This window comes from Sinohyriopsis cumingii, unplaced genomic scaffold, assembly GCF_028554795.1.
Source record: "Sinohyriopsis cumingii isolate HCF-2022 unplaced genomic scaffold, ASM2855479v2 utg000940l, whole genome shotgun sequence".
Classification (NCBI taxonomy): domain Eukaryota; kingdom Metazoa; phylum Mollusca; class Bivalvia; order Unionida; family Unionidae; genus Sinohyriopsis; species Sinohyriopsis cumingii.
Genome location: NW_028315945.1, coordinates 18841 through 90929, shown reverse-complemented (window position 1 = coordinate 90929; position 72089 = coordinate 18841). Strand labels below are relative to the sequence as shown.

General features: G+C 37.5%; 2 protein-coding genes and 1 long non-coding RNA gene across 4 annotated transcripts; all 3 read right to left on the bottom strand.

The window, feature by feature from the left end:
• Positions 1 to 23695: 23695 nt before the first annotated feature.
• LOC149772972 (uncharacterized) lies at positions 23696 to 27695 on the bottom strand. The gene is made up of 3 exons (XM_089946990.1): positions 27558 to 27695; positions 24337 to 24466; positions 23696 to 24039 (listed from the first exon to the last, which is right to left on the bottom strand). The coding sequence occupies exons 1-3, from the start codon at positions 27618 to 27620 to the stop codon at positions 23846 to 23848; spliced, it is 387 nt and encodes a 128-aa protein (XP_089803116.1). The 5' UTR covers positions 27621 to 27695; the 3' UTR covers positions 23696 to 23845.
• Positions 27696 to 30200: 2505 nt separating this feature from the next.
• On the bottom strand, positions 30201 to 59193 carry LOC149772971 (uncharacterized). Of its 2 annotated transcripts, none has more exons than XM_089946988.1 (3): positions 59036 to 59193; positions 56658 to 56799; positions 30201 to 30521 (listed from the first exon to the last, which is right to left on the bottom strand). In XM_089946988.1, exons 1-3 carry the CDS (start codon positions 59084 to 59086, stop codon positions 30328 to 30330), a joined length of 387 nt encoding a protein of 128 aa, XP_089803114.1. In that variant the 5' UTR covers positions 59087 to 59193; the 3' UTR covers positions 30201 to 30327. The 2 variants fall into 2 exon arrangements, with proteins under 2 accessions (XP_089803114.1, XP_089803113.1); XM_089946987.1 differs by lacking the exon at positions 30201 to 30521 and adding an exon at positions 41425 to 41685.
• Positions 59194 to 59411: 218 nt separating this feature from the next.
• LOC149772970 (uncharacterized) lies at positions 59412 to 71026 on the bottom strand. Its single transcript, XR_016417514.1, has 3 exons — positions 69934 to 71026; positions 69503 to 69658; positions 59412 to 60021 (listed from the first exon to the last, which is right to left on the bottom strand). It is a non-coding gene; the product is annotated as an uncharacterized LOC149772970 (long non-coding RNA).
• Between the last annotated feature and the right edge of the window lie 1063 nt (positions 71027 to 72089).

Genomic DNA, 72089 nt, shown 5'->3' with positions numbered 1-72089 from the left:
AGAGGAAAGCCCTCCTGGCATACAAGGCTGCACCTAGCCCCAGAACACTACAAGCCCTCAGGATTGCAAGGAACAACGCCCAGAAGACAGCCCGCCGCTGTGCCAACACCTACTGGCTGAACCTTTGCAGCAGTATACAGACAGCTGCCGACACCGGGGATACAAGAGGAATGTATGAGGGTATCAAAAAGGCGACAGGCCCACCCACCCCCTAGCTACAAGACCGCCCCCCTCAAGTCCAAGACGGGCGAAGTCATCACAGACCAGGAGAAACAAGTGCAGCGATGGGTTGAGGACTATCTCGAGCTATATGCAACCCAAAACAATGTCACTGAAACTGCCATGGACGCCATTCCAGACCTGCCTGTCATGGAGGAGCTATACACACAGCCCACCCTGGAAGAGCTCGGAAAAGCCATAGATTGCCTTGCCTGTGGGAAGGCTCCTGGAAGCGACGGCATTCCGCCTGAAGTCCTCAAGAGCGGAAAACCAGCACTGCTTCAGCCCCTACACACACTCCTTTGCCTTTGCTGGGAACAGGGATACATCCCACAGGACATGCGTGACGCCAACATCGTCACTTTGTACAAAAATAAAGGAGACCGTAGCGACTGCAACAACTATCGGGGCATATCTCTCCTCAGCATCATCGGAAAGGCTTTCGCCCGTGTTGCCTTGGCGCGCTTACAGATCCTAGCCTCCCGCGTCTACCCAGAGTCCGAGTGTGGATTTCGAGCCAGCAGGTCAACTGTAGACATGATCTTCTCACTACGTCAGCTGCAGGAGAAGTGTCGCGAGCAGCAGATGCCCTTCTACATTGCCTTCATAGACCTGACGAAGGCGTTTGACATGGTTAGTCGGAGTGGACTCTTCAGACTCCTGCAGAAGATCGGCTGTCCCCCACGTCTGCTTGCTGTCATCATGTCGTTCCACGAGAACATGCACAGCACACTGTACTTCAATGGCGCAGCATCTGAAGCATTCCCAGTCATCAGCGGAGTCAAACAAGGCTGTGTTCTTGCGCCGACGCTCTTTGACATTTTCTTCTCCATGCTTCTCCAGTACGCATTCAAGGACTGCAGCGAGGGAGTGTACATCCATGCCAGGGCTGACGGCAAGCTGTTCAACATTGCCCGTCTCCGTGCTAAGACTAAAGTCACAGAGGTACTCATCCGTGAATTGCTCTTTGCCGACGATGCAGCCTTGACATCACACACGGAAGATGGACTTCAGCAGCTCGTATGGGAGACATGCTTGTAAGGAATTTGGACTGACCATCAGTTTGAAGAAAACGAACGTCATGGTGCAGGACGCAGACTCCCCTCCCTCTGTCACCATCGATTGGTACAACTTGGAAGTTGTCGAGAACTTCACATACCTCGGGTCTAACATCTCCAGCTCACTCTGCATTGATTCTGAGGTGAACGGCAGGATTGCCAAGGCAGCAGCAGTGATGGCCAGACTTAACCAGAGGGTCTGGAACAACCCCAACCTCACAGAGAAGACCAGACTGCCTGTCTACCAAGCCTGCGTGCTCAGCTCACTTCTCTACAGCAGCGAAACATGGACCACCTATGCAAGACACGAAAGGAAACTTAATAGCTTCCACCTGAGATGTCTGCGGCGCATTCTGCACATCCAGTGGCAGGACATAGTACCCAACACAGAGGTTCTAGAACGCGCCAACATGAACAGCATGTTCTTCATTGTCAGCGAGAGACGCCTTCGCTGGCTTGGCCATGTCAAGAGAATGGACCCAGGCCGCATTCCCAAGGACCTGTTATATGGGGAGTTAGCAGAAGGTGCACGACCAACTGGACGACCACATCTGCGCTACAAAGATGTCTGCAAGAAGGATATGAAGACGGCAAACATCAATGTCAACGACTGGGAGAGCTGTGCAAACAACCGTTCCAGCTGGCGTCTAGCTGTCAGGCAGGGAGTTCAAAACGCAGAGGAAGAGAGAAAAATAAAACAAGCTGGAAAGAGAGCTAGAAAGAAGGATAAACAAAAGCTTACTTTGGAGCTACGCCATCGTCTCCCGTAGACGGACGAATGCCAAGATTATAGCCGCTCCATTTGACTAAACTCTTTCTACCTTTTGTTTTTAGTACTTTTTATATGACGAAGACGTATTGTGTAGCCTTCTACGGCTCTTGCTTGTAGAAGCTTCCAATAACATCTTCACCTGACAGATCTGTTGGTTTGCATGTTAGTGGTATCGTCGTTAGAACCTTGTCAACTAAAATACTTCTTCTGTCCAATTTGGAGTAAAACCTTTCTCAAATATTTTCTTTACCAATTAGATTCTAACCTTATCATTGATGTTGAATTCACGTCTGTGGTACATGTTCTCGTTTGATAACATCGGATTATCATCAGCTTCTGCAGGACTCATGCCTAAAGTTCTGTGTTTTTTGTTTTTGTATTTCGCGACGATCCGCGGCAGATCATCAATTTATCTGTTAATAGTGGGGGGTAGGGTGGGGTTAGGGGGGTAAAGTGCTTGTAAATTTGTTCCTTAAGCATTTTATTAAAATGTTCGACAATAACATTTTTTCCTATTTTTATGTTATGTACTTTGTGATATTGTTCTAGAAACGTTTCGAATTGTTTTCTAAAAAAACTCTGTTCCATGATCGGTCCCAATATTATTAGGTTTTCGTTCTGTTGTTGATATTATCTGATATAGTGCACTTGTTATTGTAGATTATGTTTAATCTTTGACAGGTACATTAACACGTATTTACTTAAAACATCAATGATGGTTAGCAAATATCATAGTCCTTAGCAACATTTAATATGTCAGCTAATTTCCATCGCCCAAATGTCATCTACAGCATTTGCGAACAACCTTTCTTCTGACAATCTTTGTTTTTAGGTTTGCGAAGTTCCGACGCCAAATGGATGGAAGGTGAATTTACTTGGTTTACTTGAAGACCAATAATTTATGTTTTGCTCCTATAAGCCCATGTACCAGTTTTCGATCAATACGTTTTGATTCCGTGTTGTTGCATTTCAGTAATTTCGTAAAGCATCTATGCGTCGCATCAAACCTCATTGTCCTCGTGATCACGATAACAGATATCGTGTTTCATAAGGTTCTTGTCATGGTAGCGGATTGTCGTTTTTATGGAGCTTCTGATCAAGCAAGTTTCATGGACGGTTGTACTTGTACCCTGGCAATTCCTCACCGCCTTTTGGTTTCGGCAACTTACCAATAAGTTTGTGAATGCCAAGAGCTAATCCGATAATAGTACGACGACCACATTTTCGACAATAAGTTAAAATTTCATTTACCTCACGACAAACATCTGTATCACAACTGCGTCTCAATTCTTCATTTTTGTTTTGTTGGGTGGTATAAAACCATTCGACTATGCGTCAACAAATATTATTATTTCTGGTATCGAACAACTTCCTATTGTTTTTTCGAAATACACTCTATCTTATACCGCAAACCGCACAAATAATTTTAATCAAAACCCTGTTATTTTTTTTTCTTCTTCAACATTCTCGATTATGGTGGAGTATGATACCAGGTTACTGCAATTTTGTTATCATCAAAACGGGATTTTTTGAGGAAACCGAGAAGTAAGCATTAGAAAGGATTATCATCCAAAAGACAAAGTTCTGACAATTTTAACATTTGTCGTATAAACATTATACAATAATATTCGCATGTTGTTGTTCCAACTTGAAGAATTTGATTACAGAAATAATTTATTTTTGTTTTGTTTGCTATATTAAAGAAGAAAGTGTTCGTCAGTGAGATCTGCAATCCGGTACCAGCGTCCTGGTACGTCTGCACCACCTCCGTGTACATCATGAAGGCAAATGTCATGTTTGTGTTGGTTTTGCTCAAATTACGTTTGAGAACTCTGTCAGGGTATTATCCTGAGTTTATTCTGACAAATATTCTTGTAACCAGCCATACTATCGAATATCACATCGTTTTGTGAGTAGCTTTCCGTTCTGTCTCAACGCTGAAATGCCACAAATCGTAACCCTACAAGTGTTCAATAAGGGCAGCTGTTATTCGCCATATGGAATTTGGTATGTTTGCAGTTAGTGCTTGACGGTTGATTATATTCTGTTCCAAGTGTATTTTCCTCGAATACGCTTACAGAGAAGTGTCAAGGACAAGTTGCTTTGTCAGTGAAGATGCGACTCTTGGCATCCACTATGCCAGGCGCGAAATAAACTGTGCACTAACCCTGGCTATGTCTCTCCCTGTAACATAATCTGCGTTTTTTTTTTTTGCTACTCTTTTTAAGATATTCATATGTTTGATGCTTCTAAACACGTTATTAGGATCTCCACAACATCCAAAGATGCTGCTGAGCAGACGTATAATTGATATTTCAAGTGAGTTAATGGTGAAAGCACATAGGATAGTGAAGCCTTCCTTATACGACGTAGCTTTATATAAGCGGGCAATTTCCTCGAATTTCGCCGTAAGCTTCACTGTTGCCTTCGTTGCAAACAGCGATCAGAGAAGTAAGAGTTGTTCCCTCGGCATCATCAGCTGATGGTGTTGTTCCAAGCTGAGCATGAATTGGAGTTAATAACGTGTTCATGGCTGTCAGAGTGGCAGAAACCATCTACAGCAGCGGCCAGGTACGTGGATACATGAGGTATTTCGATGTAAACAGCACCAACAGAACCAATTTCCTTGAACCACATTATGTTTGTTGCACTGCTCCTGGAATAACTGCACCTAAATTATATCGTATTTAGTATCGTACTTGTAACTGGTAGTTGCAGCGATACATCTTCTATGGTCTGATCAGCCAGCCGACATCGAGCACTTTGAGACAAGCTTCAGCCGTTGTTAATAAGTGGAATTTCTGTTACATCTGCAATAACTCCTCCAGTAGCTGTTCTCAAACTTCTAAGAACTTCAAATAACGCTTTATGTGGCTTCAGAAACAGGTCTTTGTCGCATGTGTTAATTGTACGCTGCGATGGTGAATTTTGGATTGTCTGAGGTATTGTCGAAGCACTTGGTGTACTCGAACTCTGTTGTCGAATCATCAATAAAGGTTAGTTCTGTTAGGCCAAGATAATCTTTTGTTGACATGTTTATTGGTTTTGTTTACACAAAATTGTGATAGATTTACCCCTACCTAGAACGGTGGTGTTATGCTGTTTGACTGCATTGCTGATCGGCCTACAATCTTCTCACTTCCTGGAGACAGTCATTTCTTTGTTGTATCTACACTATCGCTCGTGCTGTTTTCAGGAATTCGAATAAAGATGTTAATGACATGTTTAATTTGGGCTGTTTTGGTGGTCCACCTTGTACCTTATTAACGATTTTTTGTCCAACCGCAGTTCCTGCTGCAGATGCAGCACCAGCTGCAAATGCATTTCGAGCATTAATTGCGACAGGTTATAGTTTATGTGCTATGTAAGGTATATTTTCAACGACTTTTCAGAAATTATTGCCAAAGACACCTCCTATTATCTTTCGTCTATCAAGGTTTCGCTGCTTTATGTTTTATCAAAACCGTTACACAAATTGTATTGGGCTGATTAGTTGCATATATTTCAAAACGGTTTAATCAACTGATCACAAATGCAATTAGTCTGTCACTATGTCATTATTAAGATATGTTGTTATCCTAAATGATTTGTACGTGTCATCGTACAAAATGAAATCTATTTTCACCGATCAGCTGATCATAGATGCGTCGCGAGGAGTAACTCACATCACCGATTCATGCCGAACATCTAAATCAAACTGTAGATAGTTGTTCCTCTGCCACCTCGTACTGTATAAGAGACCAGATTAATTGACCAATTTATCAGTATTATATTTAGGTAGGTAATATTAACAGGAGCTTCACCTTCATATGAGATGAACGCAGTAGTAGCTGATCCATACTTATAGGTTACTGCATTTATATGGGAAGAAATGAACGAGTTTTTCGAATGGAAATACTGCACGACCTTGGGAGTGCAGTATATCCATCCGACAAAACGAGTTCATATTTTCCCATACAAATGCAGTAACCATTTTATTATATGCTCATTTTTTTATTCTACCTAATCCTTAATTATATTAACAAAATACACTACAAGAAACAAAGTAACTGAATGTATGCCGTATTCCAAATTAAATACACAAGCGCAGATTCATGATTACACAACAACAACATTACTACTGCGCACATAACTCCGCCCAGATAAATTTGAACTTAGTCGCGCGCTCAACAGAACTTTCGAAAGAAAATGGGGTGTCTAGTTAAAATTTAAATTTGGAGTCATGTTGTTAATGAATACGCATTGCAACAACTTTTCCATTTGATCTGGAATGAATAGATTTTGATATTTGTTTTCGATTCTACGAAATTTTGTGATTATGGACTGGATTTATATGTGACAATTCCACATTAAGTACATCGCATTGAAGAAGCGAGGGAGAAGCGTGTTGACATCTGCAAATGTGTTTCTGTTTCTGTCATTGAATGTTTCAAATCATAATGTCGGTAAAATATGAAGCCTTTCAATTGCAATTATTTAAAAACCGCTATGGAATTTAATGCTTATTTCCTTTTTAGTGCAGTAAGGAGGATGTAATTACACTTATATTCAAAATTACAGTACAATTTTCGAAATGTATAATCAAGATTGAGAACCTATGACATGGCTTATGTAATTCGGATTTGCAGAACTAAGAAAGTACCTTTTGAGGAAATTCAAGATGTAAAACTGTAAGTATATTTTTTTTGCCATTCTTATCACCAGCTAAAGAAGACAGTGTATGTTTTGTCACTTGTACGTTATTTGTAAGGACCATTTCTTGCGTCTGTTGTATAGCTAACCTAAATCCGAAACATTGTATCAATAAGGTTAAAGCGGAATCTGATAAAGCAGCTGGTATGTTGAGTTCACGAAACATCTGCTTTACTTCATTTACAAATCAAAAGCACTGGTGTCTGTGACCATTGTTTATTTACAATAGAAAATGGTTCCTTTATGCACGTGAATGCAATATGTGCATTTGAACGCGAGTTCGGTATCGAGTAATATTGCACGATTCTGACAATGTAAAGTTAACGGAGAAAAAATGAGCATATAATAATGCTGTTTATTAAACCCGCCATGATTATACGATCAACAACATGTTGTTTTTAGGGTCATCTTTGCTTTTATTTCTTGGTAATTTCATATTGTTGATCGGGATTAAGTTGAATTGATGGTGTGCACGTTACCGAAAACTGCCTCTGTTAGCAGAAGTTCCTGAGGATTCGAATAACAGTGTTGCCGATAACATTACATTCCATTGTCCGATAAATACCGTTGGTGTGTCAAATAAAGTCCGACTGTGAAAAATGACGTACTAATGTTTTGTAGGGATCAGTTTGGCTCGGAGATGATTAAAGATCTCAACAATTTCATTCTCGATTTCCAGGCTAACGTTTTCAGTTTCTTTTGATCATATTATCAGCATCAAACAGTCAACAAATTCGGCTTGATTATAAAGATTTTAATGCCACAGCCTGAGTTTTACCTTCGTGATTTTTGATTACATTGCCATAAAGATATCTGTTAAACCAAAACGCCGTTTTTTATGGTGCAACTCTTGTTCTAAATGAATCAGCTGTTTTCGCATAAAGTGAATGTATGTAATTTGGATTTTTTAACGTAGCTATAACGATTTTTCAGTCATATCGCTACAAAGTCTGCAGTGTGGCAGTTTATAGAGACGTCTAGCACTGGAGCATCGTTCCGCAAACATGTAGCATGACGTCCACCCTGTCATATTATCCTGACACCAGGTCGACCAGTCCTAACACTAACCACTTAATGCTGAGCGCCAAACAAGTCAACTGCATGTACCATTTGTATAAGTCTTTATGTCTTGGCCGGGGTTCCAACCCGCGACCTCGCGCATCCGAGGAGGACGCTCGTGTCACTGAGGCCACTGGAGCAGTCTTAGTATAAAGTCCGTTAATGATACTAGTCCTAATTATATCACCATAACCCATAGCCTCTTCATTGGACGTAGGATTTTCGATAGCCTTAAAAGCATTGGAGCTATCTCTGACCAAGTGGTTTAGCTGCTTAATCAATATTTTGTTTACGTCTTTGTCCCATTCTCTAATATAGTTACAATCCTGATCTTTAAAGTAAGTCGACAAATTCACCAACATTGAATTTGGAGTGACCGACAAGCAACCACGATTAGCCGATTATAAATCCGTTTTCTGAAAGATCAGTCTGCTTTGCGAGAGTTGCAATTTCTATAACAGCCTGCTTCTGCCCGCGCTGTTCTGCAACTTGCATCTGGTAGGCTCTTTTAAGTTTCTGTATATCTTGAATCTGCTTCAGCTCTCGCGCAGTTGGATATCCGATCTTTTCTGCAAACACTTCTTGTTCTCGTTCAACAATGGCAGGTAATCTTCGTCGTCTTATTTCAAGTTCTTAGGGTAAGCTCAAAATCAGGTCTCTTATCGAATATAATTTATTGTGTATTTTCTTCAAAACTGCCAGGTAATACTTTATTTGTGGTTTTTTTTTCCTTCTAGGAATAGTTTGGAAACTTCAGGTTGCTTACCGAGTACAACCTCGGTAATAGGCTTAAACGGTTTGGCAGTTGCTTCTAGTTTGCTGCTGACCTTGACGTGCCTCATCAAATGCCCTTTTAAAGTTGGGCTCGCTGTGCTGTAAGTTTTCTTAGTATATGCCTTTGTCACTTGTGAATCGATCGATCAATAAGAAATTGTGTTTGCCATGACCAGTTGATTAATGATAAAGTTCAACAAATTTATCTTTAGATAAGAATCCGCATTGTTCTCGTTCAATGTTCTTAATATCAGTATTATCGAGACCAGAATATAGTGTACAACAACCGAGTTCCGTCCGATGAAATGAGCAATATTGTTAAAACATTTTGCCAGGTATATCACATTACATCCTTTATTTCTGGACAACGAACGGTACAATTTAATCTTGTTTATTTCGCTGCTTTTAAACGGTATGTATACGATGATCTTGTGCTCGCTGGTGTCAAGTTCAGACACCGGAATCACATTGTCTGGTCATTTGATATTAAAGATATCATCTGGAGCATTTAGTTCAGTTTTAAGGTTTCATTGTTCTGACTCAACAGCCCATATTTATCTTGTTGTGGCTTCATCGTGTAGATAAAAACTTTGTCATAGTTTAGATTATTGTCTAGTAGCCGGTTCCTTAACAAATTTGTTTTAACTGATACAGTTCGACCAACGAAAAGGTAATGACAGTTTGGTAGATCGTGATTACGCTGGTATTTAACTTTTTTGTATCAAAGTTAATGACACTTATGCTTATTAACCTAAAACATATACAATTTGGTCAAACACTTTGACATTTAAACTTATATCAGTTATGATCATATTGCGACAAATAAAAAAGATGGGATATCATATCATTCAACGTTTGGAACTTTAATCAGCCCTGCAGACAGCAACGAAACAAACTCTGTTAAGTGATTATGTAAAACTAAATCCGGCGATATAATGATAGGAAAACTGGGCATGACAGGTAGCAGAATACTAAACTTGTTATGGAATCCAGAATCCACGGACACAAGGACTGGTGCACCTGACATGGCCACTAACAAAGTAACGTTATCATCAGTAAACTCTGTAACTTGCCCGATCTCTCTTGGACTTTGATTTTGGGGGTAGCTAATTTGTGAGCAGCTACCACTGCAGCTAAAGAGGTGGAGGATGTCACCACTGTAGGATAAATTCTTGGGGACGCGGGTTTCCATTGTTTTATCAAATGAGGAAGAACGGCTGTAAAAAATCGGGTTTGGCAGGTATCACCAGCAATGGAGAAGTGGAAGAATCTGAGGCTACTGGAGACGCGGTAGCCGTCGCTGTATGTGTTGGTTGCAAATGTAAGGTTCCGTCCTGGCCGAAGTACCTATCTTGCGGGTAAAAGCTGTTTTCTGGAGGTTTCTGTGGGGTTACGTTTCTTTTAAGTTGGTTGTGACCTGGTCTTAACACAGTTGCTCTTTTTCTTCTTCTGTGTCCGTTTCGTTTTTATGGGAGTGGCTTTTTTCTTGGGGAAGACTTTTGGGGGCATTGGGATACCATTTTAAGAGGGAGCGAATGATAACACCTCCTGGAGAACCGCTACCTCCAGGTTTCAAAATGATTTGCTTTTCGGTTTGAGTGTCGATGCGGAGATGTGTCTCTTTTGTCAAGGCTACTTTGTTTCTGTAAAAAACGTGTTTGGTTTGATGTGGAATGTGAATGATGCCTTGCAGTAATTGGCGTACTGTCACCGTAAACCATCGTAAGACTTCTTTGAGACTGGCTTCTAATACACGAGCACGTATTTGTGGAGTTTGTTCGCGACTGATGCCGTACAAGGCACGAATCAATTTCGCGAGAAGATGAGACTGAAGGGTCGTCATGTTGACGCTGAGTGAGACATACCCAAAGTGTCCGATGTTTTTATAGATTGTTTTGTTGTTGTTGTTAAGTAGACGATGGCGACGTGTACACGATAGGCCCTCCGTCTTGGCATCGGTCGTGAAACAGATGGGTAAGAAATCGCAAATAATCAAGAGTGGTAGGTTTTAAATTCACGAATATGCGTGTGGGGTTCGAGTGGCATCGTCGTACGCATGAGTCAACCAAAGGCGTTCCTAACTGTTTGGCTAACACTTGCACATGCGATTTATCTCTTGGGCTTTTAAATAAGACCACGTAATGAGCATTGAGACTGATGGTGCGATGGGCTTTACTATGTTGAAAAAAAGTGATGTAAATGACACTGGCATTACGATAATGCCCTTTGTGCGTAAACCAGTTTAATTTCTTCTTCGTCTTCTCCTAACATGTTGTCGAAGATGACCAGATGGGTTTGACTGGGGTCAGACACGATCCCGTCGTCTTCGCCAGGAATGCTTTCCACATACACGTTGGAAGCAGCTTGACTTTCTTGCAAGAGACTATAGGCTGATTGCCACTCTTTGTTACACAAATCGATGTGCTGAGGTGGACGATCGATCAAATGATGTTTATGTTCGATCAAACGTTTGATATAATTCGGTTTTGCCAGAACCGCTGGGTCCGGCAGTTAACATGTTGAAGGGATGGCGAAGATACAAGTCCTCCCTACTAGCACGATATAAGTGTTCGTCGATGACTTTGAAACTGGAGGAAGAGGTAGCCATAGCAGTGTAGGTGATGTCACTTTTGACACGAAAATTGACAAGACAAAAGTTTGTATACATTTTTCAGGGCACGTTTTTTGCACTCTTTAAGATGAAAGACAAAAATACATAAAAGCTAAATGGTTAAGTACAGCGATAAAATGCACATTAAAACGACCAAAGTGGAATATAAACAAGTCTCTGTACAACATGTGTTTGGTAACAAAAGCATTCTAGGGACAGTGTGTAATCTTCTTAAAGTCTCTACATTGGGTACAGTCACACAGGTGTCCTCCAGGAATGGTCTTTCGGAAATGTCCATTTGAGTCCTATCCTGAAGGGAATAGTTTTCTTCGGTGACTGGTTCTTCTTCTGGCATTGTCGCTAACACAGGTTTAAAGGTTACGATTTTCCCAGGTCGTTTCAATTTAGGATAACATCTCTTGGTCATATATGGCCACTTCTTTGGTCCAAACCTCGAAGCCCCAATGTATTCAGTCACGTACATCTGTCCAGTGAGAGTGTATGTCACAAGCTACACACTCATCGTCGTACACTTCTTCAGTACCTAAAAGTTGACGAATCTTTTTTCCCGTAGAGGTCGAGAAGTATCCAGATGAAAACGCAAGACTTTTAACAGAATCAGTCTCTCGTTGACATTTGAAAGGACAACTTTATGTTTTGTTTTTGTTCGTAAGTATTGTTCGTAAAGAGCCCACAAGGAATCGGCTGGTAAACGAAATCCAAGAAGGAAGTCACTAAGACACGCAATACACGTCGACCCCAATTCCCGGGACAGAGTTCTTGGAATACGTGTTGGTAATGCTCCACAGATTGAATGCTTTCATTGATTTCCTTCCATGGAATCTGTTGTATCACAACTAATAAAGATCGTGGCATGATAGCCCGTTTTTCTACCCCATTTTTTCGGAAGCTATAAGTTTTTGTACTACACAGAGATGATAGTACTCCAGTGGCGTATCTAAATGGTTCAGTCATTGACATGCACATCACACGCCGTTCAGAAGTTTTCTCTTGAACTAGGTTTACGTTATGTTAAAGATTTTGGTGATCTTCCAACTCTTCTGGAAGTATGTCTATCTTATAGTATAAAAAAATCACCAAGGATACAATCCTTCTTGTCTGTGAGTATTTGATAAATGTCTTATCACTGGAACATTTTCATCTGAATCAGTCCTCTTATAGCATTCAGGTACCAGTGGTTTAAACATCGGTGACGTAACGGATGCAATTGTTCTTTGAGTTGAACTTGTATTTTTACCAGCTCTCGGTAAATGCGTTTTCTCAACTCCATAGGCAAGCAACGAATGTTCTCTTGTACAGTATCCATGCATTGTCCTCCAAGAATGACGAATCGCTTGGTCGTGGTTAATAGCCACGTTTATATTTATGACTGAAGTAGTGTCATCCCATACTCAGTCTTTGTTTACTTTGGAAAAGAGCATAATTTAAGAGTGGAGAAATGATTTTGAGATTGCGTTTCACTTGTATTTTGACCAACTCTCGGTAAATGCGTTCTGTTAGTTCCAGAGGTAGATTCTGAATGTCTTCTTCTAAACTAGATATTCACAGCAATGTCTTTCTTTTCATCGAGGTAATAAGTGTACTTTTGCACATAACTGATTGGAATCCAGTAGCGAATCGAAACTTTTTAGTCACTGGTTCACACACTACACATCGTATATAATTTTCCTCTTTAGACAAAATTTGATAGCGCAAAATATTTTGGTAATTCTTTAACATTTCTTCTAGAATTCGTTGTAGTATGGTCACCATGTAAGTAGCAGGATGAGTAGCCACCAAAGTCGTCTGGTCTTTGTCCAGTTCAACAATGTCTGACCATTGGAACACTTTGAAATGAATCAGTCATCTTATATCATTCAGGTACCAGTGCTTCCAGCATAGGTGACGTAACGGATACAATTGTTTCTTGCGTTTCACTTGTATCTTGACCAACTCTCTCACTCTCTCTGTAAATGCGTTTTCTCACCTCCACAGGCAAACCACAAATGTTCTCTTGTAAAGTGTCTATCCAGAGATTACTGAAGTCGTTCAACTAAAGATACGTAATGACAAACCGGAGACCATCTAGCATTTTCCAGGATAGCCGAATAATCTGCCCCCACTAGCGAAGTAACACGCCGCAACTGAAACATCTGATTTTATTCCATTTGTCCAAGTAGATAAATCCGGTTCTGGCTAATTTTTCCTGGGTAGGTTCTCCCAGATATTCAGACCATTTTCCTTGGAACGTTTGGAATCTACTTTCAAAGTTACATTATTCAGGAAAACTCACAGGGATCGAATATTCGTCTTTCACAGTTTCATTTCGATGAGGGTACAGTGAAAGGAGTTTACTTGGGTTGGATGACATCCGTAGGTTGGTAGCTGCATACTATCACGTTGAGGTTGTCATCCACCATGAAAACCAGTAAAGAGTCCACGATGACGAATGGCTTCGCTTTCGCATCCGTTAGGTTTGACACGCACTTTCCATGGTAGGTGTAGCGGTAGTAGTAGTCATAGAAAAGTTCCCATTATGTCCTGCTGAAGTAGTCATAGCAAAGTTCCCATGATGTGGTACTTATTCGCTGAGATCACAGCGTACTGAATCCCTGTAATCGCAAGGCTCATTATCGCACTCGAGTTGTCTCTCGCTTGATACTTGCTGTTTAAAAGAATTGATCTTTCTCGCTTGGTCTTTGTAGTTACAATGAACTATTGATCTTGGATGTTTTCCCTTTTTATGTGCTGACCAATATCGACGTGGCTGAGTGGTCTAAAGCACTATCCGTTACCGATTACTGCCATCTCACCTCTGTCTGTTTGTGTTTGAGTCTAGAATTCGGCCAATGTGGGTATGTGAGAAGGCTTTCCAGTAGCTTCTCGTGGGTCGGTGGTTCTTCCCGGGGTTTTCACGGGTTCTTCCTCCACCATTAATACTGACCGCCATGCATAGCCTATCGTGTGCTGAAAAATGGCATTAAATCCAACAACAACAACAACAAGAACAACATGACGGTACGGTAAAGTGAAATGATTGGGAAGCCGCACTCGCTTATGGTAAACGATTTGATAGACTTTTTCCAAGGTCCGACTGACAATTTGGTGTGTGGGTAAACGTACAATCTTGTGCGGTTCGTAGGTGGTCACTTTAAAATCTTGATCCATTCCAGACTGCAAGGCATATCAAAACCCCAAAGTTCACCACTCTACTGGCGCTATGATTGAGTCAATCCTGTCACCTTACACTCAGCATGCACTTCTTGTTTATCACGGTATTCTTAGCCGCAAGGTTTAGGTCCACCACTAGCAAAACTTAGAATATTGTCGTCGGGGTTCTCGTCCGTCCTGGCTCCTAAAAGGTCCCCTTCAATTTTAGGGTAACAGTTACCCAGTCAATCAATGTAGATGCAACTGTCCGTGTCAAAATACAGTAGGTACACGATCTCCTTACAGTTCTAAACTTTCGTCCAATTTTAAGCGTGCTTGGGCTGTCACGTAAGCCGGAATGATGACATTTCCAAATTCGTCAGCCTCTACAAAGTCCAGTTCTTCTACATAATTGACTAAGAACAAGTCCACATGTTTCATGTATTTAGTTATGTCGTGAATCATCTGGATGTAGCGAGAAGGATCGGATAAATACTTTGTATTGAGTAAACACGGTCGCTGTTCCATTTTACCCCACTAGCAATTCAACATCACTTTGGCAAACGATCGCCTTCCTTTGTTTTTCTCCACGTGGTCTAAAGCGATACATTCCTGCTCCAAGAATCTCTCTTTGAATTAAATTTGGTCTTCGGGAGTGTGGCACAAGGAAGGATAACCGCTGGTTTCTTGTTTCAGTTTCAAAAATGCATCCACGTAGTCTGCGAAAATGCCTTTCTGAGTTTAGTCACACTAGTGGTAATTTTTGTGTCCTGGGAAAGTGGTAAATTTCATACACGTCTAACAGTTGGTATCCTAGGTCCAGAGCTTAAACAATTCCACGCTGACCCATCTTCCTGTCAAAGCGCGTTCTTCCTGGGTGAGTTGACAAGGTCGGTCTTGGTTGCACGTTTTGGCACAAGTACGGCACAAAGGAAACATCAGTTTGCCTTGACAATGGTGAGGTATAACGGGATGGTATAGGTCCGTGGGAGGCAAGGCTTTACATTTAATCAATCCTTCGTATTGTCGAATGTTGTCCAGATCTATGTGTTCCGTTAGCAATTGCAGGTGCCATGCGGACAAGTGACAATATCTGTACACGTAAGGATACAGTGAAAACACGTCCTAGTATTAGATTTCTCCTTCTTTCTCCTCGTCGGCGTGGTACAGCAAACAGGTGGCATTCGTCGGTCATCCATACAAACTATCCCGCGGGTTCGGTGGGCCAACCAACTCGTAACTTTTCACGATACGTTTAAACTCTGTGTCGGTTTTCAAACGGTGATCGTACTCGTGTTTTCACATTTCCACCACTTGGTATCCTTGCTTTTCAAACTTCAAGCACCGCTGAAAAGTGGCCTGGTACAAGTCTTCCATGGTCCTTTGTAAAAACTGACTTGTAGTGCCACGTTAATGGTAACAGATGGGACATCCGTGGAATAAGCATCCGGTAAACTCGTACATGATCTTGGGGTTTTCTAAGTCCCAGCCATCTACCGAATATGGTCCAATGGTCTTTAAGCCTCCTCCGTTGCGAGCGTGCTGGATCCATTTGTCTTGTCGCACAAGTAATGTAACCAAATTATGGCTTTGACCGAGTGTTGACGTTTGACAAAATAGGCCGTTTGAGGGTTTATGACAGTGTTTTCGGGCATGACTCGTTAGCAGTACAATATGGAACACGCTTAGGAAATGGTGCAAGCTTCTTTCAAAGAATCGATTCCTCCGTTCTACATAAACAGTTACCGAAATTTGCCACAGCGCCAAAAATATCCACGTTTGAACGACAATACTTTAGCATTTCTTCCTGAAAGTCGAAAGAATCCAAGGCGTGAATCGGGTACCAAGGTAGAAAGTTTCTCGTTCTTCGGTGCGCATGATGACGGGGTCGTAGTAGTGAGCTTCGGGCAAATGGGGAAGAACGGTGTGTCAATTGGCTTCGGTATTGAAAAGGTGCGAGAGAAAAAAAGCCTTTGGTCATTTCTGTCATTCCATACGTGTTAGTCCTTCGACTCAAATGCATGGCCAAGTAGCTGATCGAATCTTTAAACTGCACTTGTCCCACTCGCATCGAGATGATTTTGGTTCCGTTCAAAGTCACTTTATGACGTTCGGTACTTTGTTCTATGTAGTATATGAGATCCGTAATGTTCGATGTCCTCTTGGCTCCACGTGTCATATCGATGGAGTCTGAGATCCACTGCGAGAAATCGGTCAGTGTAATAGGTCACTGAAATATTTTTGCACGTCCTCAATGAATCTTGCTACAGTGAAGGCAATGACTAAAGATGGGTTCTTCGATGAAAGTATCGCACGCTCGGTGAGCCACGCAGAAAAATGTGAATACCGGTCTCTTGCATGCATTCATAATCTAAAACGATGAAATTGATTTTCTTCTGGTCATCGTCTTCTCTTCATGTTTGGAAAGGTATGTTTGAAAGAAGCATTCGTGGTCCAAGTCCACGATTTGGTGACAAATGTGACATCGTTTCTTTCCTGAACATACGTGAGCCTTTGCATTATATATACGTATCACTTGTCCACAATCAGCAGTTGACAAGCACTTTTCTCCTGTAAGCCTTGCTTGCGTATTGTTGTTGGTAACAGGCAGGGCTGACAAAAGTACCCATACAAGCAGGCCAATGCATTCGTTCTCATTTTCGTCCAGACAGGGTTTAGAGGCCTAAAATCTAAAATTTTGATCCACAATGCTTGTGTTGCTCTCTTGTTATTGCATAGTCAAATTTCTCACAGTAACAGCTATATCCCAGGAATGTTCATCGTGATGATAGACGTGATGGTATTTTCCGTCTTTGCAATTTTTACCTCGAAACGACAGAGGTCCGGGCACTTCTTGCGGATGCACTTTCAAGGTATAGCGTCGAGCGTCTTGGCTCCACGCTACACCTTGAAAGTGCAACCGCATGAATTTTTGCATTTCAGAAATGCCACAGGATATGTCATTGGATAACCCAGTATGATGTTGCTGAAGTTTTGCTTCTCTTCGTGTTTGTCTCGGTCCGATCGTTGAATCGTTTTCCAGGCTCTTTTCCATTCTACCGTTTCGTTCTTGCCAGCATACTTTCGTCCCACCACGATGGCAGGGGCTAAACACATCTTGTCTTGAGGGTTGTTAATTGGACATGGCTCTTTTTGGTGCTGCGAAGATCGTCAAAGCAATAACACCTTTTTGCGTCCTGTCCCTCTGGAATAAGACACAAGGGTCATGAACAGTGTCGCTTTTCCATCGGTGAGGTGAAACTTGACGTTGGATTGTTGCACGTGTTGAATCTTGTAGATGACTTTGGAAGGTGTCAGTTCTGATAGGCTGCTAAACTTAATCCAAATGGGGGACTTTAAATTGTCGTGACGAATGGAAAGTCTCAAGCGATCGTCTTATTTGGCTTCACATTGTCGTTTCAGTGTGGTTAACAGAGAATCCCACACATCGGTGATGAACCTTTATCCGTTCCCCAACGGTACGTCGGACTTAAACTCTTTAAACTTTACCGTGTACATGTAAACCGTAGTCCTAAAGTTTCTAGAGGAGCGCTTTTCCGTCTCTCGAATCTTGTAGTACTTTGCAAGGATTACTGGTGGACTTTGGTTTTGCGTAGACCCTCTGGGTTTCGATTCTGGCTCACTCATGTCATCTTCAAAATCGTTGGCATGAATTGGAATGTGAAGAAATTCAATCAAACAGACAGTGAACAAAGACACAGAATAAGTCTATGAACTTTTTAAAGTGTTGTGTTATGAATTAGATTGTAAAATTTGTACCAGAATATACCAGACAAAACACGTAAGTGTCTGTTGGTTTTGATTTTTTAGAATATGGACCTACACTCACTCACACAGGTTCATCATAGGCAAAAAAAAAGAAGATTTTAAGTTTTAATTGTTTTTGGTAAAATAAATGCTATCTCTCATCAATAGAGGTGAATGGCACTGAAAAGGACCGTTGGGTGGTTGTTTTGTTATATAAAAAATAAACAAACTTAGGAACGGGAAGCGATCAGCTTTAACTGCATTAAGCCTTTGTCACGGCCAAGACCTACTTCTAGACTTGCTCCTGTCGATGATGGTTTGGTAGAATTCACTACGACTGGTATCTCTGGTGTAATAACAGGGATGGGATGTTTGGCTCGGGAAGGTCTTTTTCTTTTGGGTTGTATTAAAGAAGTCTGATACGTTTGTTTAAGACTACTTATCTCTGCCAAAATGTCTAAGAGTACCGTAACTGTTTTACATTGATTTTCCTCCTTCTCTCCTATGCCTTGATTCTTCTCTGCTTCTGCTTCTTCTTCCTGTCGTTTCCTTCTTGTCTCTTCTTCTTGCTGTCGCTGTTGAAGGCGAAAAGCTTGTTAAGCTTTCTTCTGCTGCTGTAAAAATGTCTCCAATTGTTCTTTTTCTGTGTTAAAAATCCACGACGTGTGGTAAAGGAGAATGTGGCGAAGGTGCTGGTACCGGAACAAATTCTTGAGAAGAGAGAAAATTCACTAAATCCCAATTAAAATCGGCCTCTTCTGGGAGTAAGACTGTGTTGACTTTGGTAGCCGCTGCAGTGAGATCGCTTCTTGTCTCCACGGACGGTGCACCCCAGTTCATCGTCTTCTTCGTTTCCGTCATGTTTGAAAACTTCGTCACATTGATTCACTGCGCACTGACGCTAGTGTATCTATACAGGGAATGTGACCTTACAAGCAGCTCTCTTCGGATTGGAAGACAGACTCCGTACTGTGACTGAATTTTGTAACGCGTATTGGGATTGGTGGAAAAACTCAATCGGTTCCGATCCGCTCTTCCACGATAAATAACAGTGGTTCCCTTCATTCCTTCACCTGTTCTCGTCACAATATGTGGACTAACGTTGAAACATCTACCCTCGTATCGTCGATGCTGTTCCGTACGGACTTACCCATGTATGTCAGATCATCACGGACAATCATCCGGATCACTGATACGAGCGTTTGGAAAAGAAGAATTTGTGTGGAGAGACAAGGCTGTCTGAAGAGATCCTCATCTACGGTCCAGAAGTCAGAAGAAATTTGAGGAAGAGAAGATCTATGCGATGCCCTCTTTTTAACGGAATGATGTTAACAAAAACCAAAGGCCCTTTACAGGGCCACTCCACTTTCTCGAAAAGATTTGTTCTCTTGCCTAAAACTCTTGTTAGTCGATTTTATATTTTAGCTTTACCTCAAAAAAATGTATTCTCTTGCCGAAAAAAAAATTTCGTCGATTTTATATTTTATGTGTTATAGATTGATGTTCATCAGTCTATGCATATGTAATGTATATGTCTATGTCTATGTTTCTACTGTATTTGTCCTTACCTATAGTAGCGCATATTCAGGTCAAACCCTTACCGCATTGCTGCCAATGTCTAGTACCGTGACGTCCTCTCGCCTGTTCCATTCCTATTGATCCTATACAACAACTCAACTTTCCCTTGTCGGTATACCGACGAAGTATTCCCCATGTTAAATTCCCATTGTCGCTAAACGTGTCCAGTGTAATCTGAAAAGTTTTGTCGCTAAACGTGCCCATGGGGGGTCTGTACAGTATTTTCCCATCGTCGCTCATGTGTCCCCCTTCACTAATCGCGTTTCGAAACAAAGTAATCCGCTTGTCGATCAGCAGTTTCTACTTACTAAAAAATTTATCATCAAATCCGGCCTCATTTCCGACGTGTTCAGTACGATATGGACGACCTAATATGAGAGTTATTGATACCATACTATCGGATACTGAGCCAATGAAACTTGGAAAGTATAAGAGAGAATAGCATTAAAAAAATATCAGGATGTTCTAGAAAAAGTAGGTTCTAGACAGGCTGGAACCTGACAAATTATACTAACAGATTACTATGTCAAGTGTATAGAATTTATCTAAACTATAATAATAATGAACATTGCAGAAGTAATCAATGAAATATCAAAATTCAAACACTTTATATCAGAAACAGACAAAATAAAAAACTAGAATTAAAGATATCTGAAAAAAATATAAACCACTTGTAATGCTTGATAGAAAAATCTTTGGGACCTTTTCTAAGCTGGACTCGACAGACTTTAGTTGTCACTAATCAGAACTGACGAGATCCAATATTTCAAAATATTTGAACAACTGCAAGAAGTTCTAGGTGAGAGATCCAGTGATTTACGTGACCCAATCTGTAATGATACCGAGAAACTATTTGAACAAATGCAAGAAGCTGTAGATGAGAGATCCAATGATTTACATGACCCAATCTGCAATGATACCGATAAACTATTTGAACAAATGCAAGAAGCTCCAAGTGAGCGATCCAGTGATTTACGTGACCCAATCTGTAATGATACCGAGAAACTATTTTGAACAAAAGCAAGAAGCTGTAGGTGAGAGATCCAATGATTTACATGACCCAATCTGTAATGACACCGAGAAACAATTTTGAACAAATGCAAGAAGCTCCGTGTGAGAGCCAGTGATTTGCGTGACCCAGTCTGTAATGATAACGGGAAACTATCTGAACAAATGCAAGAAGCTCCATGTGAGAGATCCAGTGATTTACATGACCCAATTGGTAATGATGCCAACAAACTATTTGAACAAATGCAAAAAGCTCTAGGTGAGAGATCCGATGATTTACATGACCCAATCTGTAATGATACCGAGACACTATTTGAACAACTGAAAGAAGCTCTAGGTGAGAAATCCAAAAATTTGCATGACCCAGTCTGTAATCACACCTAGCCAAAGTAACCATTGACATGGACTAGACAAGAATTTATTACAATTGTAGTATGGCAACAAACAAGATCAAAATACAAGCAATGCTCACCTCTGATAAACAATCAGTGGCATTGTCAGATTAAATGTGTTCGAGTGTGACGATGAGATATTCTTAACAACTAATGCTGTTTTACTACTTTTCGAGGACGAACTAACAGCTAATCATCCTCTACCGTTATAAAGTTTTCTCATATTAAGATAACAAATCTTATGTAACAGACACCAATAACCTGATTTAATACTGCAGTAGCAGTTAATGGTGGTCAGTTTCTAGAACACACCCTTCTTTTCAAGTGTGAACCCCTGGGACGATTTGACAAACTGACCACGTTTTCGTGTAAATTCCAAAACGTATTTTGTATCATATTTGGTACGATAAGACCAATTAAAAAATGATCATCTTCCAGGGACCCGGGATTCACACTTGAAAAGAGAGGTGTGTCCTAGAAACCCGACTATTAACTGCTAATCATACGCATTGGCTTTTATTCCTATATTCTTTTTATGTGTGGGTTTCGTGAGGTTCCGTTCAAAACAACTAATTGAAAGGTCAATGGCCTTTAAATTAGTTGTTTTTATCTGAGACTCTCGAAAACCCACTACGAAAGGAGTCGTACGATTTCAAAACTAAGGTGGCCCAAATGTTAAAATCAGGAGCCAAGGAAAAACATCAGCGGTCAGACGGCTGCCTCATACTTAGACTTAATGTTGTTTTTTCGTTGTTGTTGTTGCTTTGTTTTTGTTGTTTTCACGCAGTAGTAAAAAAAGGGGTCTCAAAAAAAGTTTTTATAGAAGGTGATTTCCTTGTTTTTTTTTTCGAAAGTGGAAATGGCGGATGATGACAAGTTAGTTTGAAAATTGGTTTGAAATGCTTAACTAGTTAACCGCTTTAAACTGGATAGTGCGATTTTAGCGCTCTCAAGCTTGGACATTATATAACAAGTCAATGGTCTCACTTTTTCTAATATGGCATGCAGGAAAGTTCATGATCTCGCTTTATCTAGCATGGCATCCAGGAAAATCCATGGCTTGTTTTATCCATTATGGCATCCAGGAATGTTCATGGTCTCGCTTTATCTAGTATGGCATCCAGAAACATCCATGTTCTCGCTTTATCTAGTACGGCATCCAAGAAATTTCATGGTCTCGCTTTATCTAGTATGGCATCCAGGAAAATCCATGGTCTCGTTTTATCTGGTAAGGTATCCAGGGAAGTCCATGGTGTCGCTTTATCTAGTATGGCATCCAGGAAAATCCATGGTCTCGTTTTATCTGGTAAGGCATCCAGGGAAGTCCATGGTGTCGCTTTTTCTAGTATGGCATCCAGGAAAATCCATGGTCTCGTTTTGTCTGGTAAGGCATCCAGGGAAGTCCATGGTGTCCCTTTATCTAGTATGGCATCCAGGAAAGTACATGGTCTCACTTTAACTAGTATGGCATCCAGGGAAGTCCATGGTGTCGCTTTATCTAGTATGGCATCCAGGGAAGTCCATGGTGTCGCTTTATCTAGTATGGCATCCAGGGAAGTCCATGGTGTCGCTTTATCTAGTATAGCATCCAGGAAAGTACATGGTCTCACTTTAACTAGTACGGCATCCACAAACATCGATGGTCTCAGTCTATTTAGTATGACATCTATTGAAATCCGTGGTCTCACTTTATTTAGTGTGGCATGTATAGTGTCATTATAACATCCTCTCTTTGTAAACGCTCCTTTACGTCAGTTCAGAAAATCTCTTTACAACGTTGTAGCGTAATACACATACAAACAGATAATCATTTCCTAATCTGATACTAGGTAATTATTAAACACACTTCGCTTCTGCGTCGTACGGAACGACCTCACCAAGGTGTGTTATTTGCATAATGACATTCGACTACTCATGTAGGCTGACAGACTTTATGATAATATGAATAGAGGGTTGCTGTATCCATGTAGTCTTACGCTCGTGTTCAAGAAATGTTTACTCTTTTGTTTAGCATTTTTGCATTCCTACAAGAGTTTGTTAGTGTAAAATATTATACTCCGCGAGAACTCATATATTTACTGTCATTTTTAATTTACTCCGTTCCGTAATAAACAGCATTAATACCATTTTAAATGTATTATGTACCGTTATAAACAGGAGTACATGGATGGCGTAACAAGTGAGCACAAAATCAAATGACTGGAATGAATTAAATAATGCTTTTTATTATTGCTTTTCTTCTGCTTTCATCTTTGATTTGTTCATACATTTGGTTTCCATACGCTGTTTATATGATTTAAGGCCTTAGACAACCAGGCCCCGTAGTAAAGACATTTCAAGAATATAAATATTTGACTAAAGCTTCAAAAGAATTTGTGTGGTAATTTTTATGTAATAAATAGAGGTGGAACTGAACAAAATGTTAAAGCTGAATATTGTTTACCACATTCTTACGCTTAGCAGGGAACTTCACATATATTTCTGATGTTGCTGTTTTGAGTCTGAGCGAACGTTTTCTGCTCCAATAGCTTAATGTCTATGGAGTCAGGTTTAACAAGAACTGTTTTCTCCTGGAGAGATCTAAACAATAGCTTAAAAAATATGAGGTCAAACATACAATTGTATTTTATTTTGTCTTAATTTGCTTCATGTTATTCATTAAAAACGAATCAATTTTAGTTTTTTTAGAAAAAAAGAATTTATCTTAAATTTCATTTAATCTACTATGCGAGACCCAAATTCCACCGGCAACCACCATCTCGCATCATACTGTTGCAGCACACTCGTATGTTCCTGGCAATGGCCTTCTACGGACAATGGAGTGGGCGCCTTGCAGAGTTGCCAGCGTGGTCGGAGGCGTATGGTGACAGTATAGTCCGGGACCACACCCACAATGACCATTCATCTTCTCTATTGGATTACAGTGCTCGCCTAGGGTCCTGTACTGCTCGCACGTGCCTGAAGAAAGTTACCGTAAACTGATTTCATCAAATATCAAAGAACAATAGTCATCAGCATAAAGGTTATTTTGTAAAAAAACATTCTCACTTTGATTACATTAAAGATTATAAATATAAGATCTTATCTTGTTTTCGTGAATATTCATCGGAATTCCATATCATATGTAATTCTCCTTTATGCAGTTTTGCCCCCCCCCCCCCCCCTTAGTACCAGCCAAATGTGAGTGTTCGGTGCATGAGAGAACAAAAAATAACATCACAAACTCTACCATAGTCACTGCTGTCTTAGCATTACCTGTATCACTGGTGAGACTGATCGGCTGTAATGGCAGGACAGCTTGTCTCTTGCTGACCACTTGGAACGGACTTGGGATGTAACAGCACTCTCCATTGCCGCAATCAAGATCCGAGTGACAGACCGTCCCCTGCGTTTCATTGTAAATTGTAAATTGTGTTGTACAGTGTTACCGTGAAATATTTGAATCCAATGACGATCTCCAGAAATTCCATGGAAGGCACACACACAAAAAAACACAGACACACACGAACACACACACACATACAAACACACTCAATAATATCTAATCTTCTATCAACGCGTGAGATTCAAGGATAGTAGCAAAACCACTGACCCAAACAGTTTCAGCTTCAGGATGGACTGATATATATATATATATATATATATATATATATATATATATATATATATATATATATATATATATATATATATATATATATATATATATATATATATATATATATATATATATATATATATATATATATATATATATATATATATATATATATATATATATATATATATATATATATAAAAAGAAGAATGAGGCTTCTGACAAATGGTGAATGATATAACTAATTAAGTTATATTGATTACTGGTAGAATAAATACTAGATTTTATAAGATTTATATTTTATGATCTTGTCGACAAAGGCATGCATTTTCATAAATGTATGAAATAAATTTTAAAAATACTTCCTAAGAAAAACCAGTTTGCATCATAAATAAAATTAAGAGTAATCATTAAAACAAAACAAAACTGGATTTTTCTGGATTTAATATTGTTAAAAATAAGGTAAATATGGAAGAGAATTGTGCGGAAGTTAAAGGTTCAGGGAAATATATTAAAGCAGAAAAGATGTTTATGCATCTTTTCTTGTTGAATACTCACAAAGTACGAAATTTAGGACAGAAAGTGTCAAAAAATGTGTAAACAAAAATATAATACCCCCAGAAATGAACGGTAAAGAACATGAAATCAGTATGCTGCTGGCACCTTATTAATCATTTTTTTAAAATATGCCATATAGTCATAATTAAACACACCATTACACTATAAACATAGACCGTCAAACAGTGTACTAAACCAAGGGCGTATGCTATTTGTATTTACGTGTCTGTTTACAGCTTTGTTATATTGCATTGATTATTTGCTGATTATGGGGACTCGGTGTTGGGAAGATATTCCTTAACCCGCCTAATTAGCCACTTTATAGGAGAAGACGTCATAATATAGTATTCACGAGACTATATGTCAACATGGGTTAGTTAAGTAAAATAGATCGTCTCTAATTTCCGAACACAAGGAATTATCTGGATATTTTTACGGCATTTAGCACTTTAAAATTGGAATTAATTATGTGTATTAGGTGCCTGTGTCGGTTTTGGTTTTGCAATGCGTGAAGTACTAATATTCAGTTCAAAGAGACTTACTAATAAGTCATACGAATGTGAAACAAGAGAAAACCATGCATGTATAAAATTAGAGTTTCGTGATGTGTGGTCATTAGGTGATTGGGGAACATATTTGTAGTATTCAGCTAACAACGACTGAGGATGTTTGAAACAGGAAAATAATCGGTCCTGATCCATGTTCACACACGTTTTCCCTCGGTATTCGATCCTTTGCTGCTGTTTTTGAGTTTAATACTTCCGTATACTTCTTATCTCTATTAAACCTACATATCAACCAATTTATAATACTTCAGATATGTGTGTGTGTGTGTGTGTGTGTGTGTTATTTCGATTTTTAACGTAGCTTTAAAAGAATTTCAGTCATATCGCTACGATGTCTGCAGTGTGGCAGTTTAAAGTGATGTCTAGCACTGGGGCATCATGCCGCAGACATGTAGCATGATGTCCCACCCAGTCATATTATCCTGACATCAGTCCTAACACTAACCTCTTAATGCTGAGCGCCAAGCGAGGCAAATTGTTAGTACCATTTTTGTAAGTTTTTGGTCTGACTCGGCCGGAGATCGAACCCACGAACTCCCGCATCCGAGGCGGACGCTCAAACCACTGGGCCATATACCACTGGGATATATATATATATATATATATATATATATATATATATATATATATATATATATATATATATATATACTTGTTTATAATCTAATACATTTTGGGCAGATAGCTTTCTATAAAATATATTCTGCCACGACACGACTATAACTCTAAAATTCCTACATTTTATAAAAATGACGATATTATTTTATCTATTGCAATAAGTGAGGTTTGTGACTAAGTGTTACGTTAATGAATCATTAAGATCTACATGCCACTGACAGCATTAACACTAAATTTTTAACTAATTATATTTTCGAATTCAAAAACTGGGTAAATCGCCAGAAGTCTTTTGCGATAATATTTTTGGGAGAAGTCAGATTCAGTGGATACAAACACTTTCTATAGTTTGCCTTATGAACTCTTCAATAATTAAATGTACAATTTTCAAGACTAAGTTTATTTAAATTTAGCTTTGTTAAGAAAAAATAGTTATCTTCAAACTACTTTTTTATTTGTTTCCCCAAATGAACCAAGTTGGTTATCTTGAATATTGACAAGTAATGCGCATACAATTTAAGAATGTGAAATAATTCTGCACTTTTACGTTCCGACTAAATTCCAGAATGAATGCGTTTTAATATATCTAAGACTATTTATGTAGTAAAAATATCTTGGCTACAATTATTGTGTTTATCTTCAGTCGTTAGCATGGTGTAGTCTATCATTGTTAATAATTTATTTTTAAAACTGGCGTCACTTCTGCCACCACATTCGTATATCTAACATGCTACTGGACAAAACCCATTGATATCTCCATGTCCAGAATAGTCCTAAGTCGGCCTGCAAGCTTCTCTCTCTATATGACCGCTTGCTTGAATTCAGCAAACTACAAGTATGCTAAAAGTACGCATATAACACGATACAGTGCTATTCTTGTGTGTTCCACACGCAAAGAACACGTTTGATAATGGGTTTTTAATTTTGTTTTAGAACTAACTATGAGAACACTGTATGAAAAATGATTTGTTAGGTCTTGACTCAGTCTACATTCTCATAACGATAAAATATTTCCGTAATTCATGAATAATGCTCTTATCTACAGGCTGTTTCCACACAATGCTCATTATTAGATGCTATTTGTACGTTGCAGGATTTTAGATGCACAAAAAAAAACATGAAAAGTAGCAGTCACATACCGGTGTAGTACTGATCGTGTGAACCAAGGCCAAGAAGAATACAACTTCAGAACTAATTTCCATTGTCAATAATGCAATCCCTCCTTCTTTGATTGAAGGCTTATCTACTATTGATATGTAATTTACAACCTGACTTGAGGCAGGGAGGGGCTATGATAAATTTGGGTTGAGAACAAATCGAGAGCCGAAGATAAGATTATGAGGATAGGCGGTCCGATATTTCGCTAACGTTATCGTAATGGTTATGCAAAGCTGGTCACCTATATTTGGCTGCACTTCGATATACACAACTCGCGAAAGGAAAAGTGCTGAAGCAAATGGGTCTAAATAATTTGCTCCTTGGTAACCTTTATAAATACCTTTATAAATACCTTTATAAAGACCTTTATAAATACCTTTATAAATTCAACCCAAACATTCTCCGCTTTTGGGAATATCATTAGATCGACACAAACCCTATTTCAGATCCCTGATATTTAAAAAATGTCAAGGCGAATTTATGAAGAACAGCGGAAGTTGTTCCTTTGGAGAGTGTATAATAAATGTGTGAGCTGGATGTGAGGATTATATCAATACCACATTACTTCAATGACATTATTCAAATATGCTAATTGACTGTCAGGCCATAAATAATTCACTGGTTTGAGATCTAACATACATGAACTTTATTTTATGTTGCTTGAGATCTGACAAAGATGAACACGTTTCTTTTACGTTACTTCTCGTGGAAATTATTTACGGAAGTGCAAGTGAGAAAGCACATACCCTACTGTGCTCTATCCAGTTAACGTGGCTATGATGAGCGTGATTGAATGCCAAGAGGAGGTAACTCCACTTTGGTTTGATAACCCATCAATAGGTTTAACAAGATTCCAACTTAGTCTTCAGCATATGCCAAATATGAAATGTCGATTATATGGTGTTTCTTTTTTTACTGAAAAACTGTTCTTTTTTTTTTCTTTTCAATAATAATCCATTTTCTACGTAGCTATTCATATAGCTTTCTCATTCACATCCTTTACCTCAAACAATAAATATCAGCAACACCAACATTAAATTCACACAATCGGTACGAAACCTAGGTGTTGCTCTGGACAGTACGTTAACATTGCACCAACATGTCATAAACATATGCAAGGCTGCATATCTTGAGCTGAGACGCATCAGCTCAATTCGCAAATATCTTTCAGTTGATGCCACTAAAACACTTGTGTGTTCATTAGTACTTTCAAGACTGGAATATTGTAACTCAATTCTGTCTGGTTCATCTCAATATCTACTCCAAAAACTTCAAAAAATTCAAAACACAGCTGCTCGGATCATACTTAGAGTACCATGATCTGATCTCAGCACACCTCCCCGCTGCACTGTACCCTACACTGGCTATCTATTCGATCCAGAATCAAACGCAACATTTATTCTCTGTGCTACGTTTCACTGACGGACTCTAGTCCAACATACCTATCCGACCTCACCCATGTGTACACACCAGCAAGATACTTATATTCCTCTTCTGACAATTGTATACTCATTATTCCCACTATGAAAACAAAGTCATATGGACAGCGTTTGTTTGCATACCAGGGCCCAGCAACGTGTAATGAATTGCCCACTGAACTTAGACACGATGACACAGTGATCACATTCAAGAGTGCTCTCAAAACTCACTTATTTCGACTGCAAGAAAAAACTAAAAAACCTAATAGTGTTTCTTACCTTAAATATTATCAGCATGGTTTTTCTGTTTTCTAATTTCATGGTGTTTGTGTTTGTAATCATATCATAATATATGTTTTTATCTTATAGGTGTTGTCTAATGTTGCACAGCGCTTAGAGCTTCTAAAGATTAGGCGCTATACAAAGTCCTTATTATTATTATTATTATTATTATATCACTTTATACATGAGGTTATCACCAATACGTATATGGCAACAATATCCCCAGAAAGCCCCCTAACGCTTAAACACTTGTGGTCCGTGTTATTGAAGAGCTTTAATGCCCGTGATACGTGGCATCAAAAAGCTTTAACGCCTGTAGTCTGTATTATAAAGAAAACCTCATAAAACTTTCATATGCCTTAACACCTGTGGTCACTATTATTTGAAGAACAGTAAGTGTATGATAAATAAAACCTCGTTTTGCGTTAATTCATGTCTTCTGTATTTAAGAAGAGCATAATGTGTACGGTAAACAAAACTTGAGAAAGCTATCATAATGTCTGAATGTTGTCTTAGTAAACTTTAGATTCATGTGCATACGCAGTTTAGTGCTTGAATTGTTCGTACGTTCTTATGGAAAGCTATTCACAATTAGGTTTTGTCTGAAAATTGGTGTACCACTTAAAACCTTAAGGATGCTAAGTAATCATATATAAATCTGAGTAAATATTAGAATTAACTGAATATTGTTGTATCCACTGTCACATTTGTCAATGAATTTTCTACATTGTTTCTTGTGTTGGCGTTTCGAGTCTCAGAGAAATTATTCTGGTCCAATAGTGTCCTATCATAACATTCTAAATCAAGACATTTTCTTCCAACGATATGTACACAATGTATTGTTGATATGGGAGGCCATACTTATAACTGCATTTTTAATCCTTATGTTATATGTTTATTTCAAATAAAAAACAATCAAGCACATACATTTTATAAAGTGTATTTAATTACAATTGTAAGTTTCAAGAATAATGTTTTTATTTTGTTTATTTTAAGCAAAACAAACCATTTTTTTTCTTCTCAGTATTCCATATGAAACTACCGTTTCTCATCACACTGTTTCAGCGCACGCGTACGTTCCAGGCAGAATCATTCTCCGATCAATTTTGGGCAGGGTGTGCAGAGGCGCTATGGTGGCTGGAGGCGTGCGGTGACAGTAAAGTCCGTGACCACACCCGCAATGTCCATTCATCTTCTCTAGTGGATAACAGTGTTCGCCCATGGTCCGGAACCTTTCGCACGTGCCTGGAAAATGGATGCATTAACTACATTCATGTACCCTCAACGAACATTAGTTACAAGCATATAGGTATGAATTACAAATGTCCATTATAGCTATGAATCATTAATGTTCATCATAGATATAAATTACACATGTCCATTATAGATATTAATTATTTATCTCCATTATAGCTATGACTTACTTATTTCTGTTTTAGAGATAAATTACTGATGTCCATTATTGGTATGAATTACATATGTCCAAGGATGAGTTAAATATGTCCATTATAGGTATGAATTACATATGCCCATTATAAGTATCAATTACGCATGTCCATTATAGGTATGAATTACATATGCCCATTATAGATATCAATTACGCATGTCCATTATAGCTATGAATTACATATGCCCATTATAGATATCAATTACTCATGTACGTTATAGGTATGAATTACAGATGTCCAAGTAGTGTTGTCATCTGATATCAGTTGTATTAATATCAGGTTTGTCTTCACGCACAGTGTCTCCTTTCTCTTTTTCTTTCTAACTCTCAGTACACTGTGCATACACATAAGAAAAAACACGGACACAGTATTGGGCAGGTAATTTCATGATTTATATTTAAATTTAAATATCATTGTAGTAATATAAGAAAATCGTTTTGTGAATATTCAGTGAGATTCCAGATCATGTAAATCCCCTTTCTGCAGGTTAATGCCGAACTTAAGAATAATGAATTATTTGTAGCTTTTGGTCAAATTGTAAGGATCTGTACGCATCTTTCGTCCGACAGTTTATTATCATAAATACGAAAACTGCATAGAAAACTGATCCTTTCGTATAAATTAAAACAGTTGACCATGACATAATTCCATGTAGCACATATAAAGGTGTGTCATAGTAACACCAAAAGTGGAACTGGAACTGAACTTATTTTATAGCATAATGTAATACTAACGTATTGTATATCGCACTGCGTCCGCATTAGGCGGTTTTCTCAAATCTACATACTAGCATGTACCGTATTGTCCCACTGTAACTACAACGTTAGTGTACCAATGGTCATGTATAAGTTTAAAGAATTTTTAGGTGTTGCATTTTCCCGCTGTTTAGAACTTTATAAAAAAAATTACCCATAATATTAAGGCCGAGACAATTATTGATCTTTACAAATACAAACTGTCTAACGATCTAGGGCAGTTTTTGTTCTGATATGTAAACTAAAAACAATTACTAGCTTAATCCATGTATGCACTGGAAGACACTGTTGTGCAATAAAATAAGTACTTCTTTGTATTTATTTTACTGATAACATATCAGATGGACTTTATTGTACATAGTAACTCAATAATTTGCCAGAAGGACTTTACTGTACATATCAACCCAACAATATATCAAACGGACTATATTGTACATATCAACCCAACAACATGTACTCGTTATATTTTGTGAAACAATGATTTTCCTAGGAATTCTCTGACAATTAGTTAAATCAAATTAATGCGACAACATCAATACTAGTAATAAAAACGCTAATAATAATAATAATAATAATAATAATAATGTTATTATTATTATTATTATTATTATTATTATTATTATTAACTTAACAAGGATAACATATCTGGTGATGAAAGAGCCATCTTTAATGTGATCCTCAGTGTTTGTACAGATTATGTTGTTAAAAAGTAACTTGCACACAGGTCAAGTATGCTCGCACACGTACTAACAAAGAATTGAAAGGTATAAATAAATGCAGCAATATTGGTCAACTGGTAAATATATCAACAATATACCGTACACAGGTAAAAAGTACATTCCAGTATGTTATGAGTCGCATTTAAATACATCGAAGAAAACAGGCACATATTATTTCTGGAGACATTGATAGAATTCTCTTTTGGGAGTCTTTAATAACCATTCCACCTGTTCACGACATAATTTCTTTAATGAGATTTTAAACGAAGGAAGGGAAATTGAGTTATGTATCCCCAGCAGTAAGGAATTCCAAAAGGTAGGTCTGATACAGTAAAAGAGCTTATGAAGTGGTTGGTTATCGACCACGAAATATGGAGTTTGTTGTAGTTCACCTTTGTTCAATATCAAGTTAATGGCTTACCTGACTATATACATTTATTTGATTACAGCAACTTACATAGCTAATATTTATATATGATTATAGATTAAATATTCAGATCATTATTAATGGAGATAAAGATGTTTACTTTAATCTGAGTCTAGAACATTAGTTATTTACTTGGAAATTCATAATCGTGTTGACAGCTAAGAATGCTTTAGAAAGGTAACTAACCTACATTTCCTTCCTGGCCCTGGTATTGTGTCTTAGCTTTTTATATATATAAATGAAGTGGCAACATGGAAGAGAAAGTCTGGATGATTCCATATTAAAAGCAAACAACTTCCATCTCTCAAAACATTTCACAGCAGAAATCTCCAACTCAAACCACGTCTTCCTGGACACAACAACCAGACTGGTAGAAAACAAACTTCATACACCCATCTACTCCAAACCAACCGACAAACACCTGTATGTCCTCCCAAGTAGCTGTCATCCAAAACACTGCATTAAGAACATCCCATGTAGCCTGGCACCGAGGATACGCAGAATTCGCTCCCACGATGAAACATTCCAATAAAGTCCGAAGAGCTATCTAAACATTTAATGTACCAAGGCTACGACAAAGACCTGGTTACAGAGGAACCCGAAGGGCTAAACAAACAAATCACGATGACCTACTAAAATATGAAAAGAAGGAAAAGGCTGATCGGATACCATTTATCCTGACCTACCATCCAGACAGCCTCAAAGTAGGTAAAATCATCGTGGAACACTATCGTGGAGTCGTCGGACGCACTCAAGTTAATCTTCCCTAACAAACCTGTAGTCGCCTACCGGAGACCAAAATAACCTCAAGGACATTATAGTCAGGGCGAAGCTAACGCCAATCACTAATCAAGACCAACCTAGTCCATCTGGCCCATGTGGCGATAAAAGGTGCAAAACGTGTCAACATATGATAGAGACCAGGTCATTTTCTAGCACAGTGACTAGAGAATAATTAAACATACATGGTCCAAACAAAACGCGCAAAACAGAGAATGTCATTTATCTCATCACATGTAAGAACTGTAGCCTTCAGTTTGTCGGAGAAACTGAGAAGCTACACAAAAGGATCAACCTTCATAGATCTGATTGGATGACAAAGAAGCTGTACAGAAGCTCGGTAGCAGAACTCTTCACTTCCCCTGGCCACACGTTCAGTGATGTAACACTTATTGCTATTGCTCATAACCCCAACTGGAGACCACAAACCATGAACTTAAAGTAATGTTACTGGATACGCCGCCTTAGAACATTGAAACGAAGCGTTTTAAACCAGGTGGACTAGAAAATGACAACCATGCACAAATAAAATTATCTTTTGCAGCTGATACATTTTCTTTTAAATAATTCTCTAAATTTGCTCAATAGCCTGTGACTACTATAACAATGAAATATCCGGGATATAATCTGCGCTTACATAAATTTACATAAAATAATAGATGTCGTTATGGCTCATCAATTTCTAGGTCAATACAAGCTGAAATAAACTAGTTGACGCATACTAGAGTTAAAAGGTTGAATTCCTGTAGAAACAGCCATGTAAAGTTTCGCAAACATAACCGTTTGTCTGTTTTATTTGTTTGACTTGTCTATGTTTTGTATTTGCCTTTGAAAAAGACACATTAAAGGGTCGAAAGTTCTCAGGCTAGCTAGATACTCGTTTCGCACTGTTCGTTGTCAGTTTATTGAATTTATCTTCATCAATCACTGACACACGTGATCCCTTGCTGGATCCAGTGCACTTGAAAGGATTGTTATTCGCCATATGATTTTCGTTGTAACGAATACCATTCATTCCCACGTTACACCATTACGGCCCTCAAGTACGTCGCATTATGTGGGTCTGATATCATTTCAATTTTGCTCATGCAACTCTTTCCAGAACACACCTGCGTACTGTTTAAACACTTAACTGGTATTTGGTAACAGCCATATCTGGCGCGAAATTCAAAATGTTATCAGAACAGGGGGTTGTGTTACTCCACATGGATTTACAAGTCACATAACATAGAATTTGATCCTGAAATAGTATGTGCATATCGCCCCCCCCCCCCCAAAAAAAAATTAAGCTGACAGAAGTTAAACAGTCGCGAGAAATACCGGTACGTGTATAAAATTTACACCGATGTTGCAGTCAAGAGTGACTGCAGATTGCAAGTTTTAACTAATAAGCGGTATCGTCTCTTAATCCACCAGTCAAAATAATTATTGGTGTGGGGCTGATTTATCTGCATCGTCGGATTATTCAGTAACACTGGCCAACTAATGAATCGTGTGAAGTGATACTGTTCGAATCAAACCAGTTGTATCATTGAATATAACATCTCGGAGACATGCTACACAGGGCAAACTTAAAAGCATTCACAAATCAAATAACAGTTGGTAACTCAAAGTCTTGTGCGGACAAATTATGCATTACGTGCCAACACATAAAAGAAACATCTTTAAATAATCACAGGTGTAAAGGTACACGTTCTGAAACAAGTGACAACAGCGTCACATGATATGCGCAGCCTTATAAGGGACATACAAAACTAAGACTTTCTCGCCTTTAGTCACCTGCCTTGGTCACTACTGGAAAAGCACATAACTCCGATTTCTTCTGCATGATGTAACCAATAATATATTTCAAATGCCGTTAAAACAACAAAAGCAAAACAAATGCCTTTTGTCGCCCTCGGTCAATGTTTTATTGTATTATCCCGCAGCCACCTAGCGATCATTATGAGAACTAAGTCAAGGAGAGACTCGGGTATCAGTGGTAAATTTTACTTTTAGGCTGTGCTATGTGCTGTACGGTCTGACGGTATGGATATGTCATGTGCTCTACAATGTGAAGGTATGGATATATTATGTGCTGTACGATGTGACGGTATGAATATGTTATGTGATGCACGATGTGACGGTATGGATACGTTATGTGCTCTACGATGTGACGGTATGGATGTATTATGTGCTGTACGGTCTGACGGTATGGATATGTTATGTGCTGTACGATGTGACGGTATGGATATGGTATGTGCTGTACGGTCTGACGGTATGGATATGTTATGTGCTGTACGATGTGACGGTATGGATATGGTATGTGCTGTACGGTCTGACGGCATGGATATGTTATGTGATGTACGATGTGACGGTATGGATGTATTATGTGCTATACGATGTCAAGCTATGGATATAGTATGTGCTGTACGATGTGACGGTATGAATATGCTATGTGCTGTACGATGTGACGGTATGGATGTATTATGTGCTGTACGGTCTGACGGCATGGATATGTTATGTGCTGTACGATGTGACGGTATGGATATGGTATGTGATGTACGGTCTGACGGTATGGATATATTGTGTGCTGTACGATGTGACGGTATGGATATATTATATGTTCTACGATATCACGGTATGGATATAGTATGTGATGTACGGTCTGACGGTATGGATATGTTATGTGCTGTACGATGTGACGGTATGGATATGGTATGTGCTGTACGGTCTGACGGTATGGATATGTTATGTGATGTACGATGTGACGGTATGGATGTATTATGTGCTATACGATGTCACGGTATGGATATAGTATGTGCTGTACGATGTGACGGTATGAATATGTTATGTGCTGTACGATGTGACGGTATGGATGTATTATGTGCTGTACGGTCTGACGGCATGGATATGTTATGTGCTGTACGATGTGACGGTATGGATATGGTATGTGCTGTACGGTCTGACGGTATGGATATGTTATGTGATGTACGATGTGACGGTATGGATGTATTATGTGCTATACGATGTCACGGTATGGATATAGTATGTGCTGTACGATGTGACGGTATGAATATGTTATGTGCTGTACGATGTGACGGTATGGATGTATTATGTGCTGTACGGTCTGACGGCATGGATATGTTATGTGCTGTACGATGTGACGGTATGGATATGGTATGTGCTGTACGGTCTGACGGTATGGATATGTTATGTGCTGTACGATGTGACGGTATGGATATTGTATGTGCTGTGCGGTCTAACGGTATGGATATATTGTGTGCTGTACGATGTGACGGTATGGATATATTATATGCTCTACGATATCACGGTATGGATATAGTATGTGATGTACGGTCTGACGGTATGGATATGTTATGTGCTGTACGATGTGACGGTATGGATATATTATGTGCTGTACGATGTCACGGTATCGATATATTATCTGCTCTACGATGTCACGTTATGGATATATTATGCTCTACGATGTCACGGTTTGGATATGTTATGTGATGTACGATGTGACGGTATGGATATCTTATGTGCTCTACGAAGTCACGATATGAATATAGTATGTGATGTACGGTCTGACGGTATGGATATATTTTGTGCTCTATGATGTCACGGTATGGATATATTATGTGCTATATAATACGATGTCACGATATGAATATATTATGTGCTCTACGATGTCACGGTTTGGATATGTCATGTGTTGTACGATATGACGGTATGGATATGTTATGTGCTGTACGGTCTGACGGTATGGATATGGTATGTGCTGTACGATGTGACGGTATGGATTTGTTATGTACTGAATAATGTGACCGTATGGATATGTTTTTTGATACACGATGTGACAGTTTGGATATGGTATATGCTGTAAGATATGACGGTTTGGATATGTTACGTGCTGTACGATGTGACGGTATGAATATGTTATGTACTGTATGATGTGACGTATGGATATGTTATGTACTGTACGAGGTGACGGTATGGATATGTTATTTGATATACGATGTGACGGTTTGGATATGCTACGAGCTGTACGATGTGACGGTATGGATATGTTATGTACTGTATGATGTGACGGTATGGATATGTTATTTGATAAACGATGTGACGGTTTGGATATGGTATATGCTGTACGATGTGACGGTTTGGATATGTTACGTGCTGTACGATGTGACGGTATGAATATGTTATGTACTGTATGATGTGACGGTATGGATATGTTATGTACTGTATGATGTAACGGTATGAATATGGTATGTACTGTACGATGTAACGGTATGGATATGTTATGTACTGTACGAGGTGACGGTATGGATATGTTATGTACTGTATGATGTAACGGTATGGATATGTTATGTGCTGTACGATGTGACGGTATGGATATGTTATGTACTGTACGATGTGACGGTATGAATATGTTATGTACTGTACGATGTGACGGTATGAATATGTTATGTACTGTACGAGGTGACGGTATGGATATGGTATATGCTGTACGATGTGACGGTTTGGATATGCTACGTGCTGTACGATGTGACGGTATGAATATGTTATGTACTGTATGATGTGACGGTATGGATATATTATGTACTGTATGATGTAACGGTATGGATATGTTATGTACTGTACGAGGTGACGGTATGGATATGGTATATGCTGTACGATGTGACGGTTTGGATATGCTACGTGCTGTACGATGTGACGGTATGAATATGTTATGTACTGTATGATGTGACGGTATGGATATATGTACTGTATGATGTAACGGTATGGATATGTTATGTACTGTACGAGGTGACGGTATGGATATGTTATGTACTGTACGAGGTGACGGTATGAATATGTAATGTACTGTACGATGTGACGGTATGGATATGTTGGCAGTACAATAAAGCTTTCATACCTAATATACTTATGTTACTGTACGCTAATATACAATGGTCAAGTGTTCTAATAACAAACGAACAATAGACATGTACTCCATTTTCCGGAAAACAATTCATCACTGGAGAACTAAACACTTGGATTTTATCCAGTCATTGTGCTAATTTCATCCCTCTCTCTGATCCTTATATATTTATCGGTCAGCTATAATGTCATTGCACTGTTTTGAATACGGCCAATCGCAGAACAAAAATATTGATAAAAAATTTGACTAACTGGATCGATGTATCTGAAGACCTCTACAGCTAGATATTCATTGTACTATATTTGCAAACACACGAAACTACAAAAATATGAATAAAAATGCAGATCAGGGTCTAAGCAAGTAGTTTTACTTTTGAATTCTGGTAACAAATTGCAGACCCCGATCTGTAGATACAAAATACGACGGTATAAATTATATTGAAATCAGACATGCGATATATACAGATACGATAGACTAGAGCTGCAATTTATATCTTATAGGTAGTTGGCTTGAGCCAGAAGATATTTTTGACTGGTAATGACAGCAGCGAAAGAGTCATGGTTTTACTACAAAAAGAAAAACACATTATTCTTGTACTAGACAAACTATTTACCCATACGTCTGGTTTCTTCTTTAATGATAAAACGTTAAACCATTTTATATTCAGAAAAGTAAATTAAATTGATACAAAATTAATATTAGTATAAATACACGCTCGACATGTCGCTTTGTTCCTGCAGGCTATATGTATATTTTGTAAGTCTTAGTGAATTTAAGGTCTTCATGTATCAAATTATAATATGTACCTTGATTAGTAGATCACAAGATAGATTTATAATTTATTTTGAAATAAAGTATTATATAAACACAAATTTAACGCTGCAACACTGTAACCGAATGGGAATGTGATTTATACATGCTCTTGGACTATATTTGTCATTACAAGGTGAAACATTTTATTTGTAGCTCAATAGTCTAAGCTCTGACCACTGTCTGTCTGAGCTTTCGAAATATCACAGTCTATACGCAACGTCGGACTGAGACTTCAAACTCTCATAGTCTATACTCACCGTCTGATGAACTTCGAAATAGCACGGTCTATACTCGAGTAAATGTGTGATCCAAACGTAAACTGCATAGATCCAAGCTTGACGTATCATGTTGCATAATGTGTAGGCAGATCTCGGTCTAAGCAGAGTGTTAGAAGTAATTAGTATAACAACTCTAATCTGTCAACTCATTATGCGACATTGCATGAGAGTCTGTGCTGTTTGGAGTAGGACCCGGCGACAGAACTTGCACTCGCGGGATAGACTACTTATAGAACTGACCACCATTCACTGGGAATTACTTTGAAACAATATTTCTAGAAAGTAATCACCACAAATAATATTGTCATGATTGACATGTTGTTTTGCCAGTTGCAAATTATATTTAAAATTCAGGGAAAATAACATTTATAAGTAGTGTAGTGGTGTGATGTGTCGACTAGGGGATACATACCACGCTATACGTTTACCGTGTCATGTCCTCTATGGCGACTAACGCAAATACCACACCCCGTCCTTAGTCCACAGACCGGAGTGTTGGATAGTAAATGTATGAGGAGTTATGGATAGTAAATGTGGGGTAATAGATATGACATGATAGGTGTTTTCGTTCCTAACGGAGCATTTAATAGTGAATGTATGATGGTGGAATGTAAAATGTAGGGGCAATAGATAGTATGTGACAATGTTGGTGCTGAATACTAAATATGAGGTGCTGGATTGTGTTTGGGGGGTAGTAGACAATATTTAAACGAGTGTTGGATATTAAATGCGGGGTGTTGGATAGCAAATATCGAAGCAATGATAGTATAATCACTGGGTGTTGTTCACTGCAAACGACGTTTTGGAGAGTATATGTGCTGTATTGGATAGGAAATGTGAGAATAATGGATAGTGCATGACTAGGTATTGGTGAGTCAAGGTGTAGGCGTATGTTAATGCTATAGACGATTTTAAGATTGTTTTTTTTTTAATGTTAGAGACCATAAAGGCATATAATGTTAAACCTATAAACATTTTAGGGTTACATTTCCCGATATATGGTGTAGAGTCCCAAAAATCCCAAAACATTTTAGCCTAAAATGTGTGAGGTCATAGAGGCTAACTTGACCTTAAAGTTATATCCTCAAAGCTAAATTCGTATTTGAGACCACAGACCCACCCATGTTTAATCTATTTATTGAAGAAGTAATGTTAAATTCTTGTTTGTCTCAATAAAGCCCACACATGTCAAACCCAATAAAGGCCCACACATGTTAAACCCAATAAAGGCCCACACATGTTAAACCCAATAAAGGCCCACACATTTTAACCCAATAAAGGCCCACACATTTTAAACCCAGTAAATACACACACACGCATATTGAAAATATGAACTAGTGATCATATCAACCTACTGTACTATTTGTATACGCTTATTTATGTTGATTACTTGACCAGAAATATTAAACATTAAGCATTAAGACTAAACAGGTGAGAAAATTACTGGCATAATTTTCTATCATGAAATTCTTGAATTTAAAAAGTAATTGTACGGATGTGGTACGAACTATAGGCCAGTTGAAGGTCAAATGATGTATGTGTTCAAGTTACACTCTAGAGAGTCACTTGCTAGAAAAACACTCTTATTAGTCTGTAGTTTTCTTTCCATTTCATTATTACAGGAAAACTCCAAATATAAGCTACACGTGTTTAAAGTACTTAAACTGTTTGTCAGAATCCTAATCTATACAATATGGGAGTCAGAGAATTAGAAACCTACACCGAACTGGAGGAAAATATATTTCTTGATATCAGTTGGCGAGTCATTCCACTATGAAGGTCTCAGAGGATCATTTGTTTTAAAATTGCGTATAACATTATTACGAAATAAAATTATATGTTATGTGTAGTATTTCAAAAGCAACGTATACACAGAATAAATATTAGTTTTGCGAGTTTTAACAGAAAATTTGTCTATAACAGAATATTTCCTTTCAGCCGAAAACTATGCTGTATCCAACCGATTCTTTCATTCACGAAGAAACTGGTATGTACCCTGATATAAATGATAATGGGAAGAGGTCTATGTCCAAGCACTTTATTACATTGTAATATTTGGTATGTTTATTTATGCCGTATTGATTGGATCACACTTGCTGTAACCAGGGCGCATGTCGCGGCGACTGGAGATTCCACCTGGGTGTGGAAGAAGGACCTGCGGATTGAGCTGGATATTGAGCGGGTAAAATTTACAGTAGAGTCCAGAGCTACACCCACAGTGACCATTCATTTTCTCCATTGCGTTACATACTTCCCCCAGGGCCTTGTACCTCTCGCATGTGCCTGAGATAGACGTGGTTGAATCAGACATTGTAGGTCAATTCCAACTGATATGTTATGACATGATGTCATTAATATTATGCTGTATTATATGACTTCAATCAATATCAGTTAAATTTGCATTATTGTTAATACTATGTAATATTGCTTCATCATATTCAATGTAGAAAAGATTATTATGTCGACAAACGTTTGCATTTTTCATTGCCGACAATGTGACATTGCACTACACTGTTGTCTTTTTTTCCACAAAAAAAGTGGTTTCGAAAGACACAGATGGCAGGGTAATTAATACATATACAGGAAAATCTAAAGATGTTCTAATTTGTTTTATAATGTCTTATTGTATATGTGTGTTTTTCAGTTACTTATTTTTAAAAAATACTTTTTATGTTTCTAATTTAAGTTGGAGCAAACTATAACTTGACCTAGTTTTAGGACATATCTAATCGGCATTTATAGTTCCACTTCATTTTCCTACTTTGTGCAGTATTTCATTTTTAATGAAAAACAATTAAGTTCCCTTGATTTTCACAATGTTATCCTGCTTACGTAAAACAAAAAACCTTGCATATATTTTATGCAATTTCAAAATAACTTTTGATTCCCTTTATTTTGCTATTTCATTGATGGGTGTAGTTGCTTGATAGAGTTGTATCAGATATGTATTCTCACAAGACAGCTAACTGCGCTTGGAAAGCTTGACTTACTGGACTTCAGGAGTGTGTAATTCAGATTCGGATTTTTAAATTGCTTTAACAATTTTTCAGTCATATCGCTACGATGTCTGGCAGTTTATAGTGATGTATACCACCGGGGCATCATGCCGCAGACATATAGCATGATGTCCCATCCAGTCACATTATCCTGACACCAGGTCGACTAGTCCTAACACTAACCTTTGAATGCTGAGCGCCAAGCGAGGCAGCTGTTAGTACCATTTTTGTAAGTTTTTGGTATGACTCAGCCGGGGATCGAACCCATGACCTCCCGAGGCGGACGCTCTAACCACTAGATCACCGGAGAGGTTAAACTTCAGGAGCAAAAGTGAAGAAAAAACCTAGACGATAACTTTTGCAATTTATTCATTTCTCGTTTTATTATCAGTTTAATGCCTATTTCAAAGGTAGTATTGTCTAGTCGGGTAATATTGATGTTCTTTATTTCAATAACTGCTAAGTTAGTGTACTGAATACTAGTTCGTGGTTATTTATCAAGCACACGAGAGCGGTCATTTGGATCATATTTCTGCATTAGGCTAAGTGTTGTTTTCCTAATACCACCTATACGGAAATTTCAGTCACCGTACATGAAAGTAGCACAGGGGTATATCAATATTCTCTCCAATGTGTTTGTTGCAAATGTACACAACTTAACATCTGACCTAATTTGAGAAGTACGTAACTGTAAAGCGTAAACGTTACAGTATAGAGAGGGCATTACTGACGTGACATTAAATCTTATATATATATATATATATATATATATATATATATATATATATATATATATATATATATATATATATATATATATATAAGCTAGGGCCATGTTTAATAACATTTGTCCTACGATTTTAAATTTGTTGTGAAGAAAATGAAATCACCAGAGGCAGTGAAAGTTTTGTTTGAATGGATGGAGACACGTATTTCGTTCCTGCTCGACTAGTTTATATACCTAAGGCCACATAGAACTTGAAAGCAAAATAATATGTTAAATAACGGCAACGATTCATTCGTTCAGCATTTCAAACTAACGCCAGATAATACCATAAAAAAGCGATTGTCTCTTGAAACCGTTCGGCTGCACTAAATTGACCAAATTTTATATTGTATCCGTTTCATTGGCGGAAAATTGCTAAAGCAAAGTTAAATACAGAAGAACTCTTTTTGCAATTTTCGACCAAAGTTTAACATGTAGCAGTGTCATAAAACCGATTTTGCCCCCATGTGCCTTATTGGGTCCTGATAATCGCCAGAGCCTCTATTGACCATGAATTGGCAAACAAGCTATATATTACATATATCCCCCTAGGATAATTAATTCACGATATTTACCAAACGCAGGCACGTTCTTGAGGCTGTATACGGTATCATTATTTTTTGGCCGGTGGTTACTAAGTAGCAATGCTGGATCCATACTCCGAACTTATACATAGTACGCTGATGTAATTACACGAATCAGTTATAACTCAGTGCAGCTCTAATCAAGACATGCTTATCTAGTGTGTCAGACTAATTTATGGAGGATGCGATATTCTGATTTAATTTAGCAATGTGATTTTTCGGTGTGCCTAGCATTCAAAGCGAAATAATACAAGCCAAATAATACAAAATCAGTTTTGCAAATATCGAAAACTACCTGCAATATTTCTAGGAATCATGGCGAAATATTCGGTTGTCCTACAATTACTATTACATGACTATATGTGCTTACCATTACACCATGGTTGAATACGCATAATAATTTTGGGAAATAGCATTATAAAATGGCGTATTTTTCAATATTGTCTGACAGACGGATCAGTTACTTCCATGCTTTTCTCAAAATTTCTTAACTGGAAATTCGAAAGTGTTAATACAAACAGTGACCGTGAAAGCTAAAGCGTTGTGCTATCAAACACAACATTGCCGGCTCGAGTAGAAGTTTCGGAGTAAATTTTTCTTCAGTAAGTATGAGACTACCGAGTATAAGTTGGTGAATGTGAAAAATGAAAGTTAACATGATGCTGTAAAGTCGACGTTAGTAATGGACACGTGGCTTGCATAATCTTTGAATCGCATTTTGAAACTGATATGGACTGCATACCTTAGTTTGACCGTAAAACGTCACATAAAACGGCTTTTAATTAGTCGCTTGCCAATAATTTCCAAGTTTTAATTCAACAAGTACAGCTCGGGCCGAGAAATGACCCTATATATATTAAAGAATAAGCATATCATATAGTGGGAAAAATCAGATTTACTTTCAAATACTTTGAAGGAATATAGGCCTACTGAAGTCTTTGGCGATAACATTACTTTACCAAATAACTGGGCTATAAAGCATGTGGCAGAAAAACTTCAATCGCTGTATCGTTTTAGTGCATCATATAGATTTAGCAAAGAAGCACAAGACATTTCATATGCGTTTTCAGAGATGTGTTTGGAACTCACTGATAATTTGATTAACTTAGGAATGACCTTGCAAATGGAACGAATAAAGTAGGTCATTTGAGATTATTTATGCGGACTTCTTTCTGACAGATATTGTATCTAGCACCCCAAGAGAATTCCGCCATGAGAACCCTGAAATAAGCATACTTAATTATTTGATAACGACTGATTTTAAATATCGTATTACGGATGACGGACCTGATGAGAGTTTGTATAAAATACCATTGGAGGCTTATAGCGAGGTTCAACGCCGGCTACTGGAAGAATCAATGGTATCTGAGGAACCTTGCTCGGGATTTTATTAACTGCTTGTTAAGTCATGTGAAGCAAAAATCGTATCTGAGATGTACAAATGGACAATTTTATATTCGTTATATCCGGCTAGTGATCACCAGGACCTACTTCGAAAATGCCCCCATTACCAGTGTGAACTCAGTTTTGTTGATATCGAATATCCTGTACAAGTTCCAAGCCACACTGAACAAACACTTAAACCAATTATCGCTGTTAATGTGTTCACTTGGGATAAAGGATTTTATCCGCAGACACTATTCCCACATGGGCAACTTGGTTGAACCCAGATCGATATGCTGTTTTTGAGTGATATGATTGAGTCAGTATCGCACTACATGTGGAAAAAGAATCTTGCCCGGTGGCTTAACCGACACAGTAAGAACCAGGATAATAAATTTCCTTGCAGACGTTGGATGCATGTATTTAACACCCACAAACTGGTCACTGACCATGACTTATGTTCGTGAGTTGTCCGCAACCAGTAACTGCTGGATCTGTGAAGAAGCTTTTACTTCCACTGATGCCACAGACCGTGATCACTGTCACATAACTGGCGCGCTCAGAGGTGCTGCACACAATGCATGCACTGTGCATTGAGAATTTTTTCAAACAAAACCAAATCCATGTGGTGCTTCAAAACTTCGGTTTTGGGTATGATGGCCACTTAGTAATTGCAGCAGTAGCCACACCATCAAAATCACCGATAATCATAATTATAACATCGACAGGGACTACGATTACTCATTTGAAGTTGAACTATAATACCCTGAACATTTACATGATGTACACAACGATTACCCGCTAGCACCAGAAGCCAAGTCGGTGTCCGGTACGTGGTTGTAACTGTATCAGTGAACAATCGCTGATGAATCTAGACGCACATACACTAAATACACTAAACTAGTACAAGTCTTTGAATTATGTACTGCACGTGTGAAACATTCAGCTGTATCTGCGATTGGGTATGTGTGTAATTAATTTCCATCGAGTGCTTGAGCATCACCAGCATACTTGGAGGGCAGCGTAGAAGTAAATAAATACGGATCTGATAACAAAGGCAACAAATGAGTTCGAGAAGGACTTTTTCAAGCCCATGAAAAATTATGTGTTCGAAACAACCATGAAGAATCTGCGCAAAAGAATCCGAGTAGAACTTCTACGTGATAGAACACTACAAGCTGTTAAGGTTAATCGCTGACCCAGCTTTTGAATCTAAAAAGAACTTTAACAGTGAACTTGTTGCCATTCACAGTAAAAAAATAAGTCACAACTTCAGCTCACAAAACCAGTCTGCCTTGGCTTGTCCGTATTGGATTTGTCCAATCTTCTGATGTACGAGTTTTACTCTGACAAGAGCAAACTGTTTAACTAGGATTGGCTCAAGACACTAACTCGCTGTTGATGCATATCGTAACCAACCAGTGCGTGGATATGGCTGAACCAAGTTTGATCAAGGAATTATATACCTCCGATTATCCGAAATTAAGTCCGTTGTTTAGTAACGCCAAATAAAAGCTTTGTTTGTGAGTTAAAAGACGGAGGCTCTGGTACACCAATTGAAGAGTATATGGGCCTGTGACCGAAAATGTGTTCAATCGTGGTTTTATCCAGCAACAACATGAAAATGGGAGGTGTCCCACGGGTTATTGTGCAAAAGGACATTAAACACGACATGTACCTGGAATGACGTCGAGATCAATACGAGTTCACGCACACTGTAAATATAATACGGTGTGATTAACACGGATGTGTGTTTACCAATGCAATAAAGTTAGTTTGTCCCCGCTTGATCCTAAGCAATGGATAATCCCAGATGATATTGCCACTTATATGCTTGGACATCATACTAATGTGAAACAACTTACGGCTGAAACGTGATTGATCTTGGTGTGCTTGCACACCGATGACATCTGCTAGAGCATCAAAACAAAGCTTTGAGGCCGTTCCGTAATCGCTGAGACAACTTGAAATTACTCCAACAAAGTTCGACTCGGTGCCTTTGCTACTTTTTCATTAATAGACCCACAACGATATCGTGCTGAGTGACTTGGAGTATCAATCCGGACTATACTGGGTCAGTAGCACAAAGTTGTCTACCTTCTAGATCTTCAGGTGCATAAAGATACCAAACAAAGTTGTCTGCAAGTGAATGCAATGGAGTCGGCTGTTAAATCACTTTCTGTATAAATGTGATAGTTTTTTTCCGAATCACATCAAATGGCTTTAATCAAATGGTGCTTGTAGCTTTGTTTTTTAATTTCTTTACATGTCAAAATAATGTAGCTTTTCTTTACAAGGAGCTCGATACGTTTCCAGAAAATAGTTTGACATTGACTGTTCGTTTTGTACACACGTAAGGCTGACCTGGTTCCCGACCCTAATTCAAAATTAGTAACAATCAGGTAAACAAGATCTGTTTTATTTATTTTTATTGTGGGATTAATAAGGCTGAGATCGAGGCTGTGTTGAATACCTGACCCTAGGCTTATATATAGCTATTAGTGAAGTAAATGACTTTTTTATTTTATTCTTGGAGTAAAATGATTGGCTCTTATCATTGTTATTCGAGGCTACATAATTGTTTATATGTAAACATGATCACGTGATCATCTATTTCGCAACTCAGGCATTTCCGAAATTGCGCATTATTTAGTTTTAATGGTGATGCTTAGAAAGAAATTGCTCAGTCGGGCTTCTAAACACTGGGACGTAAAGGTGTTTCTTTTGTTGTCATTTTGGGAATTACATTTTAACGTTTATTCGAATTATTTGGATCCTAAAATATTGATTCGTTCCTCTGGAAATATTTTGAGTGCTCATACAGAAGACTTGAATAAAGACCTTTCTTACAAATTTTATTCGGATTTCCTACACCGGATTATTTTTCGTGAATAGCACAGAACTGTAGACATTCTAACACCATAAAGGATACAGTATACGCCATCGCCTTCCATCTTGGATTCTTCATCGGGACTCGAACTTAAATTCATTAGAACATTTCATCATTACGACTTCGACAATTTTATTCAAGGATTATTCTTGAATTATTTTCGTACTTGATTCTTAAAACCGTAAGTTCTTTTTATTCCCTCATTTTTACAACATTTTCCAAAAGAAATAAATTATTTGTTGAATTTTTTAAAGCTTGTTGTTTTCACTCTTTCTTGCGTTGCTGTTTATTCGAGCCTAAACACGTAACATAAAAAAAGATATATCTGCTCATACATTTGATAGTGACGCGCCTGTGTTGGTCGATCGAAGCAAATTCGATTTTCAGTAATACCCACATACGGACAGAGACTCCAACCAGCCTAAAGTAGAATTACAAGTGCAAGACACGTCAAGGCTTCCTTCCATGTGAGACGTTTCTTGAAATTAAGTAAACACTTGCTCATAACAACAATACCCAATTACGTTGTCGATAATTGGGTCGATTTGTCTACGTTAGTACCACGGCGTTCTTTAACAGTGCACGTTATTACACTGATGGAAAGTAAAAGGTATCAATTCTGGCAACGTAGACGTTGCCACCATTATTCTGGAACTTGCCAGATACAGCTATGATTACAAGAGAACAGCTGGTCCAACGATCATGTTTGTCAAAGATGTTACTGATCATGAAGCTCAAAATGCTACTGGCGATGTTGATGCAGCTATAGAAAATATACCATTTTCTATTACCTGATTTCAAAATTGGATTTGCAGAGTTTCGATCACAACTCACCGGTGATTCGTTTGGGTTTTGCTGTGCGATTTCTCTAGTCATATATTTGGGTTTTCTAACGATGTTCGCAAGGATATTTAGGGGCCAAACATACAGTGACCTCGTCTCGTAAGAACAGAAACAAAGATTCAATTTGGAGTGATGCAGGTGCCGATGCTGGTAAAGTTGAATTAGAATAATCATCAGTGTCGATACCTTTATTATTGCAGTCAGTGACTGCAGAATCACGTCTGTTGTCACTGATACTGTCGGGAATCACTTCAACGCTATCATTTCTCGCACATATCACAGACGCGCACTCACCAACTGGAATAGTAGGACAGCAAGTAAGTATCCAACATGGTCTCACCGCGCCAAAATATGTATTCGTGGACCTGTAAACTAGAGCGCAAGATGGACACCACGATCAAAGTAAAATGAAATTTGACACCTTAGGAGTGACCGAAAGTTCTTTACGGTTATATTATCATCAGAATGCATCTGCTGAAATTCATCTTATCTAAGAATACAATGATATTTGCACACGCTTATCAAAATGTGTGGTCGTATATAGACCGGCATCAAAAACTCGCCACTGGTCTTCAGATTTCAAAAGACTTTCATACGTTGTACCCAATATACTACTTTTCACTGGAACACATGGAGTTGTTCAGGCAAACCGTTGCTGATATGTATTGTCATGCAATCACGTATCGGCGACGCTGGTGGTCCTTTTCAATGATATGCTGTAACACTTTCTGACAAGACTCTGTTGTTGAGAGTGGAAAATTCATTGAATTGTCTCAAATACATGACTGAACGTTTTACGTATTTAATTAATTATGTCCTATCACGAATTAAAGGTCGGCCTTAGTGAAAATCAGCTTGCGAAAATAACAAATGTATTTATAAATGAATGTGGGGTCACACTGAAACCTCCTTGAACAAAACTGATCTGAAGTGCCCCAGTGTGATTAACCCAAACACAACTCGTTCAGCTAATTGCGGTCAAACAAAACAATACCTCTGTAACATAAAAACTATCAAATTCTGATGTGACACAAATGCAAAAGACTGGTTAAATATTTTATCTCCTTGTAGCGATCCCAGCATTGTTTCTAGCAGTGGCTTCAGCGGTTACAAAAGCTGCAACGTTGGGGGATATCAGAACTGCACCAGTAATGGTGCTGAAAAAAGTCGGTTGACCGTCGTATAACAAAGGAAAAAACCTTCGATTGCCAGGAACTAGTAGCAGAATACCATTAGGCAGACCTCCAAAGTCCTGATAATACCTATTTAACTTAAACAGAAGTAAAGGTATGTGGAGCCGAATGTGAATGTTGATAAATAATAAGCGGCATCTTAGCTCTGAAATTGTAGGATTAATAACACGTATCCAGAGAATGGACAGTGATTATATAACGTTTGATACAGTTACATTATCATAATCATTAGTGGCCGGAGTATAAATTCAGTTCCGATGACTCAAAGTTTATCAGCAGCGGTACTTAACAGTCTTTGTCGTTTGTATTTAAGATAAATGTATTATTATGTACGTAATTGTTTCTGACCACGGTGATGAGTTTGCGGAATCTACCGACTGGGTGTTCAATCAGTGGATGCCAACCAATATCGTAAAAGTTTGCTCCATTTTTCGATGAATATCTGCTTTCAAGTATTATTGCCAAACCCTCTTATGAACTGTCATATAATTGTGCTCAGGGTCTAGTAGAAATCAGCCGTTGGAATGACACTGATATGCCAGAATCAACTCGAGATCAGCTTGGAATCATCGCACGTGCACATGAAAATGCTCATGCGTTAACTACACGGTCAGGTGCTAAAACACACCGGAGTGTTTATACAATGGCGAAGTGGTATTCACCGATGTATCCACCCCGGCTACATTCACCAATGAATATCTTACAACAACACTGAGTCAACTGAGACAAAATAATCTCGAATGTCATTCAACAACGATGCACTTGTTTGGGTAACATATATTGGGCAATAATAGTCGTTAGATGTAATAGGTATAGGCGTAATCGGTGTGTTTTTAAATGAAACAAGTGTGGGAGCTAGACCACCGAAAGGTGCAATTGCCAATATTTAAATATTCTTCAATATGATGTTTTCTTTAATTGTGTGACATTTGTGGTTGTAACAAAAATAATAATTGGTTAGAAGTGCGTGCGCGCATTACACATGGCTGTGATGAGTCTGGACAGTGTCTGCCAGTCGTGCAATTATATTACGTGATTGCATTAGAAAACGTAAGATGGACCGACAATAATAACAACATGGAAAAGTAATCGAAGCAGAGAAACAATGAGTGATGCATTTTGTAGTTTTGATGCGACAACAACTGTGTTCTTCGTGTAACTGGAGTTGGAACCACAACAACCATCATAGGTACACAAATCAGAATTATTTTTCAAAGCCATATCGATAGTCCCTGACGTGCTACGAAATTAATTTCCATACAATTACCTTCAAGAATACGCATTTATTCAGAGCTGCTTTCAGCGACACAAAGTAGTCGCAACATAGGATTAGTAAATTATACTGGGTGGCTATCCATGACGAAGCAATTAGCGCGGCCGAGATTGTGACGGTGCTGGAGGAAATGGAAAATCACAATGACTCGATCACAGGTAAGAAACCGCATAGCATATTTACAGACAAAATAAGTCGAGTAAAACAATCTTCACTTTCATGGATTAATCATCGACGGGCTGCACATATGATATAGTCTCTTTATAAGTCACAAGTGATAGAAAGTATGGCAATTATCAGCCCCCCAAAAGGTTGCAAAATTCACCATTTGACACTTCTCATGTAGTGGCATTGTCGAACATGCAACTTAAGGTACCCCATTGTGAGGAGCATGTGAGAGTGTTTTATGGGCAGGGTCTTTAATGTTAATTCGCATGAAGATCAAATACTAGTATTCAATTTTTAAACTATACATACTGTTTTGGTGTATGCTGAAATGATTATGCACAAAATAGCGCTGTATGTTTTTATTTGGTTTGATCATTGAAATTGTAATGAACATACCTTTTGAACAAATATTAATTCAGGATTTCGATCAGTGCAAATAAATTGTCGACAAGAATGGTTTTAGTAAAAATTCTATACCCACAAACCTGTATCATTAAATTCGACAACCCATATTCATAGACTTTCAGGATATTTTAGTACAAACTTAATGACCCATAAGCACTAATGTGAATCATATTTGACAATACTAAACATGCGTAGTGCCAATTTATAACGCGTTTATTAAGACGTGGTTTAATCTAACATGAGGACATGATCTACAAAGCATCATAAAGTGCTAAGGTGTCATTTCACTACAAAATCATTTGCAGTTGCTACTGTGTCATTTCACTACATTAATTTTGGTTCGCTAATGGGTTATTACACCACATTAATTTGGGGTTGCTAATGGGTTATTACACTACATTACTTTGGGGTCGCTAATGGGTTATTACACTACATTAATTTGGGGTCGCTAATGGGTTGTTACACCACATTAATTTGGGGTTGCTAATGGGTCATTACACTACATTAATTTGGGGTTGCTAATGGGTTATTACACTACATTAATTTGGGGTCGCTAATGGGTTATTACACTTCATTAATTTGGGGTTGCTAGTGGGTTATTACACTACATTAATTTGGGGTCGCTAATGGGTCATTACACCACATTAATTTGGGGTCGCTAATGGGTTATTACACTACATTAATTTGGGGTCGCTAATGGGTCATTACACTACATTAATTTGGGGTCGCTAATGGGTTATTACACTACATTAATTTGGGGTCGCTAATGGGTTGTTACACCACATTAATTTGGGTTGCTAATGGGTTATTACACCACATTAATTTGGGGTCGCTAATGGGTTATTACACCACATTAATTTGGGGTCGCTAATGGGTTATTACACTACATTAATTTGGGGTCGCTAATGGGTTGTTACACCACATTAATTTGGGTTGCTAGTGGGTCATTGCACCACACTAATTTTAGGGTGCTAATGGGTCATTCTGACCACATTAACTTGTTGTTGCTACTAGGGCATTCTCCACATTAATTTGCTATTACCACTAGAGCACTTTGACCACATTAATTTGCTATTGCTATTTGAGCATTTTCACCACATTAACTTGTTGTTGCTACTAGGGCATTTCACCACTTTAATTTGCTATCACCACTACAGCACTTTGACCACATTTATTTGCTATTACTATTTGAACATTTACCTCATTAATTTGCTGTTGGTACTATAACATTTTACCAAATTTATTTGTTGTTGGTACATGGTCTTTTCACCACATACATTTGCTGTTGGTACTAGGATATTTTACCACATTAATTTGTTGTTGGTACTAGGTCATTAAACCACAATAATTTGCTGTTCGAACTAGGAAATTTTACCACATTGATTTGCTATTGGTACTAGGACATTTCACCCATTAATTTGTTGTTGGTACTAAGACATTTCACCACATTAATTTGTTGTTGGTACTAGGACATTAAACCGCAATAATTTGCTGTTGGTACTAGGAAATTTTACCACATTAATTGGGTGTTAGTACTAGGACATTTAACCACATTAATTTACTGTTGGTACTAGGACATTTCACCACATTAATTTGTTGTTGGTACTAGAACATTTAACCACAGTAATTTGCTGTCGGTACCGGGACATTAATTCACTATCGTTTGCTTTTGGTACTAGGGCATTTAATAACATTAATTTGCTGTTGGTACTAGATATTTGCAACTGGGTTATTTCATCAGATTAATTTGGCATTGTAATCGGCAGACTTAAGCGATTATGATAATAGTACACTTTCTCCAATAAAACATATGAAAGGGGTTGTACAATTCTAATATAAACGCCAAGATTGATAAAAGATTGTTAATAAATTCATTCTTGATGCTTATTTTAAATTAGTACTCAGATATATTCATTTATAGTTTTCTACTAGGGGAGGGTATTTATTACTTCTCGATATGAAATACTCTATAAGTTTTATATCATAGAAGAAGGATTTAAAACCTATACTACATCTAAATCCAACACCTACTCCTCCATGAAATAACAGTCACACGTTTTGTATCATAGAAGAAGGATTTAAAACCTCTACTACATCTAAATCCAACATCTACTCCTCCATGAAATAACAGTCACTTAATATATGACAACATCCTTAGATTGTATGATGGTAGTTTTCACCAGAACTGAATTAAATGTGTAGGATTCATTTACGAGGCTTCCTATCCGAAACGTCATTAAATACAACAATTCTTTGACAGAGCATTTCCCATTTATGTCAAATTGGGTCTAAAAATAAACATTGTATTACAGACCTCTTTCACTATTTGACCTCAAAGTAACAACATCTAATTCAAACCCTTCCACAGGATCTAATTCAAACCCTTTAACAGGATCTAATTTATACCCTTTAACAGGACCTAATTCAAACCCTTTCACATGATCTAATTTAAACCCTTTAACAGGATCTAATTCAAATCCTTTAACATCATCTAATTCAAACCCCTTAACAGGATCTAATTGAAACTCTTTAACAGGATCTAATTCAAACTCTGTAACAGGATCTAATTCGAACTCTTCAACATGTTCTAATTCAAACCCTTTAACAGGATCTAATTCGAACTCTTTAACAGGATCTAATTCAAACTTGTTAACAGGAACTAATTCAAACCCTTTAACAGGATCTATTTCAAACCCTTTAACATCATCTAATTCAAACCATTTCAAAGGACCTAATTAAAACCCTTTAACAGGATCTAATTCAAACTCTTTAACAGGATCTAATTCAAACTTGTTAACAGGAACTAATTCAAACCCTTTAACAGGATCTAATTCAAACCCTTTAACATCATCTAATTCAAACCATTTCAAAGGACCTAATTCAAACTCTTTAACAGGATCTAATTCAAACTCTTTAACAAGAACGAATTCAAACCCTTTAACAGGATCTAATTCAAACCCTTTAACATCATCTAATTCAAACCCTTTAACATCATCTAATTCAAACCCTTTAACAGGATCTAATTCAAACCCTTTAACATCATCTAATTCAAACTATTTGACAGGATCTTATTCAAACCCTTTGACATCATCTAATTCAAACCCTTTAACATGATCTAATTCAAACCCTTTTACATGATATAATTCAAACTCTTCAACAGAATCTAATTCAAACCCTTTAACAGGATCTAATTCAAATCCTTTAACATGATCTAATTCAAACCCTTTTACATGATCTAATTCAAACTTTTCAACAGGATCTAATTCAAACCCTTTCACATGTTATAATTCAAACCCTTTTACATGATATAATTCTAGACCCTTTCACAGGATCAAATTCAAACCCTTTAACAGGATCTAATTCAAACCCTTTCACATAATCTAATTCAAACCATTTCACAGAATTTAATTCGAACCCTTTAACATGATCTAATTCAAACTCTTCAACAGAATCTAATTCAAACTCTTCAACATAATCTAATTCAAACCCTTTAACAAGATCTAGTTCAAACCCTTTAACATGATTTCATTCAAACCCTTTAACATGATCTAATTCAAACTCTTCAACAGAATCTAATTCAAACCCTTTAACAGGATCTAATTCAAACTCTTCAACAGAATCTAATTCAAACCCTTTAACAGGATCTAATTCAAACTATTTAACAGGATCTAATTGAAACACTTTAACATAATCTAATTTAAACCCTTTACCAGGATCTAAATCAAACACTTTAACATGATCTAATTCACACCATTGCACAGGATCTAATTCAAACCCTTTAACATGATCTAATTCAAACTCTTCAACAGAATATAATTCAAACCCTTTAACAGGATCTAATTCAAACTATTTAACAGGATCTAATTTAAACCCTTTAACATAATCTAATTTAAACCCTTTAACATAATCTAATTTAAACCCTTTTACTGGAGCTAATTGAAACCCTTTTACGGGATCTAATACAAACCCTTTAACAGGATCTAAATTCAAACCCTTTAACATGATCTAATTCAAGCCATTTAACATGATCTAATTCAAGCCATTTAACAAGATATAATTAAAACCCCTTCAAATTGATATAATTCAAACTCTTTTAAATTCATATAATTCAAACTCTTTGAAATATATCTAATTCAAACTCTTTTTTTAACAGCCGAACTGAATCACCTTTTGAAAACATCCAGCGATGCAAGAGCTTAATAGGGTAAATTTCATGGGTGCAAAACTCGATAATAAATTCCAGTTTATAACCGACTGGTAGTGCTGAAGGGGTTTTGCACATTTCTTTATCTTGCATAATTGTGGGTCTTGGAAAATCGTTCAGGGTAAATGGAGATTGTTTACTTGCCAATATGAAAACAGGTGTAACGGATTGCCATACTCGATCTGTCCGTTTATCAGCCGGTTTCATCCAGTACGAGGTGTTGCACTTGGAATAGTGTTTGTTACCAACCAGCGTCTCCAAGTAGACAAAACTTCACATTTGCCACCCACGATTTTATCATAAAAAGAGACTGATGCTTAATAACCGATTAGTTAGTGACAGAATTTCAGACTGATGTCGGGTATAACTGGTTAACATTTACAGACACTTTAGTATACACTACATGAAATCGACAGCGGCGTGTACAATTATTGATCATGGACAGCAAATATCACTGATCAAAATAACACTTTAATAGGCATTAGTTAGTTTGATACGATTTTGGCAGATAGTGGCAATTTTCAATGTAATGCAGACCGTACTTCATTACCATTCTGATGAGAAATATCAAGCGGCGCAAAAGGCAACCCAACGACATCTACAGCTCTTCTCCTGCTCACCACTTGGAAGGGGCTGGGAATATAACAGCACTCTCCTGTGCTACAGTCCACGTCAGATTTACACACAGTCCCCTGTAACAGATATCACAACATGTATTGTACAGTCTAACGTGTGTTAACATGATGTGTTCTATAGTTGGATTAAAACGATACTAAAAATGACGGTTACAACATTACCTTGCCTGAAAGTTCTGGTTAGACCTTTACAAATATCCTCTTTGTACAGTAACGTCTATTATATATATATATATATATATATATATATATATATATATATATATATATATATATATATATATATATATATATATATATATATATATATATATATATATATATAAACATTTGTGTCAGTACTACAACGAATACATACAACATTAGTGTCAGGAATACATACAGTATTAGTGTCAGTAATACAAATCGCATCAGTGTCAGTAATACATACACCATTAATGTCAGTAATACATACACCATTAGTGTTAGTAATACATACAGCATTAGTGTCAGCAAAACATACAACATTAGTGTCAGTAATACATATATCATCAGTGTCAGTAGTACATACAGCTTCAATGTCAGTAATACAGATAGCATCAGTGTCAGTATTACATATAGCTTCAGTGTCAGTGATATATATATATATATATATATATATATATATATATATATATATATATATATATATATATATAGCATCAGTATCAGTAATACATACACCATTAGTGTCAGTAATACAAATCGTATCAGTATCAGTAATACATACACCATTAGTGTCAGTAATACATACACCATTAATGTCAGTAATACATACACCATTAGTGTCAGTAATACATACACCATTAGTGTCAGTAATACATACAACATTAATGTCAGTAATACATACACCATTAATGTCAGTAATACATACACCATTAGTGTCAGTAATACATACAACATTAGTGTCAGCAAAACATACAACATTAGTGTCAGTAATATATATATATATATATATATATATATATATATATATATATATATATATATATATATATATATATATATATATCATCAGTGTCAGTAGTACATACAGCATCAATGTCAGTAATACAGATATCATCAGTGTCAGTAGTACATATAGCATCAGTGTCACTATTACATATAGCTTCAGTGTCAGTGATATATATATATATATATATATATATATATATATATATATATATATATATATATATATATATATATATAGCATCAGTATCAGTAATACTATATGCAAAACAAGATAATTATAGTTAGATGTCCAACCAACGTCACCACAACCAGAACGTTAGCCAGTCTTTGAAATCCAAAATATGTGACCGGTGATTTCAAGATGTTGATAGCTAAGATAACTTTCTACTTTTCTACTTTATTTTGTTGATCTCATTGCTAACATCAAATGACCAATGATCTAGTTCATAGGAAACATCCCTAACATCAAATAACGAAAGGCTGAGTTCACTGATTTCATCGCTAGCATCAACGACCAATGTCAAAGTTCACTGATTTCATCGCTAGCATCAAACGACCAATGATCTAGTGCAATGGAATCATCCCTAACATCAAATGACGAAACGCTGAGTTCACTGATCTCATCGCTAACATCAAATGACCACTAATCTAGTTCACTGATCTCATCGCTAAGGCTAAGTTTAAGTTTAATGATTTCATTGCTAACATCGAATGACCACTGATCTAGTTCACTGATCTCATCGCTAACATCAAATGACCACTGATCTAGTTCACTGATCTCATTGCTAACATCAAATCACCATCGATGTAGTTCACTGATCTTATTGCAAACATCAAATCACCATTGATCTAGTTCACTGACCTTATTGCTAACATCAGATCACCATTTAGTTCACTGATCTCATCGCTAATATCAAATGACCATTGATCTAGTTCACTGATCTATTATCTAGCATCAAATGACCATTGATATAGTTAACTGATCTCATCTCTAACATCAATTGGCCATTGATCCAGTTCACTGATACCATCGCTAACATAAAATGACCATTGATCTAGTTCACTGATACCATCGCTAACATCAGATAACGAAAGGCTAAGTTTAATGAGTCATCGCTAACATCAAATGACCATTGATCTAGTTCACTGATCTCATCGCTAACGTCAAATGACCATTGATCTAGTTCACTGATCTCATCGCTAGCATCAAATGCAGCAATGCTCGAAAGCACGGGTTTAGTTAACACACACAATTTTATGGGGTTTGATGAGACCAGGTTAGTGATTTGACTATTATTTGGAAATAAGAAGAGAGATTTACCTGCGCTGGGCCAAAAGAAACCACTAACAGAACAATCAAAATGCAGATCATCTTCCTGTAGGTCTATTTCGCGACAGATGTTGGCGACAAATACGCCTTATATCCAAATGTAGTCGAAGATGGCTATACCCTCTTAAACCTCACGAATACCGTATACCGATCAATATTCGTTCCCACGTGATATTAGCAATGAATCTTACTATTATGGGCCATACAGAGCAACCAACATCTAAATACACATTAGGTGACAGGCAATGCACGTAAGTGCCCTTTTCCAGGTACATTAGACAAAAGAAAACTATATTTAAAGATATCTTCGTTGCAATAACTGTCCATAGCATTGCAATATTGTGATGTTGTAAATAATAAAACACAATTTCATCAGAGCGATTTTTATAACTGTAACATTGAAAAGCATAAAATGAAGGGAAAAAATTCACTAAAGTATGAAAAGAATAATTGATACAGGAGAAAATTTTAAATGGTCAGTGTCCAGCAGTAACAGTTTAATCTGATAGATACGAAAACGTTCCTGTTAGGGTTTGGCATGTGAACATGCCGGTTGTTATCATCTGACGTGCCGGAGGTTTCTCCAGTGGCAATCAGTTTCAACCTCGACCTTTATTTTATCTCGTATTGTAACATTTTCAGTGATTGTGAATGAATTTTACACGCAAATCTATAAAATGCCTACTCGACAGCTAGAAGTTTGGGTTTGGACAAATATGTAATTGACCCTATGCAAAAATTGTAATGAACACATTTGTTTCTTTTGAATATAATGAATATTCATGATATAGTTGGTACATCTAGTTTTTTCTTCTGGCAAGAGAACCCTTCATGGATAAGCGAAGTTCGCGAAATTTTGCTAGTTCTCATGAGAAACTTGTAGCGAAGAAAACAAGGACTTTCTGTGTCGTAGGTACGTAATGGTACTTATGGTTGGACGTTCAGTGGCGTAGGAAAGTACAGGTACTGCCACGACTCTGTGATAAAAAAAGGAAAAAAGATAATGTTTTTTAACATGCAAAAATAATTCATTTCCCTAGAACACAAAAGTATTAATGAAGAAAGAACTTGTATAAATGCGATTGAAATACTCAACAATTTGAAAAGTTCAATCAAAAGTCCAAAAGTATGGAGTATTTGGAATGATTTCCAGTGTTGTTCTCGATAAATTCCAACGATAATATACTAATAGCTTCGAATGTAATAATGTGTCAAAACGTCTGAATGTATCACAATGATGTAATCCAAACTGTCGTTGAATGGATCCACAATAATCCCAAAATAATGTTTTTGTCCGAAAATATTGATAATTTTGTAATCCCAGTGAATAATTAAAATAAAAAATTCCTGGCAAATATTAACTGAAATACACTTAAGACTGATGTCAAAATAGGAATGAGCAATTCTCGATATTTTCTCGTTATAAAATCTAAGTCACAATTTGGTGACGAGGACGACGATGAAAATTTCATTTCTAGAACATTCAAAGCTGAGAAAAAGATCAGAAATTTACAAGTGACAAAACAATATTCTAAACTCAGATATAACAAAACAGGTTGTACTCCATTAATAATTATCTTAAAATATAATCTAAAATCATAATATGTTGTTTACATAGTAACAAGATTTTTGTCAGGTAGACCCTAAACTTAGTTACTGACGAAATTGAATCGCACAACAAAATTATGCATAACATTTTATCATACAATAAAGCCAACACACAATGCAAATTAAATATACAATGTAGTACTTATGGTTTGATGTTCAGTAAAGGAAGGCCGTAAAGGTGCTTATGGATTGTTGTTTCCATCTTATATACTATCTCTACAACTGATATGTGTCATCTTTCGCAAGTAGCATTACGCTTAAGAAGGCATGCAATTGTTTTCTGCATGTTGTTACTGTTTCTAAATGTTCTCGCTTAAGAAGATACATTTGCTGTACTGGGTAGGTACTTGATTCGTAGAAAGAAAACAAAGTTCGTCATTGTAGTTACACAGTTATGTTTCTTTGTTTTCGCGGAATAACTCAAAGCTACCGTCAGGAGGCGTCCCATTTTGTATGATGATTGCGTTTTACAGACGCAGAGTGGGCTTGGAGAAATATGTTTCAGGTTACGACCACTGTTCTTGGTTGTATTTCATATGGCGACATCGTCATTAGTTTCAAGGTTTCATTTTGTTTTTATTTTAAAGATAAATCCTTGAAAATGCAAAGAGAGTTTTGTTCTCAGCTTACCGTTTCAAGACGTCTTAAATCTAAAAATGGGCAACACGCATTATATTTAAATTGAGTTACTATAGAAAGTCTTAACACTCTTTAATTGCATAATTACACGAATCGCACTAGATTAGCATAAGATTTATGACTTTAAACATCGAATGTCACAAGTACTACATATTTCTTTTCTCACACTGATACATATAAATCTCTCATTTTGAAATATATAAGTACTATTTATTGCATGTAAAATAAGTACAATTTATTGCATGTAAAATAAGTACTATTTATTGCATGTAAAATAAGTACTATTTATTGCATGTAAAATAAGTACTATTTATTGCATGTAAAATTGGCAGAGGTATAGAACTTTTCGCGGATTTTTCTATATTTGAGAACATGATAACAACATCATATGCTGCCATACGCATTCACACACACACACACACACACACACACACGACATGGCATTTAAAGTGTTGGTATAAAGCAATTTAACGTACTGGAACTATTGATATAAAAAAATTGTGATCCGCTGATGCCGCAATAATACACATATATAAACATTCTCGCGAGCGTCTGCATTTGAATCTTGATCAATGATCAATTTCCACACATTAATCATTAATGATGTATGAAAATATCGATAACAAGTATTAGAAATCCTCGTTTTCTAAATGAATTTAATATGGTACACATTTTCATCGCAATATTTCTCTGTTTTATGTTCCCCGCCCCTCTCATATATAACGGACAAACTACGCAGAAATGTGGAGTGAGAGAAAGCGAATGTAACCTGGATTAAAACCTTGAAATAGAAATTACACCAAGTAACCTACAAGAATATGGTTCATCCTAACGATATGTGTGCACTTTCATTGTGATTTATCTACAGTGTGTATCAATGATACAAACTTGCAACAATGTCGATTTTATACGGTAAATTTCTCAGTTACGTGGTACACATAATGTGATGTATTTAATGTTTTGTTGCTGTAGTTTCTTAAACATACTACATTGTTCGAAAAATCGATTATTATTAATTAAATATGAAAATGTCCAAAGTAAGGTCTCTCTCTCTCTCTCTCTCTCTCTCTCTCTCTCTCTCTCTCCGGACCATCGTGGCAAGATACGGGCTAAAATCTATTAAACGACGAGCGAACGGATTTTCATTTGTGTCATCCCACGATATCACTGGACTTATGAATGATGGTAAAAGTTGAATCAAACCGACCAGAGGATGAGAGAGAGAGAGAGAGGGGTTAAAGTCAAACTGACCAGAGAGAGGGAGGTTTAAAGTCAAACCGACCACAGGGAAGGAGGGAGTTTTAAAGTCAAACCGACCAGAGAGAGAGGGAGAGAGAGTTTATAGTCGGTGGTTATTGTTACTAAAGCAGAATAATCACTTAGATCAACTGTAAATATATTAAAATATTTTAATTACCCCTTGTTGATTCGATATTTTGATTAGTTTCTGTTTCCGTGCACCGGGACGTGAATGGCTAAGCTTTCGTGTAAATGGTTAACTAATTATGTGTTTGTAGTGCTTAACTTTTATCATTAAAATCATCTTTCATGTTTAAATCATAAGTGTGTATTATCTTGATTTAATTTATGTGAAGAACAATAGAAAATTCAAAAAAAGAAAACAATAAAGTATTCAATATGCAAAGGTGATCATGAATAGACAAAAGGCATAGAACTACATTTTGTAGCAGACACTCGGAGATGTGAGGAGTTAATTCACTCGGTCAATACACAGCTGCCGTAGTAAATCTTCACTCCGTTCAAAGGGCAAATATATGTATTTGTTTGTGATATAAACAAAATATATGTACGCTGTATCAATGATATACCACTCGTTGTATTAATGTTTCATTAAAGAAAACTTGGCAAGCCTCATTTCCTTTTAATGAAACATGTTTACATCTCGTGGTATATCACTGATACAGCGTACATACTATACATATATTCTGTATACTTCTCGTGGTATATCAATCAGACAACGTACATACTATACAGCATCAACACAAAAGCCAATTCTGACTCTGCGGCGCCAAAGTAAAAAATACTAGTACCCAGTCTCAACCATAAAACAAAGTATAAATTACACCAATGACTGCTTGAAAAAACTCTGCAACATGGACTCTTTCTCGATAAAGTTTACCGTGCTCTCAGGATTCGGCAGTCAACATGGATGAAACCCTACATCGACTTCAACATAACGAGCCAGCATCACTACGACATTCGACAAAGGCTTCTTCAAACTCACGCAGTGATAGCGTGTTTGGAAAAAATATGGAAAACATTTGACACCGAAAGAAAACCGAAATCGTCAAGATAAGCTCGTAACCGACGATGCCTTTCTCCACATGAAAATCTTTGACGAAGAACTCGTCGCCATCGACTCCAGAAAAACCAATCTCAAACTGGACAAACCCATCTAATTTGGATCGGCTGTTTTCGATCTCTCCAAGATGCTCATGCTTCAGTTTTACTAAAACCCCTGCAGGTCCGGGGTTGTAGAATTGGCCCGACGTGCCTCGCTACGTGTGGTAAAAGGCGACTAAGTAGAGGCAACCTGGTTGCCTTCTTGTGGAGTGTGAGCGACGAGGTCAGACAGAAAATATCAATAAAATGAAAACTTTCTTCGATATTCCAGTGACCTCATTCGTTCACACCACACTCAATACATCCAAAGGCGTAATTCGTTGTCGCGACTTGGCTCGAGTCAGCGACACAGATATCATTGAAGGAATGAAAAACGAAGGTGTCACTGCAGTCCGAAGAATACGCATTAAACGTAATAACAACCTGCAGGACACCAACACCATTGTACTCACCTTCAACAAACCAAATGTACCCAAAGTGGTCAAAGTTGGCTTCTTTGCAAGTGAAGGTTGAGATATACATTCCAAACCCCCTTCGATGCTGTAAGTGTCAAAAATACGGCTATCACGAAGACCGGTGCTCAAAGAGCCAAATATGTGGCCGATGAGGAGACCATTCAAATCAGGAATCTGATTGCAGAGCAACTCCGCATTGTGTCAACTGTGGAAAGGAGCACCACGCCAATTCCAAGGATTGCGATACCTGGAAACAGGAGAAGGAAATTCAGAGGGTAAAATACACAACTAATATTCCCTTTCCAGAAGCCAGAAAACTTGTACAGGCCAAAAAAGCCCATCCTGCCCCATCCTTCTCCACTGTAGTGAAGAAAAATCCTAAAACAACGAAGGACGCTCAAACACAGACAGATCTACCCGATTCAACACCAAGCTCTAATACCCCCCATTACCAAGCACAGAAAAACACGGCATCTACATAAACTACTTTCAATAATACCCAACCACCGAAATCACCAAAGAATGAAAACAAATCTCATGGAAACAGGCAACAAAAGGGGTCAGATGACCCCATCAAACTCTATAACAGGTTTGGAGACATTGAGAACATGGATGCAGAAGAAACTGCTTCATGCGCCCAAGGTAGCTCCAGACCTACAAACAAAAAATTCAGCCCCGTACTTCCTCCAGAGAAATAACCAAACAAATTCCCTCCGCGAAAGATCTAACCTAGCTCCACAATCTTCAATCTAAATTTATAATGAAAAATACTATCATACAGTGGAACTGCCGATGACTTAAAGCAAATTACAATGATATTCTTCTCTTTTTAAACGAATATGATCCTGCAGTACCATGCCATCAGGAAACAATCTTGAAAGAAACGGACAACATCAGACTTACAAACTACAACCTGTTTAACACCTACTCGCAAAATGTTGATAGGGCCTCAGGAGGAGTTTCTGTTGTTGTGAACAATAGAGCCCCCTCATAGCGTCATCCCTATCAATACAAATTTACAAGCCATTGCTGTAAGCGTCACTCTACATCGAGTGATTACCTTTTGTTCTATTTACATACCACCAAACACCAACATAGTACCAAACGAATTAGGCAATCTTGTTCAACAACTCCCCGCACCCTTTATTTTACTCGGGGATTTTAATGCCCATAACATTTTATGGGGATCAAATCACATAAGTGACAGAGGTCACAAAATAGAAGACTTTCATTTGCAGACACGATTTGTGTCTATATATTACCAAATCACCGACATATTTACACCCAGGATCGGGTACATACACATGTATCGATTTGACAATTTGTTCCCCATCGCTGTTTTTGGACTATGAATGGAAGGTCGCTGATGACCTTCACAGCAGTGATCACTTTCCAATCTCTCTTAACAACACCGACGTTACAATTGACGAAGCAACTCCACATTGGAATTTAAAGAAGGCCGAATGAACCAAATTTGAAACACTTTGTACAACTAGACTTAACAGGGATGCTGTATATCACTTTCCAATCTCTCTTAAGGACACGGACGCTACAATTGGCGAAGCAATTCCACAATGGAATTTAAAGAAGGTCGACTGGGCGAAATTTGAACACTTTGTACAACTAGGCTTAACAGGGATACTGTTTTAAAACGACATTAACCCTTTTCAATATTGTACTTCTGTTTTAATCGACATTGCAGAAGGATCCATTCCCAAGTCCTCTCCAAACAGTAAAAAACCCTCATAACCGTGGTTCACAAACTAATGTAAAGAGGCCATTAGGCAACGCCGAAAAGCACTGAAAAATTTTAATAATCGTCCAACGCCCGAAAATTTAACTAAATACCGTATTGTTCGGGCCAAAGTCCGCCGCACGATTAAAGAAACTAAAAGAGCATCATGGAAAAAATATGTTTCAACTCTAAATTCTCGTTCCTCTATAAAGAAAGTTTGGGACATGATCCGCAAAATAAATGGAACGGGAAAATACAATTCCTTTCGACATCTCAAACTAAACAACAAGAATATCAATTCCAAACATGACATAGTTAATATGCTTGCTGATAGCTTTTCCAAAAATTCATCATCCTCTAATTATTCAGAAGCCTTCAGAAGATTAAAACCTCACAAAGAAAAGACACGGTTGAAATTCTCATCGAATAACTCAGAAAGTTATAATCAACCGTTAACACTGTTTGAGCTGATGGAATCTCTGAATAAGGCCCACGATACATCCACAGGGCCTGACGAAATACATTACCAGTTTTTGAAACACCTCCTAGAACCTTCATTAACAGTCCTTCTGGAAATTTTCAATAATTTATGGATTACTGGTAATGTACCAAAAATTTGGAAAGAGGCAACAGTAATACCAGTTCCCAAACCCGGTAAAGATAGCGCATATCCTAACAGCTATCGACCAATTGCACTCACAAACTGTGTGTGCAAAACAATGGAACGAACGATCAATTCTCGGCTTGTCTGGTACTTGGAAACTAACAATTTAATATCTCCTTTCCAAAGTGGCTTTCGATATGGCCGGAGCACCAACGATCATCTGGTTGGACTAGAAACATTCATTCGCCATGCATTTATCAAGAAAGAACACTTAGTAGCGGTTTTCTTTGATTTAGAAAAGACCTATGACACGACATGGAAGTACGGGATACTAAATGACCTGCACAATCTAGGTCTAAAAGGCCGTCTACCCTCTTTCATATCCAACTTTCTTTCAGACAGAGAATTCAAGGTACGAGTGGGCTCTACTCTCTCAGATCTGCACGAGCAAGAGATCGGTGTGCCCTAGGGCAGTATTTTATCTGTGACACTTTTCAATATCAAAATTAATAGCATCACCAAGTGTTTGAGTCCTGGTGTGGATTGCTCGCTATATGTTGATGATTTTCTCATATGTTATCGATCAAAGCACATGCATACAGTTGAAAGACAACTACAGCAAAATATAAACAAGATACGAAATTGGGCCAGTACGAACGGCTTCAAATTCGCGAAGTCAAAAACGGTATGCATGCATTTCTGTCAGTTACGACGACACCACGATGAACCTAAACTCACGCTGGACGGAACACCTATTCCAGTTGTTGAGGAAACAAAATTTGTAGGTATACTCTTTGACAGAAAACTGACTTTTATTCCACACCTAACGAACTTGAAAGCCAAATGCTTAAAAGCACTTAACCTACTTAAAGTAGTAGCGCACACTGACTGGGGTGCTTATAGAAAAATCATCCTGAATTTATATAGAACGTTTATTCGCTCCAAACTGGACTATGGTTGCGTTGTGTATGGTTCAGCCAGAAAGTCATATCTTAAAATGCTTGATCCAATTCATCATCAGGGAATACGACTGGCTCTGGGAGCATTTAAAACATCCCCGTGTGAAAGCCTACTAGCTGAAGCGAACGAACCACCGTTATCGCATCGTAGAGAAATGCTTTCCGCACAGTATGCTCTCAAATTAAATTCAAACCCTCTGAATCCTGCTTTTTCGGCTGTTTTTCAAACCCAAATACAAAACCTTATACGAAAATAAACCAAACGTCATACCTACCTTTGGCATTAGAATATCATCCAGCCTTGACAGTACAAAAATGGATCTTTCTAAAATTCAGAAAACGTCCATCTCCGAAACTCCACCCTGGCTACTTAGACAACCAAAAGTACTTTTTACGCTACAAGATGGAAAAAAATCTGAGACAAACCCTTCCGTCTTTCACAAATGTTATCAAGAACTCCTCACCGAATTTAAAAACTACACAAGAATTTATACCGACGGATCAAAGGATGAGGAAAAGGCGGCTGCAGCCTTCATTTGTGGAAATCACACACCGCAAGTTCGCTTACCAAATGGAGCATCAATTTTTTCAGCCGAAATCAGAGCAATAGACCTTGCTCTGCAACATATAGAAAACAAACGTATTTTAAACAGAATCATCTTCTCTGACTCACTATCAGTACTTCAGTCACTGCACAATATAAAAATGGAGAATCCATTAATGAAAAGCATACTCGGTAAAAATACCAAGCTGAGTGTCTCCACAATATAATATATTGTTGGTTACCCAGCCATATTGGTATTAAAGGTGACGAACAAGCAGATCGAGCTGCTAAAATGGCCCTTACTCAAGAACCATCTGATTTTAAAATACCGTATACTGATTTTAAACCTAGTGTCAAAAAGTCCTTATGTCGGAAGTGGCAGGAATCATGGAATGATGCAGTGAATAACAAACTTCATGCAATTAAGCCAACTCTAGGAGAATGGACTCCTTCCTACAGAAACATGCGTAGGGAGGAGATAGTCCTTGCAAGAATCCGAATTGGTCATACTTATATCACCCACTCCCACATACTAAAAGGTGAAGACCCACCAGAGTGCGTATCTTGCAATGAACCATTCACTGTTAAGCACTTTATGAGTGTTTTGACCTGCAACATACGCGCTGATCAGTATTACAATGTGCATAATATGAAGGAACTTTCTGATACTATAAACATCACTGGTATTATAGAGTTCCTGAAAGCAGTGAACATTTACTCTAAACTCTAACTTGCATGCTATCACCTTGTGCAGCTTTATGCAATATGTATATTCCGCGTCTTTTTTAATACCTTTTCATCATTCTTCATTAACATACACCATTTACATTCCCCGTTGATCGGGAAGCTTTATTTTTCACCGTTACCATCTAATCGTTTTAATTTCAACTATTTGTTGTTTATATCGCTGGTCGATATGAGGCTTTTTATAATTTTTAAAAGATTATACATATAACATTTTGTTTGGCGCTAAATAGCCTAACAGTGCTGATGCGCCGTTAAAAATCAAACAGTCAATCAATCAATCAGTTTTACTAATACTTCATCAAACACAGGTACGGAGACAAAGCTACGCTATTCATGACCGATACCGACTCGCTCGTGCACAAAATTCAAACCGATGACGTATACGCAGACCTGAATCAACACCAAACACTCTTCGATCTCAGCGATTAGCCATAAGACAGTCCCTTCCACTGCAACGACAATAAAAAAGTGTTAGGAAAATGCAAAGATGAAGCACACGGAATACCCATCACATAAATCATCGGACTTCGAGCCAAAATGTACCGCATCACATTCAATGATGGCACTGTCGTGAAAAGAGCCAAACAAGTGGGAAAAAAAACGACACTTCCAAAATAGCTACCCACCAGCATTGTAAACAAGCACTGCGCGGAGACATACATTACTAATCCATGAGAACTTTCCGATCACAGCAGCATAGAATATCTACCATGCTCATTCACAAAAAGGACTATGTCCCTTTCATGATAAACGTTACCCAACCGATGGCATTCACACACTGGCACATGACCACAAAGACTCACGAGACTAATCATCAGCCAAAATGGTCCGGAAGCCCCATAACACAGATCCATAGGAGCTTTTATCACTGCAACTTCAAGAAAAGTGGTCCAGAACCCAAACAATACACTAATACAGAGCCATGGGGACTTCTCAAGCACTTTTATCACGCATTTTACCTGAATGAGAAAAAAATTATGATTAATACGTGCGTGTATAAGATCCAATTATTGGACAAATTAACATAATCCGCACGAACCTAACAATGCAACAAATAAAAATACGAATAAATGACCTTACACACTACAAAGACAAAAGTGAATTTTTACTCAAATAGTAAAAATGAGATATTTTACTCAAATAGTACAATGATGAAAACAAAGGGACAGATATCATACAAAATACATTTACAATCCCGAAACGTTGGGTATTAAAAAACCCATAATAAACTCACGGCTAACATATTACATGTATGAAGTTACACACTCCGTCGACAGAACACTTGGCTACCAGTCACACTGGTCAATCAAGCAGTAAGTCTTCCAGGTAGTCGCCAACCACCATTCAAGTCCTTGTTCAATCAAGGAATCAGCGCCCACCAATAGTTCAGCAACGCCCGATCACCTGCTATTCGACAAGCAGCACTGTTCACTCAGCTCTACGGCTGCTATGGTTCAGCTTTACAGCTGCTTTGGTCAGCTTCTATGGTTAGCTCTACAGCTGCAACCACGTCAACTCCTATCAGCTCTAGAGCTGCGACTCCGATCAGCTGAATATACATCTAACACCGTGTACTATACATTTCACGGGCATATACAATAAAAGGTAATGACGTTATATACGGTAAGCTATACATATTGCATTATCGGCACAATAATTACAAAGCAATAAACAGGTTCAGAACAGAACCTACCCGTGTCCGATAAGAATCCTATGGTACAAAACGTTTCTTAAAAATGCAACTTTATATTGCTAATATAGATCTCTTGCTAAGTCACAAACAAGAATAGAAAATATTTGCGTTATACACGAAGCCGAAGCTACATAGAAAATGTACTAAAATGAACGAAGTAGTACAATAGTTATAACTTATAATATACATAAGAAATTAATAAATAACTCACATACCTCCACAGCTGAAGATGTGCATGTCCTTAAGTAGACTGCTCACTGTCAAGACGTTCCGTAATGTGAAGATTTAGTCTTACGGTAGGCATTTAAACACAGCCGATGCAGCCATACATCGTCTGTGCACTGGAAGTATTTGGTTTTCCCACCGAAAGCACTTCGTACGTGCGGCATAGGATGAACCAAACTCACTATTTCGAACAATTGTACAATATACATTAATCACCCTCGGGTATCGTTGTGCACAAACAAAAAACGAAACAGGAGTACGCGTATTTAATAATTAACGGGATTTATGCAATTCCTTGACAGCTATAAGGAAACAAGTGGTTCAAAACACATAATTGGTCCGTTCTACATTTTGTTTCACAAACGTGGTCCTGAACCCCAAATGTCTACATCAAGAAAAAAATGGTCTAGAAAACCTACAACACAGGAGTATAGTACCACGAGGGTTTCTAATGCACTGTTATCACACAGTGTTAAAATTAGTCCAGAATCAACATTATAATATATTACTGTAGCACTCGCATTTCATTGACTAACACAAATAATTTGGATATAATTTGGATTGTGATGAATAAAATATACAAAGCGCACAATGACGAATATGTATAAAGTACACCAGGAAGAATATTCATAAACCAAAAATGAAGAATATGTATGAAGTACACCATGAAAATATATACAAAGTACACCATGATATATATATATATATATATATATATATATATATATATATATATATATATATATATATATATATATATATATATATATATATATATATATATATATATATATATATATATATATATATATATATATATATATATATATATATATATATATATATATATATATATATATATATTACACTATGAAAAATATGTATAAAAGTACACCACAAAGAAAATGTATAAAGTACACAATGAAGAATATATATATAAACCAAACCCAAACACGAAGAATATATATAAAGTATGCCATGAAGAATATGTATAAAGTACACCATGAAGAATATATAATATACACCATGAAGAATATATACGAAGTACACCATGAAGAATATATATGAAGTACACCATGAACAATATATACGAAGTACACAAGGAAGAATATATATCAAGTGCACCATGAAGAATATATATCAAGTACACCGGGAAGAATATGCATAAAGTGTACCATGAAGAATATGCATAATATACACCATGAAGAATTTATGCGAAGTACACCATGAAGAATATATAAGAAGCACACAATGAAGAATATGCATAAAGTACAGCATGAAGAATATATATAAAGTACACCATGAAGAATATGCATAAAGTATACCATCAAGAATATATGCGAAGTACACCAGGAAGAATATATATAAAGTACACCATGAAGAACATGCATAAGGTACACCATCAAGAATATATATCAAGTACACCAGGAAGAATATGCATAAAGTACACCAGGACGAATATATATCAAGTA

Excerpts from the sequence above, each read along its gene's own strand:
- LOC149772972 (XM_089946990.1), bottom strand. The coding sequence starts at position 27,620 with ATGGAAATTAGTTCTGAAGTTGTATTCTTCTTGGCCTTGGTTCACACG. Across the intron at positions 24,467-27,557 it reads ACACGATCAGTACTACACCG|GGGACGGTCTGTCACTCGGA; the intron begins GTATGTGACTGC and ends AATGAAACGCAG. Across the intron at positions 24,040-24,336 it reads CAGTCTCACCAGTGATACAG|GCACGTGCGAGCAGTACAGG; the intron begins GTAATGCTAAGA and ends AACTTTCTTCAG.
- LOC149772971 (XM_089946987.1), bottom strand. The coding sequence starts at position 59,086 with ATGATCTGCATTTTGATTGTTCTGTTAGTGGTTTCTTTTGGCCCAGCG. Across the intron at positions 56,800-59,035 it reads TTTCTTTTGGCCCAGCGCAG|GGGACTGTGTGTAAATCTGA; the intron begins GTAAATCTCTCT and ends TATCTGTTACAG. Across the intron at positions 41,686-56,657 it reads TGATATTTCTCATCAGAATG|GCACATGCGAGAGGTACAAG; the intron begins GTAATGAAGTAC and ends CGTCTATCTCAG.